The 72,089-nt window shown below is 44.8% G+C and overlaps 2 protein-coding genes across 2 annotated transcripts; both read left to right on the forward strand.

Annotated features, from left to right (window-relative positions):
• The first annotated feature begins 27,734 nt into the window (after positions 1 to 27,734).
• p2ry12 (purinergic receptor P2Y12) lies at positions 27,735 to 41,969 on the forward strand. Its single transcript, XM_014215400.3, has 4 exons — positions 27,735 to 27,922; positions 28,285 to 28,544; positions 28,864 to 29,736; positions 41,184 to 41,969. Exons 2-3 carry the CDS (start codon positions 28,293 to 28,295, stop codon positions 29,734 to 29,736), a joined length of 1,125 nt encoding a protein of 374 aa, XP_014070875.2. The 5' UTR covers positions 27,735 to 27,922; positions 28,285 to 28,292; the 3' UTR covers positions 41,184 to 41,969.
• Positions 41,970 to 61,496: 19,527 nt separating this feature from the next.
• LOC106613309 (P2Y purinoceptor 13) lies at positions 61,497 to 68,082 on the forward strand. The gene is made up of 4 exons (XM_045724849.2): positions 61,497 to 61,925; positions 65,646 to 65,845; positions 65,954 to 66,343; positions 66,899 to 68,082. Exons 2-4 carry the CDS (start codon positions 65,663 to 65,665, stop codon positions 67,364 to 67,366), a joined length of 1,041 nt encoding a protein of 346 aa, XP_045580805.1. The 5' UTR covers positions 61,497 to 61,925; positions 65,646 to 65,662; the 3' UTR covers positions 67,367 to 68,082.
• The last annotated feature ends 4,007 nt before the right edge of the window (positions 68,083 to 72,089 follow it).

Below are 72,089 nucleotides of genomic sequence, written 5' to 3' on the forward strand. Positions count from 1 at the left end.
CTCTGGTTCACACCTTGGCTCCTCCGACCACCCCGTATGCCCCCCCCCCCACCCATTTTTTGAAGCTGCCTCTTGGGCTTCCTTCGTGGCCGCGAACCCCGGTGTCGTCATTGTTGCTCCCTCGCTGCCTCCGCCTGCTTCCATGGCAGGCTTCTGTCCCCTGCCATGATTTCATCCCACGTCCAGGATGTCCTCCACTCCAGGCCCAGGATCCCTGCTCCTCCTGGGCACGCTGCTTGGTCCCGGGGTGATGGGATCTTCTGCAACGAACGTCGTTGTAATGATGGTCGGACCAAGATGCAGCATGGGGTAGGTTAATCATATTTATTAATGATAACCAGCAACAAAACAAGAAAGAGAAACCAACGAAACGTACAGCCTTGTAGGGCTCAACGGCAACAATACAAAAAACAAGATTCCACAAACAACAGGTGGGAAAAGGCTGCCTAAATATGATCCCCAATCAGAGACAACGATAGACAGCTGCCTCTGATTGGGAACCATACCAGGCCAACATAGAAATACAAGAAAACTAGAGTACCCACCCTAGTCACACCCTGACCTAACCAAAATAGAGAATAAAAAGGCTCTCTAAGGTCAGGGCGTGACACACCTTGAATAAACAATGGTTTAATAGTCCAAGGGGCAGGCAAGAGACAGGCAGGGGTCAATAATCAAGAGATGTGCCAAGGGTACAGGTCGGCAGACAGGCTCAGGGTCAGGGGCAGGCAGAGTGGTCAGGCAGGCGGGTACAGAGACGGGACAGGCGAGGGTCAAAACCAGGAGGGCGAGAAAAGGAGAGGCTGGGAAAAAAACAGGAGCTGACAGGAAAAATGCTGGTAAGTTTGACAAACAAGACGAACTGGCAACAGACAAACAGAGAACACAGGTGTAGGTACAGTGGTGGAGCTAGAGTTTTATACATGGGGTGGCCAGGGCTAGTTCAGGGGGTCCATAGACCATGGCAGAAAATGAGTGTGTAACCCTAACCTGGCATCTAAGGAGCATGAATGAATCCTTTGATTGATAATTCAATGTGGCAAATAGTGTGGTCCAAAAGGGTTACTTAACTAGAATTCTTTAATATACTATGAATAGTCAGTGTCTCTACCTCGGAACTGCAGCTCAAATTCTTTCTCTCTCTCACACACACACACACACACACACACACACACACACACACACACACACACACACACACACACACACACACACACGCACACACACACACGCACACACACACACGCACACACACACACACACACACACACACACGAGACTTGGGTCACTCTGTTTTCATGAATATAGAATTTGGGTCTATAAGTGTTGAACATCCAAAATATTTTCAGAAAATAAATCTCAAACACCAAGGAGATAAGATAGCATTTGTGTGTTACATAAATTGCATAGTTTATTTACAAAAAAAGTTAATTTACAAAAAAACACACCGCAATTTGACATACCAGGTATCAAGCAGAAGTGGACTTGAAAAATTAAAAGATTTTGGTGCCCATCAATATTACAAACTTACAGTATCATATGTATGCTCATATATATTACGTTAACTAACCGCAAAGAAAAGTTTTGGAATTGGCCTAATCAAGACCAAATTAAATCTGTGTGACATCATACCTTTTGGATTCATCATTTTTTTCAGGGCACAAGGCGAGACACGGGAGGCAGATGGTTTGAGTCTTTGATATTTATTACATCCAAAAGGGGGAGGCAAGAGTGGTCGTGGACAGGCAAAAGGGTCAAAACCAGTTCAGAGTACAGGAGGTACAGTGTGGCAGGCAGGCTCGAGGTCAGGGCAGGCAGAATGGTCAGGCAGGCGGGTACAGAGTACAGAAAACAGGCAAGGGTCAAAACCGGGAGGACTAGTAAAAGAGAATAGATTAGGCAGGAGCACGGGGAAAAACACGCTGGTTGACTTGGAACATACAAGACGAACTGGCACAGAGAGACAGGAAACACAGGGATACGGTATATACACCAGGGATAACAAGCGAAACCTGGAGAGGGTGGAGGCAATAACAAGAACAGGTGAAACTGATCAGGGTGTGACAATTTTAGAATGTCAGTGTACTAGTCAGTGTACTAGCTAGTACACAGTGCCGGTTTTAATCAGAACCAGCTTAAACAGAGGCTCCTCATTCAAGAATGTTGTACTCTTTGGGTTGAGAGACTGGACCCCTTGCATTATCTGCAATTGTTCTTTGGAAAACACCTCTGCAGCTCAGCTGTGAGACTGTCAAGCACCTGATAAAAGACAGCTCTTTGGAAGTTCTCACCATCCCTTTGGTCACTATTTTTCTGTCCTACAGTGCTCATCATCAATGAGTTGTGAAATCTTAACCCTGTTTTAGGCCTAAGTGCTAAATTATCCTGGGTAGATTTAAAACAGCATAATTCTGCGGATCTGGTGAGAACTGGCAAAATGTTTCACAAACTCATCCATGTTGGGGGGAGTGTGCCCTCCTTGACTCAACACTGAGAATTACGAGGTGACTTAACCTGTCATCAACCATCGTTGTCCTAAGCTGGGTTTTAATCAGTTTTAAAGCAGAGAATCTTGTCTTGCAAGAAGCACTGCTGACTGGTGTAACATCTTACAAAGTCGAAATAGCTCATGGAAGACCTCTTTATAAGGTTCTAGAAACACAACAAAGTCAAGGAGAGTAGACGGTCTGTCGCTTCCACTTTTTTTCTCTCCTATCAAGAAGCCGCTTGGTTTGATGAACCTCATGTTTGAGGTCCTCGAAATCTGACTCAAAGGTCTGAGCAAAGGCAAACAGAGGCTCCTCATTCAAGAATGTTGTACTCTTTGGGTTGAGAGACTGGACCCCTTGCATTATCTCGCAATTCTTCTTTGGAAAACACCTCAGCAGCTCAGCTGTGAGACTGTCAAGCACCTGATAAAAGACAGCTCTTTGGAAGCTCTCACCATCACTTTGGTCACAATTTTTCTGTCCTACAGTGCTCATCATCAATAAGTCGTGAAATCTTAAGCTTGTTTTAGGCTGTCTTTTACACGCTGTTTGTACACTTATTTTGCAGTGCTCTGCAATCTCTTCAACCTCTTTCCATAGTTCTCCAAAGTAACCCTCACTTCTGTAGTAGTGTAATGTGTCTGTAAGGGCACCTACTAGATCCACAGCCCTTGCTAGGTCAAGAGAGCTTGATTGGAGCATGTCAGAAAGACATTTGGCATCACCAAGCACTTTACAAAAGGTAACCAGAAGCCCTATGAAATGTAAATCTATCTGAGAAAGAAGGCCCCTTGCCTCCACTGATCTATCACCACTATTTTAAAGTGTGATATCCTGTAGCACTCTCAGAACTGCTGGAAGCCTGTCCCTCAGATAACGGCACGCCATGCATCTGCATGCCCACCTTACATCCGTAAGTCTCTGTAGTTCCCTGGGCTGCTGCTGTGGATACAGCTCTTTCTGAACTGCAAGCCACTTGAGAAGAATGTACGAGCCAGATACAAAGTTATAAAGCTTCTGCAGGAAAGCAAAAAAGTTAACTGCCTTAGGCACTGATTTTACAGCATCGACAAGAACTAAATTCAAACAATGTGCATTACAGTGCACATAAAATGCAAATCTTGCACTGTTTTTAATCCATGCAGACAGACCAGAATGCTTTCCTCTCATGACGGATACACCGTCATAACCTTGTCCCACAAGACTATTCCTGTAGTCAAGGCCATGTTTTTCAAGGCAATCAATTATCATTTTTGTGAGACCTGCTGCATCTAAGCTTTCATCTGACTGAAAGTGTAAAAAGCTTTTGTGGATGGCCTCGTTGTAATAGTACCTCAGAACTAAAGACATTTGTTATTTTTTCTTTAAATCTTTGGTTTCATTTGCAATTACACTAAAAACTTCACTTTCTTTTACTTGTCTTATTATTTCACTTTGTTACCATCTCAGCTAAACCCTCAAGAACTTTGTACTGGATTTGGTGGCTTGTGTACTTAGCATTGCCACATGCATTCATCCTTTTCTCTATGAGATGGTCATGCTTTGCTATTTCTTCTAGGATTGTCAAAAAAATGACCCTTGTTGTGAGAGTCATCAGACTCTCTGTGACCTCTCTGCAGTATATTTTGAGTAGCAGTTAATAGGAGCACATCTGCAAATGTTTTAATGTAAGTACAGTTTTCCTCCACTTTCTTTTTCCGGTCCTCATTTATAACATCTAACATTGATGAGTTGCTGCCAATAGCCCTTTGATGCTGATTCCAAGCATACATAGCATTGATATAATGCTCTGCCTTCAAATGGATCTTAAACCCAGAATCTGTAAAAAGCGCCTTTTTTCCAGTTACAAAAACCTGACTGTGATGTGAAGGCAGATTCAGGTGTATTGGGCAGAGAAAAATGCCTACAGGCAAAACAATAAACTGAATCTTGACTTACAGTATATTCAAGCCATGAATTGTCCTTTATACCAGGAGCTGTTGAAAGCCCTTTTCCTAGTATCATGCTGAGTTCTGGGAAATATTTTCAAACACGGCTGTACAGGACCCTCTTCTCTGGATCTTGAAATGTCTGAAAGACACGTTAAATAATGTGTCATATCTCTATAGAAATGTATAATTACGGGATCCACAAGATTAGATACTAAAATGTGTCGTTTAAAGTATAGGCCTGGCCTACCATTGGGTCCTTTTGGAACAGAAGTCTAAAACCTTTCCCTTTCTTTCCATGTTTAATGTTTAATTGATCCTATGCAACAATAAGACAGTGTACATCTAAGCATCCAACTGCCCACATTTTAGTCCAATCTCAATCTTAATTACAAATCCCCATTATATCATAACAGTACCTTAAAACTACCAGCCTAAGTTACTAGTTAGATCATGGCTAGCCCTATTCTGCAGCAAGTAACTTAGCTAGCTATAATTTCTAACACATTCACGATAGCAAACAGGCTATCTGCAAATTGTGGTAATCTTTTGAGTAACGTTAACAGATTGATAATAGCAACTGTATGTTTTGAGTTCAAGTACGAAAATCTAACTGAGTTAATGGATTTCAAATTGCTGAATGTTAACCTGCTGAACACTGACAGCTGTAGCCTACTAGTTACCCCACATTATCTAAACATTCATATACTGTAACTTACAACACTGCACTGTATATATGTGTGTGTATTACTAGTACAGATGTAAACATAATGTTAGGCTAAATTGGGAACCGATTTCTCTTATCTGATTAACTGTCTGTTAATGGAGCCAAAGGTCTAACGTTAACTTACATATCGAGTCAACTTTCATAAAAGTTGTTCAGGAAACCTAAACTCGACGCTAAACCTTAAAACTTACTTCAAATATGATGCTTTCGCCAATCGCGAAAAGAGCTTGTGGAAAATTCTCTCTTCTGTATGTTATTCTTATTCTTCTGAATCTCGCCACCAACGTTAATATTCTCTCTTCCTCGTCTTGGATTTGTAAAATGAGCCGCCGAACGTCAAAATAAATGCTTCTTTCAACAAGAGGTGAAATGAGATGTCAATCAGCATCAAACTGCCAATAGCTGTAACGGCTGTCTGTGGAAAGAGTAGACCAAGGTGCAGCGGAGTTAGTGTTCATCTTGAGTTTTAATAAACGTAAGAACACTATACAACAAAACAAGAAAACTGACAGCCAAACAGTCCTGTCAGGTGCAAGACACTAAACAGAAACAATCCCCCACAAAACCCAAAGGAAAAACAGGCTCCTTATGTGTGACTCCCAATCAGCAACAATGAACTACAGCTGTGCCTGATTGGGAGCCACACATGGCCAAAAACAAAGAAATACAAAAACATAGAAAAAGGAACATAGAACGCCCACCCAATGTAACACCCTGGCCTAACCAAAATAAAGAACAAAAACCCCTCTCTATGGCCAGGGCGTTACAATAGCGAATGACATTTTGGGGTTTTGCACCCCGGACACCCCTCTGGCTCCGCCCCTGGTCTCTTCACAGTCCCCAACTCCAGAATAGACTATGGGAGGAGCACAGTACTACATAGAGCCATGACTACATGGAACTCTATTCCACATCAGGTAACTGATGCAAGCAGTAAAATTAGATTTTAAAATACAGATAAAAATTGCCTTATGGAACAGCGGGTACCATGAAGCAACACAAACATAGGCACAGATACATGAATACACACTATACAAACACGTACACATGGATTTTGTGTTGTAGATATGTGGTAGCGGAGTAGGGGCCTGAGGGCACACACTTAGTGTGTTGATAAATCTGTTATGAATGTGTTGGGTGGTCCTTTGCATGGGGTGATGTAAGTTTCCTTTAACAATCAGTCTTCCAGATTGATGACACAGACACAGGAACCTTGGTATAAAACTCTTTAGTAATAAAATGCAATTGCAGACAGAGTTTCACATACAGAATACTGCAGTAGTCTGTAGTAAAAGTCTGTGTGGCGAAACAGGAGACAACACTCTTCATACAACCTAACGTCAATCATATCTTAACATTGTTGCATTGGATTAGATACAAAGTATCTATGATGAGAACTAGACTGTGGTTTCTCTCTCTGCTATCTCGGCCTTGAGGCTGTGTGACTATCAACAGGTGCAGACAATTCTCAGTCTGAGAACTAAAGCAGTACATCTCCATTTACCCAGTACTTTTCCATCATTGCGCATTACAAGCATACAAAGGTTATCACATATATACAGTAATCATGGCATCGGTGTAGCCCCACACCCGACCCCCAGGGTAACCCCCAACAAATGTGTTATAATGTTTATAAAATGTATAACTGTGTGTTGTATGATAAATATTGATAAATATGTTATGAATGTATTGTAATGTTTTTGAAATGTATAACTGCCTAAATGTTGCTGGACCCCAAGAAGAGCAGCTAATGGGGACCCATAATAAATACAAAATACAAATCCCACTGCTACTGTTCTAAATGACAGTTGCAAATATACTAAATCAAATCAAATTGTATTTGTCACGTGCGCCGAATACAACAGGTGTAGACGTTACCTTGAAATGCTTACTTAGAAGCCCTTAAACCAACAATGCAGTTTTAAGAAAATTGACTTTTGAAAATATTTGCTAAATAAACTGAAGTAAAAAATGTAAATAATACTAAATAATACTAGTAGACAAGTCAGTGGTTTTGGTTGGAGAGTTGAAAAGCTTGCTGATGAGAGTGTTTTGAGGGAGTTGGCGGTTCCCCCTTCTGTGGTGATAAGGGATTTTCCTGCATGGTTACTCTCAGATCCTGTTTGTTGATCTAAGAGAAAATAAATGATTGGTCAGAAGTCAGTGATATAAGGATACTGGTTGACAATAACATTGGTAGAAGTTTTAATGCTTTTGTATCGTGTTTCACAGATGGATCCAAGGAACCAGATAGTGGTCCCACAGGAGCAGATGTTTACGTTCATGAATTTGACGTACAGATATGTAGAAGTCTAAAAGATGAACTGTCAGTGTACTCAGTTGAAATGTTGGCTATAATAGTTTCCCACAAGTGGGTGGTGTAAGGCCCTGGCCATAGAGAGGGTTTTTTTGTTCTTTATTTTGGTTAGGCCAGGGTGTTACATTGGGTGGGCGTTCTATGTTCCTTTTTCTATGTGTTTGTATTTCTTTGTTTTGGGCCGTGTGTCGCTCCCAAATCAGGCACAGCTGAAGTTCGTTGTTGTTGATTGGGAGTCACACATACAGTGGGGCAAAAAAGTATTTAGTCAGCCACCAATTGTGCAAGTTCTCCCACTTAAAAAGATGAGAGAGGCCTGTAATTTTCATCATATGTACACGTCAACTATGACAGACAAAATGAGAGAAAAAAATCCAGAAAATCACATTGTAGGATTTTTTATGAATTTATTTGCAAATTATGGTGGAAAATAAGTATTTGGTCACCTACAAACAAGCAATATTTATGGCTCTCACAGACCTGTAACTTCTTCTTTAAGAGGCTCCTCTGTCCTCCACTCGTTACCTGTATTAATGGCACCTGTTTGAACTTGTTATCAGTATAAAAGACACCTGTCCACAACCTCAAACAGTCACACTCCAAACTCCACTATGGCCAAGACCAAAGAGCTGTCAAAGGACACCAGAAACAAAATTGTAGACCTGCACCAGGCTGGGAAGACTGAATCTGCAATAGGTAAGCAGCTTGGTTTGAAGAAATCAACTGTGGGAGCAAGTATTAGGCAATGGAAGACATACAAGACCACTGATAATCTCCCTCGATCTGGGGCTCCACGCAAGATCTCACCCCGTGGGGTCAAAATGATCAGAAGAACGGTGAGCAAAAATCCCAGAACCACACGGGGGGACCTAGTGAATGACCTGCAGAGAGCTGGGACCAAAGTAACAAAGCCTACCATCAGTAACACACTACGCCGCCAGGGACTCAAATCCTGCAGTGCCAGACGTGTCCCCCTGCTTAAGCCAGTACATGTCCAAGCCCGTCTGAAGTTTGCTAGAGAGCATTTGGATGATCCAGAAGAGGATTGGGAGAATGTCATATGGTCAGATGAAACCAAAATATAACTTTTTGGTAAAAACTCAACTCGTCGTGTTTGGAGGACAAAGAATGCTGAGTTGCATCCAAAGAACACCATACCTACTGTGAAGCATGGGGGTGGAAACATCATGCTTTGGGGCTGTTTTTCTGCAAAGGGACCAGGACGACTGATCCGTGTAAAGGAAAGAATGAATGGAGCCATGTATCGTGAGATTTTGAGTGAAAACCTCCTTCCATCAGCAAGGGCATTGAAGATGAAACGTGGCTGGGTCTTTCAGCATGACAATGATCCTAAACACACCGCCCGGGCAACGAAGGAGTGGCTTCGTAAGAAGCATTTCAAGGTCCTGGAGTAGCCTAGCCAGTCTCCAGATCTCAACCCCATAGAAAATCTTTGGAGGGAGTTGAAAGTCCGTGTTGCCCAGCGACAGCCCCAAAACATCACTGCTCTAGAGGAGATCTGTATGGAGGAATGGGCCAAAATACCAGCAACAGTGTGTGAAAACCTTGTGAAGACTTACAGAAAACGTTTGACCTCTGTCATTGCCAACGAAGGGTATATAACAAAGTATTGAGAAACTTTTGTTATTGACCAAATACTTATTTTCCACCATAATTTGCAAATAAATTCATAAAAAATCCTACAATGTGATTTTCAGGATTTCTTTTTCTCATTTTGTCTGTCATAGTTGAAGTGTACCTATGATGAAAATTACAGGCCTCTCTCATCTTTTTAAGTGGGAGAACTTGCACAATTGATGGCTGACTAAATACTTTTTTGCCCCACTGTAAGTGCATGTTTTTCCTTTGGGTTTTGTGGGTAATTGTTTCTGTTAGTGTTTGCACCTGACAGGACTGTTGGCTGTCGGTTTTCTCTTTTCTTGTTTTTGTATAGTGTTCAATTAAATATTAAATGATGAACACTAACTCCGCTGCGCCTTGGTCCACTCTCTCTTGAGACAGCCCTTACAGAATTACCCACCAAACAAGGACCAAGCAGCGGAGGAGGGAGCAGCGCCAGGAGGAGCAAGGATCCTGGACCAGGAAGAGAAAGGACTGGACATGGGAGGACATCCTGGACGGCAAGGGATCCTACACTTGGGAAGAGATCCTGGTCGGAAGGGATCGCCTCCCATGGGAACAGGTAGAGGCACTCAGAAGAGTGGAGGCAGCAGGAAAGAAGGACCAACGGCAACGGTTTGAGGGAACACGGCTGGGAAGGAAGCCCGAGAGGCAGCCCCAAAAAGAAAATTGGGGGGGCCACACGGGGAGTGTGGCAGAGTCAGGTTGGAGACAGGAGGCAACGTAGTACTGGTCAGGCACCGTGTTATGCAGTAAAGCGCACGGTGTCCCCAGTACGCGTGGAGAGCCCGGTGCGTTACATCCCAGCTCCTAACATCTGCCGGGGAAGATTGGGCATCGAGCCAGGACGGGTTGTGCAGGCCGTGCAATCTAGACCTCCAGTGCGTCTTCAGGACCCAGTCTATCCTGTGCCTGCGCCCAGAACCAGGCCTCCTGCATGTCTCCCCATCCTGGTCAATCCTGTGCCTGTGCCTGCGCCCAGAACCAGGCCTCCTGCATGTCTCCCCATCCTGGTCAGTCCTGTGCCTGCTCCACGGACCAGGCCTCCAGTGGGTCTCCCCATCCTGGTCAGTCCTTTGCCTCCTCCTAGGACCAGGCCACCAGTGGGTCTTCCCATCCTGGTCCGTCCTGTGCCACCTCCCAGGACTAGGCCTCCAGTGGGTCTCGCCAGTCAGGAGCTGCCAGAGTGGCCCGTCCACCCGGAGCTTCCAGAGTGGCCCATCCGCCCGGAGCTTCCAGAGTGGCCCGTCCGCCCGGAGCTGCCAGAGTGGCCCGTCCGCCTGGAGCTGCCAGAGTGGCCTGTCCTCCCGGAGCTGCCAGAGTGGCCCGTCTGCCCGGATCAGCCAGAGTGGCCCGTCTGCCCGGATCAGCCAGAGTGGCCCGTCTGCCCGGATCAGCCAGAGTGGCCCGTCTGCCCGGGTCAGCCATCGCCGCCCGCCAGCCGGGTGCAGCCATCGCCGCCCGCCAGCCGGGCGCAACAAGGGTTGCCCGCCAGCTGGGCGAAGTCAGGGTCGCCCACCAGACCTTCGGCGCGGTCAGGTGCGCCACCTAAGAGGGCGACGCCAAGGGTGGGGCAGAGGCCACGTCCCGCACCTGAGCCGCCGCCGTAAGAAGGCCCACCCAGACCCTCCCCTTCAGTGTCAGGTTTTGCGGCCGGAGTTCGCACCTTGGGGGGGGGGGGGGGGTACTGTAACGCCCTGGCCATAGAGAGGGGTTTTTTGTTCTTATTTTGGTTAGGCCAGGGTGTTACATTGGGTGGGCGTTCTATGTTCCTTTTTCTATGTGTTTGTATTTCTTTGTTTTGGGCTGTGTGTGGCTCCCAAATCAGGCACAGCTGAAGTTCGTTGTTGTTGATTGGGAGTCACACATAAGTGCATGTTTTTCCTTTGGGTTTTGTGGGTAATTGTTTCTGTTAGTGTTTGCACCTGACAGGACTGTTGGCTGTCGGTTTTCTCTTTTCTTTTTTTTGTATAGTGTTCAATTAAATATTAAATGATGAACACTAACTCCGCTGCGCCTTGGTCCACTCTCTCTTCAGACAGCCCTTACAGGTGGAGGATGTACAACCTGTTTGAATTATAGTATGCTTACATTCTCTGTCTGTATTGAATATCTTATCATCTGGTAAATCTAATAGGAGTTACTTACTATTGGAGGTATTCATGTTAGCATTTTGCTACACCTGCAATAACATCTGCTAAACATACACTACCGGTCAAAAGTTTTACAACACCTAATCATTCACGGGGTTTTCTTTATTTTTACTATCTTCTACATTGTAGAATAATAGTGAACACATTAACACTATGAAATAACACAAATGGAATCATGTAGTAAATTTAAAAAAAACGTGTTTAACAAATCAAAACTATTGAGATTCTTCAAATAGCCACCCTTTGCCTTGATGACAAGTCCATATTATGGCAAGAATGCTTCACAGAGTTCAAGTAACAGACACATCTCAACATCAACTGTTCAGAGGAATCAGGCCTTCATGGTCAAATTGCTGCAAAGAAACCACTACTAAAGGACACCAATAACAAGAAGAGACTTGCTTGGGCCAAGAAACACGAGCAATGGACATTAGACTGGTGGAAATCTGTCCTTTGGTCGAATGAGTCCAAATTGGAACGTTTTGGTTCCAACCACTGTGTCTTTGTGAGATGCAGTGTGGGTGAACGGATGATCTCCGCATGTGGATTTCCCACCGTGAAGAATGGAGGACGAGGTGTGATGTTCTGGGGTTGCTTTGCTGGTGGCACTGTCTATGATTTATTTAGAATTCAAGGCACACTTAACCAGCATGGCTACCACAGCATTCTGCAACAACACGCCATCTCATCTGGTTTGCGCTTAGTGGGACTATCGTTTGTTTTTCAACAGGACAATGACCCAACACACCTCCAGGCTGTGTAAGGCCTATTTTACCAAGAAGGTGAGTGATGGAGTGCTGCATCAGATGACCTGGCCTTCACAATCCCCTGACCTCAACCCAATTGAGATGGTTTGGGATGAGTTGGATTGGAGAGTGAAGGAAAAGCAGCCAACAAGTGCTCAGCATACTGTATGTGGAAACTCCAAGACCGTTGGAAAAGCATTCCAGGTGATGCTGGTTGAGAGAATGCCAAGAGTGTGCAAAGTTGTCATCAAGGCAAATGGTGGATATTTGAATAATCTCAAATATAACATATATTTTGATTGTTTAACACTTTTTTGGTAACTAAAAAGTGTTTTTTCTTTATTTGTGCTATTTTCTACGTTGCAGAATAATACTGAAGACATCAAAACTATTAAATAACACATAATGAATCATGTGGTATATAAAAACGTGGTAAACAAATGAAAAATATTTTATATTTCAGATTTTTCAAAGTAGTATAAGAATATTTTGAAGATAAATACACAACGCAGAGGATGAGAGGTCAATACAGAACAAGAGGATGAGAGGACGCAAGAGTACTAACGATCAATAGGGAATTATCAATGGAAATAGTTGATTTTCAACATCTGTTTAAAATCTGTGGAATGTCTGTCCTGGACTCAGAGCTACGTGTGCCACGTTTTCATTGGTCTGTCCATTGAATCTGGAGCAGGATACTTGTTATTTGGCCATTGGACCAGTTGTACTGCATGGACTTTTGATTGGTCAACCACAGGCTAGGGAGGGGGGTTAAGCATGACATCCTGTTACTTTGTTCTGTGGAGAAAAACTGAGGACAGGGGAGAATGAATATCTACCATCTACCTCCAAGCATAACATCTGTGATTTGTCCTTTTCAAATAAATCTATATTTGCTTTGGGGTCTTTGTTATTGAAGAGTAACATCAACTGCTAACAGTAGCCCTCCTTTTGCCTTGATGACAGCTTTGCTCACTCTTGGCATTCTCTCAGCCAGCTTCATGAGGTAGTCACCTGGGATACATTTACATTTACATTTAAGTCATTTAGCAGACGCTCTTATCCAGAGCGACTTACAAATTGGTGCATTCACCTTATAATATTCAGTGGAACAACCACTTTACAATAGTGCATCTAAATCTTTTAAGGGGGGGGGGGTAGAAGGATTACTTTATCCTATCCCAGGTATTCCTTAAAGAGGTGGGGTTTCAGGTGTCTCCGGAAGGTGGTGATTGACTCCGCTGTCCTGGCGTCGTGAGGGAGCTTGTTCCACCATTGGGGTGCCAGAGCAGCGAACAGTTTTGACTGGGCTGAGCGGGAACTGTGCTTCCTCAGAGGTAGGGAGGCGAGCAGGCCAGAGGTGGATGAACGCAGAGCCCTTGTTTGGGTGTAGGGCCAGATCAGAGCCTGAAGGTACGGAGGTGCTGTTCCCCTCACAGCTCCGTAGGCAAGCACCATGGTCTTGTAGCGGATGCGAGCTTTGACTGGAAGCCAGTGGAGAGAGCGGAGGAGCGGGGTGACGTGAGAGAACTTGGGAAGGTTGAACACCAGACAGGCTGCGGCGTTCTGGATGAGTTGTAGGGGTTTAATGGCACAGGCAGGGAGCCCAGCCAACAACGAGTTGCAGTAATCCAGACGGGAGATGACAAGTGCCTGGATTAGGACCTGCGCCGCTTCCTGTGTGAGGCAGGGTCGTACTCTGCGAATGTTGTAGAGCATGAACCTACAGGATCGGGTCACCGCCTTGATGTTAGTGGAGAATGACAGGGTGTTGTCCAGGGTCACGCAGAGGCTCTTAGCACTCTGGGAGGAGGACACAAGGGAGTTGTCAACCGTGATGGCGAGATCATGGAACGGGCAGTCCTTCCCCGGGAGGAAGAGCAGCTCCGTCTTGCCGAGGTTCAGCTTGAGGTGGTGATCCGTCATCCACACTGATATGTCTGCCAGACATGCAGAGATGCGATTCGCCACCTGGTTGTCAGAAGGGGGAAAGGAGAAGATTAATTGTGTGTCATCTGCATAGCAATGATATGAGAGACCATGTGATGATATGACAGAGCCAAGTGACTTGGTGTATAGCGAGAATAGGAGAGGGCCTAGAACAGAGCCTTGGGGGACACCAGTGGTGAGAGCACGTGGTGCGGAGACAGATTCTCGCCACGCCACCTGGTAGGAGCGACCTGTCAGGTAGGACGCAATCCAAGCGTGGGCCGCGCCGGAGATGCCCAGCTCGGAGAGGGTGGAGAGGAGGATCTCATGGTTCACAGTATCAAAGGCAGCAGATAGGTCTAGAAGGATGAGAGCAGAGGAGAGAGAGTTAGCTTTAGCAGTGCGGAGAGCCTCCGTGACACAGAGAAGAGCAGTCTCAGTTGAATGCCCAGTCTTGAAACCTGACTGATTAGGATCAAGAAGGTCATTCTGAGAGAGATAGCAAGAGAGCTGGCCAAGGACGGCACGTTCAAGAGTTTTGGAGAGAAAGTAAAGAAGGGATACTGGTCTGTAGTTGTTGACATCGGAGGGATCGAGTGTAGGTTTTTTCAGGGGTGCAACTCTCGCTCTCTTGAAGACGGAAGGGACGTAGCCAGCGGTCAAGGATGAGTTGATGAGCGAGGTGAGGTAGGGGAGAAGGTCTCCGGAAATGGTCTGGAGAAGAGAGGAGGGGATAGGGTCAAGTGGGCAGGTTGTTGGGCGGCCGGCCGTCACAAGACGCGAGATTTCATCTGGAGAGAGAGGGGAGAAAGAGGTCAAAGCACAGGGTAGGGCAGTGTGAGCAGGACCAGCGGTGTCGTTTGACTTAGCAAACGAGGATCGGATGTCGTCAACCTTCTTTTCAAAATGGTTGACGAAGTCATCCGCAGAGAGGGAGGAGGGGGGGGGGAGGGGGAGGAGGATTCAGGAGGGAGGAGAAGGTAGCAAAGAGCTTCCTAGGGTTAGAGGCAGATGCTTGGAGTTTAGAGTGGTAGAAAGTGGCTTTAGCAGCAGAGACAGAAGAGGAAAATGTAGAGAGGAGGGAGTGAAAGGATGCCAGGTCCGCAGGGAGGCGAGTTTTCCTCCATTTCGGCTCGGCTGCCCGGAGCCCTGTTCTGTGAGCTCACAGTGAGTCGTCGAGCCACGGAGCAGGAGGGGAGGACCGAGCCGGCCTGGAGGATAGGGGACAGAGGAAATCAAAGGATGCAGAGAGGGAGGAGAGGAGGGTTGAGGAGGCAGAATCAGGAGATAGGTTGGAGAAGGTTTGAGCAGAGGGAAGAGATGATAGGATGGAAGAGGAGAGAGTAGCGGGAGAGAGAGAGCGAAGGTTGGGACGGCGCAATACCATCCGAGTAGGGGCAGAGTGAGAAGTGTTGGATGAGAGCGAGAGGGAAAAGGATACAAGGTAGTGGTCGGAGACTTGGAGGGGAGTTGCAATGAGATTAGTGGAAGAACAGCATCTAGTAAAGATGAGGTCATGCGTATTGCCTGCCTTGTGAGTAGGGGGGGAAGGTGAGAGGGTGAGGTCAAAAGAGGAGAGGAGTGGAAAGAAGGAGGCAGAGAGGAATGAGTCAAAGGTAGACGTGGGGAGATTAACCTCTATGGGACCGGCGGGACGAATTCGTCCCACCTACGTAACAGCCACTGCCAGCCTGTGGCGCGATTTTCAAAACCTTAAAAATCCTATTACTTCAATTTCTCAAACATATGACTATTTTACAGCCATTTAAAGTCACCCAGAACTGTGAGAGGTGAGCCATCCTCAGGAAAGGAACTTATCAAGGCGTCAAGCTCATTGATGAACTCTCCAAGGGAACCTGGAGGGCGATAAATGATAAGGATGTTAAGCTTGAAAGGGCTGGTAACTGTGACAGCATGGAATTCAAATGAGGAGAGAATGTCCACTTGGGAGAGATGAGGATTCCAGTGCCACCACCCCGCTGGCTCGATGCTCTAGGGGTATGCGAGAACACGTGGGCAGACGAGGAGAGAGCAGTAGGAGTAGCAGTGTTATCTGTGGTAATCCATGTTTCCGTCAGCGCCAGGAAGTCTAGGGACTGGAGGGTAGCATAGGCTGAGATGAACTCAGCCTTGTTGGCCGCAGACCGGCAGTTCCAGAGGCTGCCGGAGACCTGGAACTCCACGTGGGTCGTGCGCGCTGGGACCACCAGGTTAGAGTGGCAGCAGCCACGCAGTGTGGAGCGTTTGTATGGCCTGTGCAGAGGGGAGAGAACAGGGATAGACAGACACATAGTAGACAAGCTACAGAAGAGGCTATGCTAATGCAAAGGAGATTGGAATGACAAGTGGACTACACGTCTCGAATGTTCAGAAAGTTAAGCTTACGTTGCAAATATCTTATTGACTAAAATGACGAAAATGATACAGTACTGCTGGCTGGTGGAGTAGGCTAGCTAGCAGTGGCTGCGTTGTTGACTTTGAACGTGTAGCTGGCTAGGTAACCTCGATAGTTTCAATACTACACCTTGTCATGATACAAAGCAACTTTGTAGCTAGCTAGCTAACATAACACTAATCAAGACGTTCCTTGTAATGTATTTAGTTTCTACAATGCTGCTCGTCGGTAATAGTTGGCTGGGTTAGGAAAAATGGCGTCGCGGGGGACGGAAATAGCTGGCTAGCTAACCTCGATGGCTGGCTAGCTAACCTCGATAATTACTAAACTACACAATTATCAAGCTATGACAAAGACAACTAAGTAGCTAGCTAGCTAACACTGCACTAGTCAAATCGTTCCGTTGTAAAGTATTAGTATCTACAGCGCTGCTAGTCGGTAACGGTTGGCTAGCTAGCAGTGGGTTAATGATGACCAGGTGGGTTGACTAAGTCTGGCGTCGCGTCGCGGCTGGCTAGCTCACCTCGATAATTACTCAAACTACACAATTATCTTAGATACAGAGACAGCAAAGACAACTATGTAGCTGGCTAACTAACACTAACACCACACTAATCAAGTCGTTACGTTGTAATGTAATAGTTTCTACAGTGCTGCTAGTCGGTAGAAGTTGGCTAGCTAGCAGTGATGACTAGCTAGCTAGCAGCTAGCAGTGTTGACTACGTTAGGAGGACGAAGATAGCTAGCCTCGATAATTACTCTATTTACTCTAAACTACACAATTATCTTTGATACAAAGACGGCTATGTAGCTAGCTAAGAAGAATTGCTCAGATCAAACAAATCAAGCCGTTGTAATGTAGTGAAGTGTAATATTACCTGTGGAGCGAAGCGTAGTGCAACTGCTCGCTCCAAACCGGAAGTGTAACGCCGGATACATTTCAATTAACAGGTGTGCCTTGTAAAATAGTTAATTTGTGGAATTTATTCCTTCTTAATGCGTTTGAGCCAATCAGTTGTGTTGTGACAAGGTAGGTGGGGTATACAGAAGATAGCCCTATTTGGTAAAAGACCAAGTCCATATTATGGCAAGAACAGCTCAAATAAACAAAGAGAAACGACAGTTCATCATTACTTCAGGACATTAAGGTCAGTCAGGTCAGATTAGGAAGGAAGAAGTGCTGTTCGCTCGATTGTGCTTTAGGACATTGTACATTGAACTCGTCATTACATCTGGTTGGCAAGCATGTGAAGGGTATGTGTCTGGAGTGTACGGTCGATGAAAATGGTGGAGCATCTGTTGTTATATTGTTGTAAGTATATTGAAGGGAGAGAAAGATTGAAGTGTAGGGTCATTGAGGTTGGACTGCGTTGGTGGGTGGGGGGGTTGGAAGGTATTTTGGAGATGGGAGGGCAGGGGAAGCGTCTATTAGAAGTTAGTACTGGGTTAGGTAGGAGGATGTTCTGTTATAATCTCCACCCGGCACAGCCAGAAGAGGACTGGCCACCCCTCATAGCCTGGTTCCACTCTAGGTTTCTTCCTAGGTTTTGGCCTTTCTAGGGAGTTTTTCCTAGCCACCGTGCTTCTACACCTGCATTGCCTGCTGTTTGGGGTTTTTGGCTGGGTTTCTGTACAGCACTTTGAGATATCAGCTGATGTAAGAAGGGCTATATAAATAAATTTGATTTGAAATTTGATTTGATTTAGAAATGTTGTAAGCCGTGATTGACCACACACTCCAGCACAGTAGGTGGCAGCATGCACCTTTAACGTTTGTTTGCGGACCGCCAATTATATCATAGAAGAAGAAGAACAAGGTAAAGGGGCGGAAGACGCAGCCACATCTGGGGGTACGGTGAACATCTGATGAATCCTCTGATGACTTGTTTCTCAAAGCAACCACAACACAACAAAGTAACCAGCTGGACCCCAACCTACCTATTCAAGCTACCCAGGTCAGCTGTGTTTCACATGGCTGTAGTAAAACCTTCCTGGCCATCCGGCTAGTTCTGTGGACCCAACATTTCAACAGAGCCAGCGTTTATTTCAAGGGTCATGTGATTGCTATAATAGTATATCCTCAAATGGAGCAGAACCGTGTTTCGGTGGGAAAAGGTCTGGCTACCTGGATCACTCCTGGGAAATATTTCAAACATCAGCTGCAGAAATGATGTTTTGTTGTTCACTGGCTGACGCTGGTGCCAGACCAGATAAGCGATAATTTGCCTCATTACTGAACAAAATCCGTTGCCACAGACACCCTTTCTGTGTGTGTAACAAACCAAAGGTCAGAATGGAATCAACGACATAATTTATTGGTGGAGATCAGCCAGAACCTGAGAAGGAGGGTGTGTGTGTGTGTGTGTGTGTGTGTGTGTGTGTGTGTGCGGGTGGTGTGTGTGTGTGTGTGTGTGTGTGTGTGTGTGTGTGTGTGTGTGTGTGTGTGTGTGCACGTGCAGTTTGGAGCAGACGTCCGTCACTCCGATGACATTTGACACGGGTCTTGTGTGGACAGGAGGAATGTACCTCAGTCAGCCATTACAAGTGCTGAGTCTTCTCTAACCTCACTAACCTCGCATGCTAAGAAATCTCAGAAACGTGCTTAAATACTTAGTTTAGTCTGTTTATTAAAGTTCTAGGGGAGTGATGTGTTAATACAGCCTTGTCTCATAGATTAGACGTAACATAGTAAAAATCTAAATGCGGAACAGTCAAAGTGGTATGATATGTTTCATTTGGTATGGTTACATAAGTCAGAAGGTTACTAAAGGAAAAAACTAAATGAAGGTGGTTGGTTGGAATGGATGAGTGTGTGTGGAGTCAATCACCACCTTCCGGAGACACCTGAAACCCCACCTCTTCAAGGAATACCTGGGATAGGATAAAGTAATCCTTCTAACCCCCCCCCCTTAAAAGATTTAGATGCACTATTGTAAAGTGGTTGTTCCACTGGATATTATAGGTGAATGCACCAATTTGTAAGTCGCTCTGGATAAGAGCGTCTGCTAAATGACTAAAATGTAAATGTAAATGTAAATGTATAACGTGAACTTCTAGTAACCGAAAGATTCCGTGTTAGAATCTTATCAAGGACAACTTTAGCTAATTAGCAACTTTACAACTACTTACTATTTTTCTGCTACTTTGCAACGACTTGGCCTTTTAACTAACCCTTGCCCTAACCTTAACCCTTTTAACCTAACTCCTAAACTTAACCTTAACCCTTAACCCCTAGCTTAGCTAACATTAGCCACCTAGCTAACATTAGCCTTAGCGACCTAGCTAACATTAGCCACAAAAAATTGGAATTTGTAACATGTCATACGTTTTACAAAGTTGTAACATTTTGTATGAATTGCAATTGATAACATATAGTGCAAATTGCAATTCGTAGCGTATCAAAATAATTGTAATTCGTAACATATTATACGAAACGGATGAATGTCATCTATAAGTGAATACATACCATATGAAACGTAACATATCATACTAATTGGAGTATCCCGGATTGACATTTACTATGTTACGTCTACCCCTGAGTCCAGGTTAGTTTATACCCTGCTGGTGTCAGGTTAGTTTATATCATGCTGGTATCAGGTTAGTTAGTGGCCCTCAAAAACCCTTTCCAAAATACCTCCAACACGGTGTAGGCCTGAAATTGTACCTTTAAGATTCTGTTTTGTGTTGGGGCCATGTGGAAAAGCTATTCCTGATCTGACTGAACAGGCTGCCAACATCAGTAGCTGTAGTAACCTTACACTTTCAAAACATAGGGTAGCCTGCACGTTCAGGGTGTGTGTTCAGGAGCTAGCCTGACAGGCTGCCATTCTAAACGCACACACACACACAAACATAGAGACCACCCGAAAGGTCACAGAACCCTAAAACAAAAGTTACTAAGCCTTCAGCACCTCTTTATCTCTCTAATAGAGATGGTCTATCCCGTGCAGGGGTTAAGGTTCAAAGCTCATCTACTGCTCTTTCCACCCTTAGGATCCTCAACGGTCCATGTCCCGGTCCAAGTATTTCATGGTATTTGGCACATGTGACAAAAAAAGTTTGACTTGATTTGATTTCTGATGTGCTGTTCCTTCTTTTTCCGTAGTGTATTTCTGTATTGTTCAGTGATTCACCATAGTAAAAGTGTAAGGCTCAGGTTTTCTGTGTCTCTATGTTTTTGGTGGATAAGTTTCTGAATTTCTTTCTTAGGTTTTTGCATTCTTTATCAAAACATTTGCTGTTGTTGTTAATTTTGTAAGGTTGTCTGCTTGAAATGTTTAGATTTCATAGGGAAGCTGAGAAGTAAAATATACTGTTTAGGTTTTCTACTGCCAAGTTTACACCTTTATTATTACAGTGAAACCTTTGGTCCTTTCACGGGCGTCGTAAGGATTAGACCAAGGTGCAGCGGGAACGTGTATACTCATCTTTATTATTATTAAAAGAAGGACAAACAAAAGAAACACGTATACAAAACAACAAACGACACTAAACAGTCCCGTCAGGTGCACAGACACAAAACAGGAAATAACTACCCAGAAATCCCAGAAATCCCATTACAAAAACACCCCTATACATAGGACCTTCAATCAGAGGCAACGAGGAACAGATGCCTCTAATTGAAGGTCAATCCAATGAACTAAACATAGAAATAGATAGACTAGACTGAACATAGAAATACACTAACATAGAACATAGACCAAAAAACCCCGGAACACATAAAACAAACACCCCTCTTACATAAGTACATAGCCCAACAAACCCCGAACCACATAAAACAAACACCCCCTGCCACGTCCTGACCAAACTGCAATAACAAATAACCCCTTATACTGGTCAGGACGTGACAGGTCCAGGAAATTGTCTAGAAGGGATTTAATTTGTTGTTGCCTAATTGTTTTTTGGTAGATTTTCCACACTATTTTCCTTCCATCTATAGCATTTCTTAATATTATTCAGTTCTGTTGGCTTTGATGCCTCATGATTGAGCAAACTCTGTTCAAGTAGACTGTGATTTTGCTGTGATCTGATAGGGGTGTTAGTGGACTTACTGTGAACTCTCTAAAAGACTCTAGGTTGAGGTCAGTGATAAAGTAGTCTACAGTACTACTGCCAAGAGTTGAGCTATAGGTGTACCTACCATAGGAGTCCCCTTGAAGCCTACCATCGACTATGTACATACCCAGCGTGCGACAGAGCTGCAGGAGTTGTGACCCGTTTTTGTTGGTTATGTTGTCGTAGTTGTGTCTAGGGGGGCATATGGGGGAGGGAATACTGTCACCTCCAGGTAAGTGTTTGTCCCCCTGTGTGCTGAAGGTGTCGGGTTCTTGTCCAGTTCTGGCATTTAGGTCGCCACAGACTAGTACATGTCCCTGAACCTGGAAATTGGAGAATGGAGAAGCTGTCATCGTTAAAGTATTAGGATTCTATTGGGGGAATATACAGTCGGAAGTTTACATACACCTTAGCCAAATACATTTAAACTCAGTTTTTCACAATTCCTGACATTTAATCCTAGTAAACATTCCCTGTTTTAGTTCAGTTAGGATCACCACTTTATTTTAAGAATGTGAAATATCAGAATAATAGTAGAGAGAACGATATATTTCAGCTTTTATTTCTTTCATCACATTCACAGTGGGTCAGAAGTTTACATACACTCAATTAGTATTTGGTATCATTGCCTTTAAATTGTTTAACTTGGGTCAAACATTTTGGCTAGCCTTCCACAAGCTTCCCACAATAAGTTGAGTGAATTTTGGCCCATTCCTCCTGACAGAGCTGGTGTAACTGAATCAGGTTTGTAGGCCTCCTTGCTCGCACACGCTTTTTCAGTTCTGCCCACAAATTTTCTTCGGGATTGAGGTCAGGGCTTTGTGATGGCCACTCCAATACCTTGATTTTGTTGTCCTTAAGCCATTTTGCCACAACTTTGGAAGTATGCTTGAGGTCATTGTCCATTTGGAAGACCCATTTGCAACCAAGCATTAACTTCTTGACTAAGGTCTTGAGATGTTGCTTCAATATATCCACGTAATTTTCCTTCCTTGTGAGCATCTATTTTCTGAAGTGCACCTGTCCTTCCGGCAGCAAAGCACCCCCACAACATGATGCTGCCACCCCCGTGCTTCATGGTTAGGATGGTGTTCTTCAGCTTGCAAGCCTCCCTCTTTTTCCTCCAAACATAACCAATGGTCATTATGGCCAAACAGTTCTATTTTTGTTTCATCAGACCAGAGGACATTTCTCCAAAAAGTACGATCTTTGTCCCCATGTGCAGTTGCAAACAGTAGTCTGGCTTTTTAATGGCGGTTATGGAGCAGTGCCTTCCTTGCTGAGCGGCCTTTCAGGTTATGTCGATATAGGACTCGTTTGACTGTGGATATAGATACTTTTGTGCCTGTTTCCTCCAGCATCTTCACAAGGTCCTTTGCTGTTGTTCTGGGATTGATTTGCACTTTTCGCACTAAAGTACGTTCATTTCTAGGAGACAGAATGTGTCTCCTTCCTGAGCGGTATGACGGCTGCGTGGTCCCATGGTGTTTATACTTGTGTACTATTGTTTGTACAGATGAATGTGGTACCTTCAGGCATTTGGAAATTGCTCCCAAGGATGAACCAGACTTGTGGAGGTTTACAATTTATATTCTGAGGTCTTGGCTGATTTCTTCTGATTTTCTCATGATGTCAAGCAAAGAGGCACTGAGTTTGAAGGTAGGCCTTGAAATACATCCACAGGTACACCTTCAATTGACTCAAATAATGTCAATTAGCCTATCAGAAGCTTCTAAAGCCATGACATAATTTTCTGGAATTTTCCAAGCTGTTTAAAGGCACAGACAACTTAGTGTATGTAAACTTCTGACCCACTGGAATTTTGATACTGTGAATTATAAGTGAAATAATCTGTCTGTAAACAATTGTTGGAAAAATTACTTGTGTCATGCACAAAGTAGATGTCCTCACCGACTTGCCAAAACTATAGTTTGTTAACAAGAAATTTGTGGAGTGGTTGAAAAACAAGTTTTAATGACTCCAACCTAAGTGTATGTAAACTTCCCACTTCAACTGTATGTAGCACACATTAGGACATTTTTCTCTGTTGACATAATTTACTTATTCATTTCTAGCCAGATGTAAAATGTTCCTGTTTTGACTAATTTAACAGAGTGAGTTAGGTCTGTAGTAACTGGTATTGACTCTGTAGTAACTGGTAGTGACTCTGGTAGTAACTGGTAGTGACTCTGGTAGTGACTCTGGTAGTAACTGGTAGTGACTCTGGTAGTGACTCTGGTGGTAACTGGTAGTGACTGTAGTAACTGGTAGTGACTCTGGTGGTGACTCTGGTAGTAACTGGTAGTGACTCTGGTGGTGACTCTGGTAGTGACTCTGGTAGTAACTGGTAGTGACTCTGGTAGGGACTGGTAGTGACTCTGGTAGGAACTCTGGTAGTGACTCTGGTAGTGACTCTGGTAGTAACTGGTAGTGACTCTGGTAGGGACTGGTAGTGACTCTGGTAGGGACTCTGGTAGTGACTCTGGTAGTAACTGGTAGTGACTCTGGTAGTAACTGGTAGTGACTCTGGTAGGGACTGGTAGTGACTCTGGTAGTGACTCTGGTAGTGACTGGTAGTGACTCTGGTAGTGACTCTGGTAGTAACTGGTAGTGACTGTAGTAACTGGTAGTGACTCTGGTGGTGACTCTGGTAGTGACTCTGGTAGTAACTGGTAGTGACTCTGGTAGGGACTGGTAGTGACTCTGGTAGGGACTCTGGTAGTGACTCTGGTAGTAACTGGTAGTGACTCTGGTAGTAACTGGTAGTGACTCTGGTAGGGACTGGTAGTGACTCTGGTAGGGACTGGTAGTGACTCTGGTAGTGACTCTGGTAGTAACTGGTAGTGACTGTAGTAACTGGTAGTGACTCTGGTGGTGACTTTGTAGTAACTGGTAGTGACTCTGGTAGTGACTGTAGTAACTGGTAGTGACTCTGGTAGGGACTCTCGCGCTCTCTCTCTCTCTCAGCAGCAGGTTAGTCTTAGCTAGCCCTAGTCCTCTCTCTCTCTCTCTCTCTCTCTCTCTCTCTCTCTCTCTCTCTCTCTATCTGATCTAAGGAAAACACTTTCACATCCCCTCTCTCTGTTTCTCTCTATCGCTCTGGCTCTTTCCTGCTCTGTCTCTCTATCTGATCTAAGGAAAATACTTTCACATCTCCTCTCTCTCTCTTTCTCAATTCAATTCAAATTAATTCAAGGACTTTATTGGCATGGGAAACATATGTTTACATTGCCAAAGCAAGTGATGTAGATAATAAACAAAAGTGAAATAAACAATAAAAATGAACAGTAAACATAACACTCATAGAAGTTCCAAAATAATAAATACATTTCAAATGTCATATTATGTATATACAGTGTTGTAACGATGTTGAGGGAGTATTGTTGAGGGAGCATTGTTAAGGGAGAATTGTTCAGGGAGAATTGTTGAGGGAGTATTGTTGAGGGAGCATTGTTGAGGGAGTATTGTTGAGGGAGCATTGTTGAGGGAGCATTGTTGAGGGAGCATTGTTGAGGGAGTATTGTTGAGGGAGAATTGTTGAGGGGGTATTGTTGAGGGAGTATTGTTGAGGGAGCATTGTTGAGGGAACATTGTTGAGGGAGCTTTGTTGAGGGAGTATTGTTGGGGGAGCTAGCATATTAGCATTTCACTGCGCGTTTTATACCTGCTACGTGACGAATAACATTTGATTTGATTTGATTGATGTGATTTGATAAATCAAGTCCACTCCAAATACCTCTTCTCTTCTGGCGGCATCTTGGACCAGCCTCTGGGATAAGTTAAATTGCCCTGGGGGGTACGAACAAAGGATCCAATTTGGGAAAGTCATATTCCTGGTCGTAATGCTGGTGAGTTACCGCCGCTCTGATATCCAAAAGTTATTTCCAGCTGTATGTATTAACACAATAAAACATTCTGGGCTAATAATGTAAGAAATAACACACACACACACAACAAAATAATACTGCAAAGTATCAGAATATACTGTAGATAAAGTGTCTAATGTACATTTACTATCTTCTCTGGGTAAAGTTGAAGATAAGTAGGCTACCATTTCAGTCTCAGGGGAGTGAAGACTGAAGATGGGCATGAAATAGTTGTTTTTTGTGTGTGTGTGTGTGTGTGTGTGTGTGTGTGTGTGTGTGTGTGTGTGTGTGTGTGTGTGTGTGTGTGTGTGTGTGGTGTGTGTGTGTGTGTGTGTGTGTGTGTGTGTGTGTGTGTGAAGAAGTCCCCACAAGAATAGTAAACAAACAAACATTTGATTTCAGAATTAGTCTTAGGGTTAGAATTACGTAAAGGGTTAGGAGCTAGGGTTAGGGTTAGGGTTAGGGTTAGGGTTAGGAGCTTGGGTTAGGTTTAGGGTTAGGGGTTAGGGTTAGGGTTAGGTTTAGGGTTAGGAGCTTGGGTTAGGTTTAGGTTTAGGGGTTAGGGTTAGGGTTAGGAGCTTGGGTTAGGTTTAGGGTTAGGGGTTAGGGTTAGGGTTAGGGTTAGGAGCTTGGGTTAGGTTTAGGGTTAGGGGTTAGGGTTAGGTTTAGTGTTAGGAGCTTGGGTTAGGGTTAGGTTTAGGAGCTATGGTTAGGAGCTAGGGTTAGGTTTAGTGTTAGGGTTAGGAGCTAGGTTTAGGGTTAGGAGCTAGGGTTAGGAGCTAGGGTTAGGAGCTAGGGTTAGGTTTAGGGTTAGGTTTAGGTTTAGGGGTTAGGGTTAGGGTTAGGGTTAGGGTTAGGAGCTAGGGTTAGGTTTAGGTTTAGGGTTAGGTTTAGGCTTAGGTTTATGGTTAGGAGCTAGGGTTAGGTTTAGGGTTAGGTTTAGGGTTAGTAGCTAGGGTTAGGTTTAGGGTTAGGTTAGGGTTAGTAGCTAGGGTTAGGTTTAGGGTTAGTAGCTAGGGTTAGGTTTAGGGTTAGGTTAGGGTTAGTAGCTAGGGTTAGGTTTAGGGTTAGGTTAGGGTTAGTAGCTAGGGTTAGGTTTAGGGTTAGGTTAGGGTTAGTAGCTAGGGTTAGGTTTAGGGTTAGGTTTAGGGTTAGGTTAGGGTTAGTAGCTAGGGTTAGGTTAGGGTTAGTAGCTAGGGTTAGGTTTAGGGTTAGGTTAGGGTTAGTAGCTAGGGTTAGGCTTAGGGTTAGGTTAGGGTTAGTAGCTAGGGTTAGTAGCTAGGGTTAGGTTTAGGGTTAGGAGCTAAGGTTAAGGTTAGGTTTTTGGAATAAGGTTATGGTTAGGGTACGGGTACGGGTAAGAGCATGGGTTTGGAAAAATAGGATTTTGAATGGGACTGAATTGTGTCCCCACAAGCTTAGCTGTTCAAGATTGTGTGTACTGCATTCAAACATGGAGATTATTTTCGAATTAATATGACAAAAGTGTATTTTTAAACTAACCAAGACTGAATGTGTCATATCCTGGGCTCCACAGTGCATAACAGACCATTACATCTGGTGGCAGCCTTTCAATAGGATTAAAACTTTAATAGATGGAACATTTCCAAATACACCATTCACTATCCTGAAGGAGATTATGTCATGTCTGGGAGCCCTAACATTATATCTAGAGGAGAAGTACAGTTATGACCAGCGGGGAAGTACAGTAATGTCCAGCAGGGAAGTACAGTTATGTAACTGGCACAATACCTGAGAGACAGAAACATTGACTCAAGTATATCTCTTAGGCAAAGCATTTGCTTCTAGCAACAAGCATCTGTCTCAGTTTCACCTTGTTTCGCCATTGTAATTAATAATAGACTGGAGGGATATGTGAACATTTGAAACTGGTATAATGTAATGTGGGGTGGTGACGTCATAAAGAGCCAGAAGCAGACATTCCAGGGTCATGAGGTCATAATAGGGTGTCATGTGATCCCACATTATAAAGATCATCACAGCAGGCTGCACCATTCCTTTTCATGGTCTGTGCCGATCTGTTACGTCGTATAGCCGCAGAGTGAAGAAGACATACAGGTTTGTGAGGACAGTGGGACAGGGATAGTTTCCTTAAAGGTCTGTCTCATAAGACATCAGTTTGCCATGTGTGTTTTTTTGTTTTAATCCTTGGTCTGGTCCAGCCAATGATAAGGGGTGCCGTTATATGCTTAGAAATTGAAATAACTTGTTGAATAAACATCTAAAATAAAAATAAATGACTTATGGTAACAAAAACCATCCGTTGTATTCGGCATAGTAAAACACCCACGCACACGCACCTGCATATGCCTAGCATGGAAACACAAATATGGCGACTAAACAGCATTGACCATGACTAAACATACCTATATATTGATGGTCAAATTATGCAACAGGAGAACATTCATGGGAGGATGTTGCTGTTGTGCTGTTACATCTACGAACAGGAAACAAAAAGCAGAAGAGAGGAAGAAAGTCCCACGTGTACTTGTCAGACCAGATTGACAGATGTATAAGTAGAGAGTGGTGGATTTTCATTCATTTCACTGTCTTGGAGAACCCATACGCCTGCATCTCAAGCAGACTATCTAACGATTCCAATCTGCTGAGCGAGAAGAAGCCTGTCTCAATCTTCCCCTGGGAGGGAAGCATCAGGTGGGTTCACTCAGACACAATTACTCAGCATCTGTCAACAGGACATGAACAAAATGGTGAACATGTAAAACATGTTAAGATAATAAGATATTAAACTTTATGTCATTTTGAAAGTTCAATATTGAAACTTTGTTAATTGTAATGGCTTCATGGCTGTACATGGTTAAAGTTCATCTACAGATGCATTTTGTAAGTGTATTACATTTTTTATTAAATTAAAACAGCTTTTTTTGTATGGGAGGGCAGTTCTATTGTCTCTAAGCCAGCCATCCTGACTGTAAGCTGACTGTAGTAAAATGAAATTAGGAAGAATAAAGTACTGTGCAACTTTCACCTATTTTGTTTTGCTCTACACAACACAGCCCTCGACATGGACAACACAACAGAATTGGCCCTGACCCCTGTCAATAACAACTTCACCAAGAGCAACTGTTCCCGTGACAACGTGCTGAAGACGGTGGTGTTCCCTGTTCTCTACTCCCTCCTCTTCCTGTTGGGCCTGTCGCTCAACGGCCTGGCAGTCTGGGTGTTCTTCAGCATCCCCAGCCGCTCCCACTTCATCATCTACCTCAAGAACATTGTGGTGGCCGACGTCCTCATGACCCTCACCTTCCCCTTCAAGGTGCAGTTATAATGATAATAATGATAATGATAATAATGATAATGATAATAATGATAATGATAATAATAATTATATTGATAATGATAATATTTATACTAATGATAATAATGATAATAACGATAATATTGATAATAATTATTATAATAATAATGATAATATTGATAATATTGATAATATTTATACTAATGATAATAACGATAATATTGATAATAATTATAGTAATAATGATAATAATGATAATATTGATAATAATGATAATAATGATCATAATGCAAATAATAATGACAATATTGATAATAAAGATGTGTATTTCCTTCAGGTGCTGTCTGACTCCAACATGGCGTCAGTGGGTCTACGTGTCTTTGTCTGCCGTGTCTCCTCTGTGCTCTTCTATCTCACCATGTACATCAGCATCCTCTTCTTTGGCCTCATCAGCATCGACCGCTGCAGGAAGACCCTCCAGCCCTTCAAGGTGACCAACACGGCCCGTCTGGCCCACAGGAAGCTGCTCTCTGTGGCTATCTGGGCTTCCCTGCTGACCCTCTCCCTGCCCAACATAATCCTGACCAGCCACAGCCCCACCTCGGCCTACTTCAAGTGCAGTGATCTTAAGACAAGGGCTGGGCTGCACTGGCATGAGGTGGTCAACTATGTGTGCCAGATAATCTTCTGGGGGAACCTGGTGACAGTGATAGTGTGTTACACCCTCATCACCAAAGAGCTGTACAGTTCATACGCCCGCACCAAGGCTTGCCGTTCTACCGGAGCCATGCACAACGCTGGTACTGATGGGGGTAATGTTGAAGGGCAGCGCCAGCCCAGGAGGAAGAGTGTGAGTTCAAACGTCTTCCTGGTGCTGGCCGTGTTCTTTGTGTGCTTCGTGCCGTTCCACTTCTCCCGCGTGCCGTACACCCTGAGTCAGACAAGGGTACACCTGTTTGACTGCAACTTCAAGCAGTTCTTCTTCCAGTTAAAGGAGAGTACACTCTGGCTGTCCTCCCTCAACTCCCTCCTGGACCCTCTCATCTACTTCTTCCTCTGTAAGTCCTTCAGAACCACCCTGTTCAAGACCCTCCGTCTCCCACCTGGGACCTGCAGCTGGCTCACTGGAAGAGGGTCCAGCCCCAACACAGCGGAGGATCAGACCACAGCACAGGAGACACCCCTGGGAGACAAATCTATCTGTATTTAGGTAACTAAAACTCTATGTTCTATCTATGTATCGTGAAGATCTGGTGAATGTTTCACAGAGGATTATACTACCCTCTCCTGGAAGGTTGACTAAACTGAACTGTGTGTTGATTAAAATGTCTGGGCAATGGAAACAATCAATGTAAATTTCCAATGAGAACAAATATTTTAGCTAGTGATGATTATGATAATATGCAGAACAGCTGTTCCAGTACAGCAATAGCTCTATGTTTGTTACACCAGTCTGTTACATCAGTCTGATACATAAGTCTGTTACACCAGTCTGTTACACCAGTCTGATACACCAGTCTGTTACACCAGTCTGTTACATCAGTCTGTAATACCAGTCTGTAATACCAGTCTGTTACACCAGTCTGTTACACCAGTCTGTTACACCAGTCTGTTACATCAGTCTGTAATACCAGTCTGATACACCAGTCTGATACACCAGTCTGTTACACCAGTCTGTTACACCAGTCTGTTACATCAGTCTGATACACCAATCTGTTACACCAGTCTGATACACCAGTCTGTTACACCAGTCTGTTACACCAGTCTGTTACACCAGTCTGTTACACCAGTCTGATACACCAGTCTGATACACCAGTCTGATACACCAGTCTGTACATGCCAGTCTGTTACGCCAGTCTGATACACCAGTCTGTTACACCAGTCTGATACACCAGTCTGTTACACCAATCTGTTACACCAGTCTGATACACCAGTCTGATACACCAGTCTGATACACCAGTCTGTTACAGCAGTCTGTTACAGCCAGTCTGTTACACCAGTCTGATACACCAGTCTGTTACACCAGTCTGTTACACCAGTCTGTTACACCAGTCTGATACACCAGTCTGATACACCAGTCTGTTACACCAGTCTGTTACGCCAGTCTGTTACGCCAGTCTGTTACACCAGTCTGATACACCAGTCTGATACGCCAGTCTGTTACGCCAGTCTGTTACACCAGTCTGATACACCAGTCTGATACACCAGTCTGTTACACCAGTCTGTTACACCAGTCTGATACACCAGTCTGATACACCAGTCTGTTACACCAGTCTGTTACACCAGTCTGTTACGCCAGTCTGTTACACCAGTCTGATACACCAGTCTGTTACACCAGTCTGATACACCAGTCTGATACACCAGTCTGTTACACCAGTCTGTTACACCAGTCTGTAATACCAGTCTGTTACGCCAGTCTGTTACATCAGTCTGTTACACCAGTCTGATACACCAGTCTGATACACCAGTCTGTTACACCAGTCTGTTACACCAGTCTGATACACCAGTCTGATACACCAGTCTGTTACACCAGTCTGTTACACCAGTCTGTAACAGTTAGTAGAATGTTATAACACCCTCTAAACATCACCATAACCTCATGCCAAGGAATGCACCTCAGGTCTCCCTGTCTTTCTCATAACAGCTTAGTTCCCTACACTGGCATTCTGCTTTGACTTCATCATTGTTTTGGCTTAGGAACTGAAATAAGAGACATACGTATTGCCCCTGTAATTATGTGTAACCATGGCACAGTGCTTATGCCTGTAACGTACAGGATAGAATCAGCAAAACGTTCTATACAAATCAAATCAAATCAAATCAAATTTATTTTTATATAGCCCTTCGTACATCAGCTGATATTCTCAAAGTGCTGTACAGAAACGCAGCCTAAAACCCCAAACAGCAAGCAAAGCATGTGAAAGAAGCACGGTGGCTAGGAAAAACTCCCTAGGAAAAACTCCCTAGAAAGGCCAAAAACCTAGGAAGAAACCTAGAGAGGAACCAGGCTATGAGGGGTGGCCAGTCCTCTTCTGGCTGTGCAGGGTGGATATTATAACAGAACATGGTCAAAATGTTAAAATGTTAAAATGTTCATAAATGACCAGCATGGTCAAATAATAATAATCATAGTAGTTGTCGAGGGTGCAACAAGCACGTCCGGTGAACAGGTCAGGGTTCCATAGCCGCAGGCAGAACAGTTGAAACTGGAGCAGCAGCACGGCCAGGTGGACTGGGGACAGCAAGGAGTCATCATACCAGGTAGTCCTGAGGCATGGTCCTAGGGCTCAGGTCCTCCGAGAGAAAGACAGAAAGAGAGAAAGAGAGAATTAGAGAGAGCATATTTAAATACACACAGGACACCGGATAAGACAAGAGAAATACTCCAGATGTAACAGACTGACCCTAGCCCCCCGACACATAAACTACTGCAGCATAAATACTGGAGGCTGAGACAGGAGGGATCAGAAGACACTGTGGCCCCATCCGATGATACCCCGGGACAGGGCCAAACAGGCAGGATATAACCCCACCCACTTTGCCAAAGCACAGCCCCCACACCACTAGAGGGATGTCTCCAACCACCAACTTACCGTCCTAAGACAAGGCCGAGTATAGCCCACAACGATCTCCGCCATGGCACAACCCAAGGGGGGGGGGGGGGGGGCGCCAACCCAGACAGGAAGACCACGTCAGTGACTCAACCCACTCAAGTGACGCACCCCTCCCATGGACGGCATGGAAGAACACCAGTAGGCCAGTGACTCAGCCTCTGTAAAAGGGTTAGAGGCAGAGAATCCCAGTGGAAAGAGGGGAACCGGCAAGGCAGAGACAGCAAGGGCGGTTCGTTGCTCCAGCCTTTCCGTTCACCTTCACACTCCTGGGCCAGACTATACTTAATCATAGGACCTACTGAAGAGATAAGTCTTCAGTAAAGACTTAAAGGTTGAGACTGAGTCTGCGTCTCTCACATTGGTAGGCAGACCATTCCATAAAAATGGAGCTCTATAGGAGAAAGCCCTACCTCCAGCCGTTTGCTTAGAAATTCTAGGGACAATTAGGAGGCCTGCGTCTTGTGACCGTAGCGTACGTGTAGGTATGTACGGCAGGACCAAATCGGAAAGATAGGTAGGAGCAAGCCCATGTAATGCTTTGTAGGTTAGCAGTAAAACCTTGAAATCAGCCCTTGCCTTAACAGGAAGCCAGTGTAGGGAGGCTAACACTGGAGTAATATGATCAAATTTTTTGGTTCTAGTCAGGATTCTAGCAGCCGTATTTAGCACTAACTGAAGTTTATTTAGTGCTTTATCCGGGTAGCCGGAAAGTAGAGCATTGCAGTAGTCCAGCCTAGAAGTAACAAAAGCATGGATTAATTTTTCTGCGTCATTTTTGGACAGAAAATTTCTGATTTTTGCAATGTTACGTAGATGGAAAAAAGCTGTCCTTGAAACAGTCTTGATATGTTCTTCAAAAGAGAGATCAGGGTCCAGAGTAACGCCGAGGTCCTTCACAGTTTTATTTGAGACGACTGTACAACCATCCAGATTAATTGTCAGATTCAACAGAAGATCTCTTTGTTTCTTGGGACCTAGAACAAGCATCTCTGTTTTGTCCGAGTTTAAAAGTAGAAAGTTTGCAGCCATCCACTTCTTTATGTCTGAAACACAGGCTTCTAGCGAGGGCAATTTTGGGGCTTCACCATGTTTCATTGAAATGTACAGCTGTGTGTCGTCTGCATAGCAGTGAAATTTAACATTATGTTTTCGAATGACATCCCCAAGAGGTAAAATATATAGTGAAAACAATAGTGGTCCTAAAACGGAACCTTGAGGAACACCGAAATTTACAATTGATTTGTCAGAGGACAAACCATTCACAGAGACAAACTGATATCTTTCCGACAGATAAGATCTAAACCAGGCCAGAACTTGTCCATGTAGACCAATTTGGGTTTCCAATCTCTCCAAAAGAATGTGGTGATCGATGGTATCAAAAGCGGCACTAAGATCTAGGAGCACGAGGACAGATGCAGAGCCTCGGTCTGACGTCATTAAAAGGTCATTTACCACCTTCACAAGTGCAGTCTCAGTGCTATGATGGGGTCTAAAACCAGACTGAAGCGTTTCGTATACATTGTTTGTCTTCAGGAAGGCAGTCAGTTGCTGTGCAACAGCTTTTTCTAAAATTTTGGAGAGGAATGGAAGATTCGATATAGGCCGATAGTTTTTTATAATTTCTGGATCAAGATTCGGCTTTTTCAAGAGAGGCTTTATTACTGCCACTTTTAGTGAGCTTGGTACACATCCGGTGGATAGAGAGCCGTTTATTATGTTCAACATAGGAGGGCCAAGCACAGGAAGCAGCTCTTTCAGTAGTTTAGTTGGAATAGGGTCCAGTATGCAGCTTGAGGGTTTGGAGGCCATGATTATTTTCATCATTGCGTCAAGAGATATAGTACTAAAACACTTAAGTATCTCCCTTGATCCTAGGTCCTGGCAGAGTTGTGCAGACTCAGGACAATGGAGCTTTGGAGGAATACCCAGATTTAAAGAGGAGTCTGTAATTTGCTTTCTAATGATCATGATCTTTTCCTCAAAGAAGTTCATAAATGTATTACTGCTGAAGTGAAAGCCATCCTCCATTTGCGAAGGCTGCTTTTTAGTTAGCTTTGCGACAGTATCAAAAAGAAATTTCGGATTGTTCTTATTTTCCTCAATTAAGTTGGAAAAATAGGATGATCGAGCAGCAGTAAGGGCTCTTCGATACTGCACGGTACTGTCTTTCCAAGCTAGTCGGAAGACTTCCAGTTTGGTGTGGCGCCATTTCCGTTCCAATTTTCTGGAAGCTTGCTTCAGAGCTCGTGTATTTTCTGTATACCAGGGAGCTAGTTTCTTATGACAGATGTTTTTAGTTTTTAGGGGTGCAACTGCATCTAGGGTATTGCGCAAGGTTAAATTGAGTTCCTCGGTTAGGTGGTTAACTGATTTTTGTCCTCTGACGTCCTTGGGTAGGCAGAGGCAGTCTGGAAGGGCATCAAGGAATCTTTGGGTTGTCTGAGAATTTATAGCACGACTTTTAATGCTCCTTGGTTGGGGTCTGAGCAGATTATTTGTTGCAATTGCAAACGTAATAAAATGGTGGTCCGATAGTCCAGGATTATGAGGAAAAACATTTAGATCCACAACATTTATTCCATGGGACAAAACTAGGTCCAGAGTATGACTGTGGCAGTGAGTAGGTCCAGAGACATGTTGGACAAAACCCACTGAGTCGATGATGGCTCCGAAAGCCTTTTGGAGTGGGTCTGTGGACTTTTCCATGTGAATGTTAAAGTCACCAAAAATTAGAATATTATCTGCTATGACTACAAGATCCGATAGGAATTCAGGGAACTCAGTGAGGAACACTGCATATGGCCCAGGAGGCCTATAAACAGTAGCTATAAAAAGTGAGTGAGTAGGCTGCATAGATTTCATGACTAGAAGCTCAAAAGACGAAAACGTCATTGTTGTTTTTTTTTTTGTAAATTGAAATTTGCTATCGTAAATGTTAGCAACACCTCCGCCTTTGCCGGATGCACGGGGGGTATGGTCACTAATGTAACCTGGGGGTGAGGCCTCATTTAACACAGTAAATTCATCAGGCTTAAGCCATGTTTCAGTCAGGCCAATCACATCAAGATTATTATCAGTGATTAGTTCATTGACTATAACTGCCTTGGAAGTGAGGGATCTAACATTAAGTAACCCAATTTTGAGATGTGAGGTATCACAATCTCTTTCAATAATGGCAGGAATGGAGGAGGTCTTTATACTAGTGAGATTGCTAAAGCGAACACCGCCATTTTTAATTTTGCCCAACCTAGATCGAGGCACAGACACGGTCTCAATGGGGAAAGCTGAGCTGACTACACTGACTGTGCTAGTGGCAGACTCCACTAAGCTGGCAGGCTGGCTAACAGCCTGCTGCCTGGCCTGCACCCTATTTCATTGTGGAGCTAGAGGAGTTAGAGCCCTGTCTATGTTCGTAGATAAGATGAGAGCACCCCTCCAGCTAGGATGGAGTCCGTCACTCCTCAACAGGCCAGGCTTGGTCCTGTTTGTGGGTGAGTCCCAGAAAGAGGGCCAATTATCTACAAATTCTATCTTTTGGGAGGGGCAGAAAACAGTTTTCAACCAGCGATTGAGTTGTGAGACTCTGCTGTAGAGCTCATCACTCCCCCTAACTGGGAGGGGGCCAGAGACAATTAATCGATGCCGACACATCTTTCTAGCTGATTTACACGCTGAAGCTATGTTGCGCTTGGTGACCTCTGACTGTTTCATCCTAACATCGTTGGTGCCGACGTGGATAACAATATCTCTATACTCTCTACACTCGCCAGTTTTAGCTTTAGCCAGCACCGTCTTTAGATTAGCCTTAACGTCGGTAGCCCTGCCCCCTGGTAAACAGTGTATGATCGCTGGATGATTAGTTTTAAGTCTAATACTGCGGGTAATGGAGTCGCCAATGACTAGGGTTTTCAATTTGTCAGAGCTAATGGTGGGAGCCGTCGGCGTCTCAGACCCCACAACGGGGTCAGCATAAAATTGTGAAATATGAATGTTTTTGTCTCTTCTATGAAATTATCCATGTATATAAACCATTCTTCAACACACCAATATGACACTAAGGGATAAATCTCCTGATTTAGACGATTAATTGAAAGCTAGTCGTTCTGTATGTCAGACAGACATTATACAACCTATTAACAGATGGTCTATGGCGAGGTGAGAGGGTGTAGCCTGTTGCTGCAGGGGCGGATTGGCCATCTGGCAATTTTGGCAAATGTCAGATGGGGTGGACAATTCTTTTGTTGGGTGGGCAATTTTTTTGTTGGGTGTGCTGGTAGAAATTGACACACACACACACAAAATATATATATATGTAAAAACTATATAAAAAAAACGTGACATGGCCAGCCGTCCATATATATATAGTTTGGGCCTGATAAGATTATTTTTTTTACGTTTTTTGCATAATTACTCTTTTATACTAATCTACAGGTAACTGCCCACATGATGGAAACACTTAGTACATGAGGGATACAAATGATATTAAAAGCCGGTGCATCCACACCGGTGTGGTTCCTGAGTTAATTAAGCAATTAGTATCCGATCATGCTGAGCAGGCCATTATTTTGGAAAATATGTTGGCATATCCAATATGCATATCCTTGCTTCAGGGCCTGAGTTACAGGCAGTTAGATTTGGGTATGTCATGTTAGGCGAAAATTGAAAAAAGGGACGGATCCTTAAGAGATTTTAATAAGAATTTAAGCTTTCTGCTAATATCAGATATGTCTATGTCCTGGGAAACGTTCTTGTTACTTACAATCTCATGCTAATCGCATTAGCCTATGTTAGCTCAACTGTCCCGCAGGGGACCAGGCAATCCCGAAGAAGTTTTAAAGAACCAGGTTCATCAAATCAAATCAAATCAAATTAAATCAGCTGATATCTCAAAGTGCTGTACAGAAACCCAGCCTAAAACCCCAAACAGCAAGCAATGCAGGTGTAGAAGCACGGTAGCTAGGAAAAACTCCCTAGAAAGGCCAAAACCTAGGAAGAAACCTAGAGAGGAACCAGGCTATGAGGGGTGGCCAGTCCTTTTCTGCCTGTGCCAGGTGGAGATTATAACAGAACATGGCCAAGATTTTCAAATGTTCATAAATGACCAGCATGGTAAAATAATAATAATCACATTAGTTGTCGAGGGTGCAACTGGTCAGCACCTCAGGAGTAAATGTCAGTTGGCTTTTCACAGCCGATCATTGAGAGTATCTCTACCACTCCTGCTGTCTCTAGAGACTTGAAAACAGCAGGTCTGGGACAGGTGGCATGTCCGGTGAGCAGGTCAGGGTTCCATAGCCGCAGGCAGAACAGTTGAAACTGGAGCAGCAGCACGGCCAGGTCGACTGGGGACAGCAAGGAGTCATCATGCCAGGTAGTCCTGAGGCATGGTCCTACGGCTCAGGTCCTCTGAGAGAGAGAGAGAAAGAGAGAATTAGAGAGAGCATACCGGATATAACAGATAAGATAAGACAGAGAAATACTCCGATATAACAGACTGACCCTAGCCCCCCGACAAGAGGGGTCGGGAGACACTGTGGCCCCATCCGATGATACCCTCGGACAGGGCCAAACAGGCAGGATATAACCCCACTCACTTTGCCAAAGCACAGCTCCCACACCACTAGAGGGATTTCTTCAACCACCAACTTACTATCCTGAGACAAGGCCGAGTATAGCCCACAAAGATCTCCGCCACGGCACAACCCAAGGGGGGGCGCCAACCCAGACAGGAAGACCACGTCAGTGACTCAACCCACTCAAGTGACGCACCCCTCCTAGGGACGGCATGGAAGAGCACCAGTAAGCCAGTGACTCAGCACCTGTAATAGGGTTAGAGGCAGAGAATCCGAGCGGAGAGAGGGGAACCGGCCAGGCAGAGACAGCAAGAGCGGTTCGTTGCTCCAGTGCCTTTCCGTTCACCTTCACACTCCTGGGCCAGACTACACTCAATCATAGGACCTACTGAAGAGATTAGTCTTCAAATAGGTACAAGTACTCTGGTGAGCCGCACGGGGAGTTTCCCATCTTCCATTTCTCGCTCCCCTCTCCATGCTACCCTGTTGTCCAAATCTCTCCAGGTGCTCATAGACTCTGGGGCCAACGAGAGGTTTATGGACACTACCCTGGTGTTGGAGCTGGGAATCCCCACACAACCCCTCTCCATTCCCATGGACGTCAGAGTGTTGGATGGGCGCTCTATTAGCAGAGTCACCCACTCTATGTGTCCCATTAACCTGGGAGAGTTGAGTAATCACAGCAAGTCTATGCAGTTCCTGCCCATCGAATCCCCTCATGCACCCGTGGTTTTGGGGTTTTCCTGGCTCCAGAGGCACAATCCTCTGATCGACTAGGCTATGGGTTCTATCCTGGGTTGGAGCCCGTTTTGCCATGCGCATTGTCTGAAGTCGGCACTGCCTTCCCCGGGACAACTTCCTGCGGGCTTGGGCAAAGCTCCAGACCTCTCCACCGTTCCCGCGAAGTACCAGGAACTCCGGGAGGTTATCAGCAAGACTTGTGTCATCTCGCTTCCTCCGCATCAGCCCTATGACTGCGCCATCAACCTTCTCCTGGGCACTACACCACCTCAGGGGCGACTTTATTCCCTGTCAGGGCCGAAGACTAAGCCGATGGAGACATATATTGAGGACTCCCTGGCTGCAGGGGGTATCCGTCCTTCTGCCTCCCCCATCCGTGTATCGACTACTGGGGCCTGAATGACATCACGGTTAAAAACCGTTACCCGCTTCCACTCATCGCCTCGGCTTTCGAGCCTCTCCAGGGGGCTACCATCTTCTCCAAGTTGGACCTCCGGAATCGCTACCATCTGGTACGTATACGGGATGAGCCTTTAACGCAGCTAGCGGGCACTACGAATATATCGCCCTGGTAAACAACTTTCTCCGGGACATGTTGAATCGGTTCGTATTCGTCTACCTTGATGGCATACTTGTGTTTTCCACTCAGCTCAAGAACATGTCCTCCATGTCAGACATGTCCTCCAGTGTCTTCTGAAGAACCAGCTGTTCCTTAAAGCGTAAAAATGTGAATTCCATCGCTCCACCATCTCCTTCCTTGGGTACATCATCGCTGCAGGCAACATACAGATGGATCCTGAAAAAGTGGTGGTGGATTGGCCACCTCCAGAATACAGCTGCAAAGCTTCCTGGGGTTTGCCAATTTGTACCGCCGGTTCATCTGAGGCTACAACACCTGGGCTTCCCCCCGTCAGTGCTCACCTCTACCAAAGTCCCATTTACATGGTCTCCAGCTGTAGACCAGGCGTTCTTGGACCTCAAACACCAATTCACCACCCTCCCATCCTAATCCATCCAGATCCGACCTGGCAGTTCGTGGTGGAGGTCGATGCCTCAGACGTTGGAGTGGGGTCTGTCCTGTCCCAGAGTTCGGCCCAAGACCAAAAGCTGCATCCTTGCGTTTTCCTCTCCCATCGTCTCAACCCCACAGAAAGGAATTACGACGTGGGTAACCAGGAACTACTGGCGGTGAAGATGGCATTGGAGAAGTGGAGCCACTGGTTAGAGTATGGACAGTTCACGAGAACCTGGAATATCTCTGCAACGCCAAGTGCCTCAACTCCAGACAAGCTCAATGTGCCCTGCTGTTCACCTGATTCAACCTCACCATCTCCTATCGGCCGGGGTCCAAGAATGTGAAACCGGATGCGCTGTCATACCTCTACAGCGCCACTACTACACCATCAGACCCCGAGACCATCCTCCCTACCTCTTGTCTTGCGGCTGCACTCATCTGGGGTATAGAGAACCGGGTCCTCGAGGCGCAGGGGGGGGGGGGGGGGCCCGGCTAACCGGATGTTTGTCCCGGACTTTGCCCGTTCCTCGGTTCTGGAATGGGCTCATTCCTCTCGACCAGCCTGACATCCTGGCTCCCGTCAGACCCTGGCGTTTGTATGACAACATTTTTGGTGGCCTACCTTGGATCCTGGCGTCTACGCGTTCATCGCCGCCTGCCCAGAAAAGACTCCTTGGCAAGCTCTGGCTGGCCTCCTTCAACCACTTCCCATCCCTCACCGTCCCTGGTAACATATATCCCTGAACTTCGTCACAGGTCTCCACCCGTCTGATGGCAACATGGTTATCCTTATCGTGGTGGACCGGTTTTCCAAAGCCGCCCATTTCATTCCTCTCACCAAGCTACCTTCAGCCAAGGAGACGGCCCAGCTCATGGTGCAGCACATGTTCTGGATCCCTGGACACAGTCTCCGACCGGGGTCCACAGTTCTCGTCCCATTACTGGAAGACGTTCTGCATGCTCATTGGGTTGTCGGCCAGCCTGTCCTCCATGTTCCACCCCCAGTCTAACGGCCAGTCATGGAGCGAGCCAATCAGGACCTGGAAACGACTCTTCACTGCCTAGTCTCCGCCAATCCCACCACCTGGAGCCAGCAGCTCGTGTGGGTAGAATACGCCCACAACATTATACATTTACATTTTAGTCATTTAGCAGACGCTCTTATCCAGAGCGACTTACAGTAGTGAATGCATACATTTCATTTCATTTTTTCTGTGCTGGCCCCCCGTGGGAATCGAACCCACAACCCTGGCGTTGCGAACACCATGTGTTGCAAACACCATGCTCTACCAACTGAGCTACAGGGAAGGCACAACACCCTCACTTGCTCAGCCACTGGTCTCTCACCTTTTGAGTTCTCCCTGGGATATCAGCCACCGCTCTTCCCAGAGCGGCTCTTCCTCGGCCCAGATGTTCGAGCCCAGTGTGCTCTTCTCAAGAACACCTCCAGGTATCGATGACACGCCGACCGCCACCGGACCCCGGCTCCCCGTTATCATCTCAGGCAGAGGGTATGGCTGTCCACTCAGGATCTGCCCCTCTGGGTAGAGTCCCGTAAACTGTGTCCCTGTTTAATTGGCCCTTTCCCCATCTCCAAGATTCTTAGCCCCTCTGCTGTTCATCTTCTGTTGCCCCGTACCCTCCATAAACATCCCACCTTTCATGTGTCTAGGATTAAACCTATGTCTCACAGCCTTTTGTCTCATGTTTCCAGGCCCACCCCTCTTCCCCGTCTCATCAACAGCCAACCAGCGTACATGGTGAAGTGCCTCCTGAAGGTTTGGCCACGGGCAGGGGATTCCAGTACCTGGTTGACTGGGAGGGCTATGGCCCGGAGGAGAGGTGCTGGGTCCCCGCTAGGAACATCCTGGACCCAGCCCTCATCGCTGCATTCTATCGTTGGCACCCCGGTCAAACAGGTATGCGCCCAGGTAGGACGCCAGGTGGCGCCCCTAGAGGGCTGTCAAACCCTGATCTGTTTCACCTGTCTTTGTGCTCGTCTCCACCCCCATCCAGGTGTTGCCCATCTGCCCCATTATCCCCTGTGTATTTATACCTGTGTTCTCTGTTTGTCTGTTGCCAGTTCGTCTTGTCTTGTCAAGTCTTACCAGCGTGCTTTCCCGTCTTCCTGTTCCTCAAGTTCTGTTTCCTAGTTTTTCCCAGTTTTGACCCTTCTGCCCACCCTGACCCCGAGCCTGCCTGCCGTCCTGTACCTGCCTGATCACAAACCTCTGCCTGTCCTCGACCTGCCCTTTGCCTGCCCCATGTTTATAATAAATTATCTGAGAACTGTACTATCCGCCTCCGGTGTCTGCATCTGGGTCATATCCTGAGTCGTGATAATATATACATAATATGACATTTGAAATGTCTTTGTTCTGTTTACTGTTCATTTTTATTGCTTATTTCGCTTTTGTTTATTATCTACTTCACTTGCTATGGCAATGTTAACATGTATTTCCCATGCCAATAAAGTCCTTACATTGAAATTGAATTGAGTATATGGCATCCTCACATCTAATTTGATGAGGTCTGATCTTTTGAAGAAGCTAAAACAGCAACTTCCCCATGAGAAAAATACAAAAATGCATAACCTCCCTAGCATGCTGAATCCAGGGGACTGTTGGGAGAAATACTGTTCCACCATTTATAGACGTTAGCCTGTGGTGCTATCAGCAGCAGTGCACCATTCATGACAACAACAATTCTCTAACATCATATGGCTCAGTTTTCAGAGAATGGATTTTGCAACACCAGGATTATGGGTTTGATTCCGGGGTCATATTAAATGTACACGACCGTTCAAAAGTTTGGCGTCACTTAGAAATGTCCTTGTTTTTGAAAGAAAAGCACATTTTTTGTTCATTAAAATAGCATCAAATTGATCAGAAATACAGTGTAGACGTTGTTAATGTTGTAAATTACTATTGTAGCTGGAAACGGCAGATTTTTTATGGAATATCTACATAGGCGTACAGAGGCCCATTATCAGCAACCATCACTCCTGTGTTCCAATGGCACGTTGTGTTAGCTAATCCAAGTTTATCATTTTAAAAGGCTAATTGATGATTAGAAAACCCTTTTGCAATTATGTTAGCACAGCTGAAAACTGTTGTCCTGATTAAAGAAGCAATAAAACTGGCATTCTTTATACTAGTTGAGTATCTGGAGCATCAGCATTTGTGGGTTTGATTACAGTTTCAAAATGGCCAGAAACAAAGACCTTTCTTCTGAAACTCGTCAGTCTATTCTTGTTCTGAGAAATGAAGGCAATTCCATGTGAGTTATTGCCAAGAAACTGAAGATCTCGTACAACGCTGTGTACTACTCCCTTCACCGAACAGCGCAAACTGGCTCTAACCAGAGCAGAAAGAGGTTAAGACAGCAGCTACTCTTCCTGGGGTCAAAATTAAGCCAGTTATATATATTTTTTAAACATTACAATGCATTCACAACAGATTTCACAACATATTAAATTGTGGCGAAAGCTGAAGATACTGATAACTAACACAGTGTGTTAGCTCTATTTGACCTCTTGCCCATCTCCAGGAAGTGTATTAGGTGACATAGAAAATACATTGCAGTAACATATCTCACATGTACACAGAGACATCGTAGTGATTTTCCTCCATGCAAAGACAGTCTTTCACAACTTCACCGGTGAGTTTCCTTAATTTATTTATATCAACACATCTTTGACCCTTTTTGTCTTAAATAATATTTTCACTGTTTTGACTTGGAAGAATGTAAATTCACTAGCTATTCTCTCATGACAAAGAATGTATGCAAATATAACAAATCTGACAAAAGCATGCCTTTGACACAGAAAGAATACGTTTTGGATTATTTTCAGAAATGTTTTCTTGTGAAGTTTCTTATGAATCACAATCATAAGACTTGTATACAATATCAATTGTATTTTGCAATAACCATAGAGTATCAATTCACACAATGAAAATGAACCATATTGTGGTGTCAAATGTATTTTTGAAGAAAAAGAAAAACATTAAAAGGTGAAATCTGTAAATGGTACATCCATGTTTTGACTTTATAACCCTCAAACTACGGACTTTTTTTTGGGGGGGGGGTTTAAATACATTATTTCTATTGAACATGCCTGTAACGGGCGTCGTAAGGATTGGACCAAGGTGCAGCGGGAACGTGTATACTCATCTTCTTTATTAAATCAAAAGAAGGAAAAACAAACAAATCACGTATACAAAACAACAAACGACCCTAAACAGTCCTGTCAGGTGCACAGACACAAAACAGGAAACAACTACCCACAAATCCCATAGAAAAAAAACACCCCTTTTAAATAAGACCTTCAATTAGAAGCAACGAGGAGCAGCTGCTTCCAATTGAAGGTCAACCCCATTAACTAAACATAGACATAGAAAGACTAGAACTAACATAGAAATAAACTAACAAGAACATAGCCCAACAAACCCCAAAACACTCTAAACAAACACCCCTCTTACATAGTACATAGCCCAACAAACCCCCGAACCACATAAAACAAACACCCCCTGCCACGTCCTGACCAAACTACAATAACAAATAACCCCTTTACTGGTCAGAACGTGACAACTGGGGCATACTTTTTATCAAATTCTTCAAAATGTTCATGATATTGTCAATCAACTTGTTCTAAACAAATCGAAATCATTGTTTAACGTTTCTGTATCAATATGGACTTAAAGTCCTTTGGGTCATTTTGACCCTAGACAAAACATATAATTTAAATAAATAGGACGTTTATTTGAATCTAGGTTTCTCAGAAAATATAATAACAAGTTATCCGTACCACCAGAGGGTGAAGGGGGATATGTATCACTGGTTTTGACAAGATAGACAGATACAGTGCATTCGGAAAGCATTCAGACCCCTTGACGTTTTCCACATTTTGTTACATTACAGCCTTATTCTAAAATGGATTCAATAGTTTTTTCCCCTCATACATCTACACACAATACCCCATAATGACAAAACAAGAAGAGGGTCCGGCCCCAACACAGCAGCGGATCAAACACGGGAGACTCCCCTGGGAGACTCAAATCAATTCAAATCAAATGTTATTTGTCACATGCGCCAAATACAACAGGTGTAGACCTTACAGTGAAATGCTTACTTACAAGCCCCTAACCAACAATTAAGTTTTAAGAAAATACCCCCAAAATTTTAAATAAATGTAAGAATAACAAATAATTAAAGAGCAGCAGTAAATAACAATAGCGAGGCTATATACAGGGGGCACCGGTGTCAAGGTAATTGAGGTAATATGTACATGTAGGTGGAGTTATTAAAGTGACTATGCATAGATAATAACAGAGAGTAGCAGCAGCATTCCGGGGGGGGGGGGGGGGGGGCAATGCAAATAGTCTGAGTATCCATTTGATTAGCTATTCAGGAGTCTTATGGCTTGGGGGTAGAAGCTATTTAGGAGCCTCTTTGACCTAGACTTGGCGCTCCGGTACCGCTTGCCGTGCGGTAGCAGAGAGAACAGTCTATGACTAGGGTGACTGGAGTCTTTGACCATTTTTAGGGCCTTCCTCTGACACCGCCTGGTATAGAGGTCCTGGATGGCAGGAAGCTTGGCCCCGGTGATGTACTGGGCCGTACGCACTACCCTCTGTAGCGCCTTGCAGTCGGAGGCCGAGCAGTTTCCTTACCAGGCAGTGATGCAACCCGAAAGGATGTTCTCGATGGTGCAGCTGTAAAACCTTTTGAGGATCTGAGGACCCATGACAAATCTTTTCAGTCTCCTGGGGGGGAATAGGTTTTGTGGTGCCCTCTTCACGACTGTCTTGGTGTGCTTGGACCATGTTAGTTTGTTGGTGATGTGGACGCCAAGGAACTTGAAGCTCTCAACCTGCTCCACTACAGCCCAGTCGATGAGAATGTGGACGTGTTTGGTCCTCTTTTTCCTGTAGTCCACAATCATCTCTTTGTCTTGATCACATTGAGGGAGAGGATGTTGTCCTCACATCACCCGGCCAGGTCTCTGACCTCCTCCCTATAGGCTGTCTCATCATTGTCGGTGATCAGGCCTAACACTGTTGTGTCATCAGCAAACTTAATGCTGGTCTTGGAGTCGTGCCTGGCCGTGCATTAATGAGTGAACAGAGAGTACAGGAGGGGACTGAGCATGCACCCCTGAGGGGCCCCCGTGTTGAGGATCAGCATGACGGATGTGTTGTTACCTACCATTGCCACCTGGGGCCGACCCGTCAGGAAGTCCAGGATCCAGTTGTAGAGGGAGGTGTTTAGTCCCAGGATCCTTAGCTTAGTGATGAGCTTTGAGGGCACTATGGTGTTGAACGCTGAGCTGTGTTTTTTTTTTAAATACCACAATTCAATTTTCTCAAACATATGACTATTTTACATCATTTGAAAGATAAACCTCTACTGAATCCAACCTCGTTGTCCGATTTCAAAAAGGCTTTACAGCGAAAGCAAAACATTAGATTATGTTAGGATACCACCACAGCAAAAAAAAACAACAACACAGCCATTTTCCTAGCAAGGACAGCCATTTTCCAAGCAAGGGTAGCCGTCCAAAAGCACAAAACCAGTTAAAATTATGCAATAACCTTTGACGATCTTCATCAGATGACACTCCTAGGACATTATGTTAGACAATACATGATTTTTGTTCCATCAAGTTCATATTTATATCCAAAAAACCCATTTTACATTGGCGCGTGACGTTCAGAAAATGTATTCACCCCAAAATTTCCGGTGAATGGGCACAATAATTTACAGAAATACTCATCATAAACGTTGACAAAATATATAACAATTAATTAAAGAATTATAGATGAACTATTCCTTTATGCAACCGCTTTGTCAGATTTCAAAATAACTTTACGGAGAAAGCACATTGTTCAATATTCTGAGTACTGAGCCCCAAGCTATTCAGTTAGCCGTCCAGCCACAGCATCCACAAAATGCTGAAATATGTTAAAAATATTACCTTTGCTGATCTTCGGCTGAATGCACTCGGAAGCTCTCCCACTTCCACAAGAAATGTTCATTTGTTCGATAAAGTCCATAATTTATGTCGAAATAAATCCGTTTTGATGGCGCGTCCAGATCACCATTCCAAAATGCATCTATCCACCGTCGACAAAAAGTTATAAAGTTCCCTCAGCGTTTGTAGAAACATGTCAAACCATGTTCACAATCAATCTTTAGGGTGTTTTTAATGTAGAATTTCAATAATATTCCAACCGGACAATAGCAGAATCATTACAGAAGAAAAATAAAAATGGCTAGCCCGACGTGAGCATGCACGAGGTAAGTCAATGACACCAGGTCGACCGCTTACTGTTCCGGGTATTATTCAATCAAATTGCATTGTAGAAGCCTCAAACAAGGTTCTAATGACTGTTGACATCTAGTGGAAGCCTTAGGAAGTGCAATATGACATCACAGACACTGTAGTTTAGATAGAACATCATTTGAAATGACTACAACCATGTGAGGTCAAACTTCCTGGTTGGATTTTTCTCAGGTTTTTGCCTGCCATATGAGTTCTGTTATACTCACAGACATCATTCAAACAGTTTTAGAAACTTCAGAGTGTTTTCTATCAAATCTACTAATAATATGCATATCCTACCTTCTCAGCCTGAGTAGCAGGCAGTTTACTACGGGCACGCCTTTCATCCTGACGTCAATATACTGCCCCCTACCCTAGAGAAGTTAAGCTTGTCTTGTAGGTTTGTGTCACTGGGCAGCTCTCGGCTGTGCTTCCCTTTGTAGTCTGTAATAGTTGGCAGGCCCTGCCACATCCGACGAGTGTCGGAGCCGGTGTAGTACGATTTGATCTTAGTCCTGCATTGATGCTTTGCCTGTTTGATGGTTCGTCGCAGGGCATAGCAGGATTTCTTATAAGCTTTTGGGTTAGAGTCCCGCTCCTTGAAAGCGGCAGCTCTACCCTTTAGCTCAGTGCGAATGTTGCTTGTAATCCATGACTTCTGGTTGGGGGTATGTATGTACAGTCACTGTGGGAATGACGTCCTCGATGCACTTATTGATAAAGCCAGTGACTGATGTGGTGTACTCCTCAATGCCATCAGAAGAATCCTGGAACATATTCCAGTCTGTGCTAGCAAAACAGTCCTGTAGTTTAGCATCTGCTTCATCTAAACACTTTTTTATAGACCGAGTCACTGGTGCTTCCTGCTTTAATTTTAGCTTGTAAGCAGGAATCAGGAGGATAGAATTATGGTCAGATTTGCCAAATAGAGGACGAGGGAGAGCTTTGTACGCGTAGTATCACTACCATCTAGCTGTACCTTAACAGTAGTATCACTACCATCTAGCTGTACCTTAACAGTAGTATCACTACCATCTAGCTGTACCTTAACAGTAGTATCACTACCACCTAGCTGTACCTTAACAGCAGAGACAGGAGTATCACCACCATCTAGCTGTACCTTAACAGTTCTGTGTGTGGAGTAAAGGTGGTCTAGAATTTTTTTTCCTCTGGTTGCATATTTAACATGCTGGTAGAAATGAGGTAAAACTGATTTCCCTGCATTAAAGTCCCAGGCCACCAGGAGCGCCGCCTTTGGATGAGCGTTTTACTGTAATTGAGTGAGGTTTTAGTGCCAGCACCGGTCTGTGGTGGTATGTAGACAGCTACAAAAAATACAGATGAAAACTCTCTTGGTAGATAGTGTAGTCTACAGCTTATCATGAGATACTCTACCTCAGGTGAGCAAAACCTTGAGACTTCCTTAGATATTGTGCTCCAGCTGTTGTTTACATAAATGCATAGCCCCCGCCCTGTGTCTTACCAGAGGCTGCTGTTCTGTCCTGCCGATAGAGTGTATAACCCGTCATATGTTCTTAATGTTGTCGTTCAGCCACGACTCGGTGAAACATAAGATATTACAGTTTTTAATGTCACGTTGGTAGGATATACATGCTTTCAGTTCGTCCCATTTCTTTTCAAGCGATTGAACGTTAGCTAGCAGAACGAAGGGCAAGGGCAGATTAGCCACTCGTCGCCTGATCCTCGCAAAGCACCCTGATCTTTTGCCTCAATCTCAGTTTCCTTCTCCAGCGAATCACAGGGATCTGGGCCTGGTCGGGTGTCTGTAGTATATTCCTCCCATCCGACTCATTGAAGAAAAACTCTTCGTCTAGTTTGAGGTGAGCAATCTCAGTTCTGATGTTCAGAAGCGTTCGTTTCGGCACATAAGAGATGGTAGCAGCAACATTACAATATGTACAAAACAAGTTAAGCATGGTTGGTTAAGAGCCGATAAGACTCCTGTGATGGAATAGAAAATAAAAACTCTTCTGAACTATCTACTTTATGTTGTGTGATGTTCTGTTTCACCAAGTATCATACTGGCCCCTGGTGGAAGGTTAACTATCCTACTAGTTATATTAGAGAGTTTGGGTTATTACACATGGTGTGATGTACTATCCTACTAATTATATTAGAAATGAATCCACTAGGTGTGATGTACTATCCTACTAGTTACATGTGTTGTAGGCCTGCTATTAATTTTTTCATAGAGGTAGTTTTGTGCCCCATTAAAAAAAAGGGGTTAAATATGTGTAAAAAAAAATGTAATAAAATGAACTCCTGAGCTTTCTTATATCTCCTAGATATAGGACACACACTTCAAAACCTTGGTCCTTCAGATTTATGTTTTTCTCTATACAAACGTTATTCAATGTGTTTCTATGGGCTATAGCAGTAAAGTCCAAATTCAATATTTAATCTAATAATTTTTTACATATTTGTTTTGATACCTACAGGGGTCCTAAAATTCTAAATCAAACAGCTAAATGATCCATGGTATGACCGTCTTAAAACAATTCCACATGTCACCGTAGCAACCCCCTCGTTCTGTTAGAGCTCTCCCATCTTCCAGTCACCCTTTGTTGCAGGTCATGATGATGTTATGGTCAGATGGCCCCCATGCTAACTATTTTCCAGTGTTTTCCATATGGTATTATTATGCTGTATTGTTTTTTTGTGTGTTTTGTATGTTGAATTCACAAAATGCATTTCCATGTAAATGGATAATAAAGTATATCGTATTGTGGTGGCAGAATTTAGGGTGGAACTGTTGTAACTTCTCAATGGGGATATGTTCTGTGTTGGACTGTGGATGTCCTGCCTTTCATAGACTCCTGGTATGTTTGCACCCTAAAACACAAGCCCATTGTGTTCTGGAACAGTTGTCAACTTATAGAATAACTATTGTGTAACCAATAGGATTGTATTATCACCTCCCACTGTATAAGGGACATGGAACCACTTACTTTTCAAGTTAATCCCTGTGAAATCATAGGCGAATCTCCCCTGCAGCTGCTTGTATTAAACACTTTTAGATTATACAATTAAATAGTCTCTACATTAATCTTTGGATCTAATTTTAATTTTCCATAAAAGTATTGTATACTATTAAAAAAAGCATAGCAATAAAGGAATAACATGGTCATATTAGGTTAAAGATATATTTTTGGGTTGCCAGATTAGTCTACAGTATGTCAAAACGAGACTATCTGGGTTAAATCATGTTGTTATACACTGCATTAGAGACTCATAGTAACATAACCGTACCGTGGTGTAGTGCTGTTCCTTCAGCGTCACTCTATTTCCCTGGATTCTCATCTGTCCGTACACGTAAAGCCTTCTTGAGTAATTTCAGGGAAGGTCAAGGTGTGAGCTTTAGGACATTAGGCGGTTAGGAGTTTAGGTGGTTAAGTGGTTTTAACCACTAACCACTTAACCACTTAACCACCTAACCTCCTAACCACTTAACCTCCTAACCACTTAACCTCCTAACCACTTAACCTCCTAATCACTTAACCTCCTAACCACTTAACCACCTAACCACCTAACCACTTAACCACTTAACCACTTTACCACCTAACCTTCTAACCACTTAACCTCCTAACCACTTAACCTCCTAACCACCTAACCACTTAACCTCCTAACCACCTAACCACTTAACCACCTAACCACCTAACCTCCTAACCACTTAACCACCTAACCTCCTAATCACCTAACCACTTAACCACTTAACCACCTAACCACCTAACCTCCTAACCACCTAAGAGGTTAAGTGGTTAGGTGGTTAAGTGGTTAGGTGGTTAGGTGGTTAGGTGGTTAGGTGGTTAAGTGGTTAGGTGGTTAAGTGGTTAGGTGGTTAAGTGGTTAGGTGGTTAGGTGGTTAGGTGGTTAAGTGGTTAGGTGGTTAAGTGGTTAGGTGGTTAAGTGGTTAGGAGGTTAAGTGGTTAGGTGGTTAAGTGGTTAGGAGGTTAAGTGGTTAGGAGGTTAAGTGGTTAGGTGGTTAAGTGGTTAGGAGGTTAAGTAGTTAGGTGGTTAAGTGGTTAGGAGGTTAAGTGGTTAGGAGGTTAAGTGGTTAGGAGATTAAGTGGTTAGGAGGTTAGGTGGTTAGGTGGTTAAGTGGTTACTAACCACTTAACCACCTAACCTCCTAACCACTTAATTAACCACATAACCTCCTAACCACCTAACCACTTAATTAACCACCTAACCTCCGAACCTAAAAACCAGTTAACCACCTAACCTCCTAACCACCTAAAATCTGTCATTTAACCCACTGTTACGTGGATGTCGATTATGGCAGCCCCCCGCACCTCTCTGATTCAGAGGGGTTGGGTTCAACATGGAAGACACATTTCAGTTGAATACACTCAGTTTTACAACTGCCTAGGTGTCTCCCTTCAGGTTGCTAGGTGAGTAAATGTATCAGTGGATAAAAGTCTCTCCTTACTCTGAGCTGTTTTATGGTTCACTATAGGCTAAGCTTCCTTCCCTTGGTTAACTATAGGCTAAGCTTCCTTCCCTTGGTTAACTATAGGCTAAGCATGTTTCCCTTGGTTCACTATAGGCTAAGCTTCCTTCCCTTGGTTAACTATAGGCTAAGCATGTTTCCCTTGGTTCACTATAGGCTAAGCATGTTTCCCTTGGTTAACTATAGGCTAAGCATATTTCCCTTGGTTCACTATAGGCTAAGCTTCCTTCCCTTGGTTCACTATAGGCTAAGCTTCCTTCCCTTGGTTCACTATAGGCTAAGCTTCCTTCCCTTGGTTTACTATAGGCTAAGCTTCCTTCCCTTGGTTCACTATTGGCTAAGCTTCCTTCCCTTGGTTCACTATAGGCTAAGCTTGTTTCCCTTGGTTTACTATAGGCTAAGCTTCCTTCCCTTGGTTTACTATAGGCTAAGCTTCCTTCCCTTGGTTTACTATAGGCTAAGCTTCCTTCCCTTGGTTCACTATAGGCTAAGCTTCCTTCCCTTGGTTTACTATAGTCTAAGCTTCCTTCCCTTGGTTCACTATAGGCTAAGCTTCCTTCCCTTGGTTTACTATAGGCTAAGCTTCCTTCCCTTGGCTCACTATAGGCTAAGCTTCCTTCCCTTGGTTCACTATAGGCTAAGCTTCCTTCCCTTGGTTCACTATAGGCTAAGCTTCCTTCCCTTGGTTTACTATAGGCTAAGCATGTTTCCCTTGGTTCCCTATAGGTTAAGCTTCCTTCCCTTGGTTAACTATAGGCTAAGCTTCCTTCCCTTGGTTCACTATAGGCTAAGCTTCCTTCCCTTGGTTTACTATAGGCTAAGCTTGTTTCCCTTGGTTCACTATAGGCTAAGATTGTTTCCCTTGGTTCACTATAGGCTAATGCTAACAAAAGAAAACCAAAACAATGCATTGACTAATGCAAATCAGTTAAATCCTGTGAAATCATGTTAAATTATATTAAATCATGTTAAATTATGTTAAATTCTCAGTGTCTTTATTTTGCATGTTTTCATATAGACCTAGGAGAGCCCTTGAAAAAGTTTATAATTTGTCAGACAACGGATTAGACTGAGATATTTCCAAACAATGGATTATACTGAGATATTTCCAAACAAGGGATTAAACTGAGATATTTCCAAACAATGGATTAAACTGAGATATTTCCAAACAATGGATTAAACTGAGATATTTCAAAACAATGGATTAAACTGAGATATTTCAAAACAATGGATTATACTGAGATATTTCCAAACAAGGGATTAAACTGAGATATTTCTATAACTTTTCCTCTCCCTTTTTTCAGATGCTGCAATGACACCTAACCAGACACCTAACCAGACATCCCCACTCTTCTTCTGGACTGAGGCTCTTTCAATCATGGCGACCTAGATGTGGTTATCCCATGTATGTACTTTGTAATGTTCCCGTTTGCTTTGCTGTTGAATGGGGTCGTGTCCTGAGTCTCCCTACACCTGAGCTCAACCTTCATGGTGTATCTGAAGAACCTTGTGGCCGCTGACCTTCTCATGAACCTGACAACACTTGACCACGCCTCTCGTGGCAGCCAGTGAACAGGGCTCCAGTGTGGCGCAGCGGTCTAAGTATCTCAGTGCTGGATTCGTCATTTCAGACCCTGGTTTGATGCCGGGCTGTATCACAACCAGGAGTGACATAGGGTGGAGCACAATGTGACTCGTCTGGGTTAGGGGAGGCCGGGGTAGGCCGTCATTGTAAATAAGAATTTGTTCTTAACTGACTTGCCTAGTTAAATAAAGGTTAAATAAAAAATTACAAATAAACTTCTAACCTCATCTGTTGGGTTATGAGAATTCGCCAGTCGCTACTCCGGTGTCATCTATCACACAAGAATCCCTCTACTGGGCCTCATCAGTCTGGATCACTTTTTCAAGATCATCAGGCCCTGTGGCAAGTTGTTGGGTCAGAACCTGTTCTTAGTAAAGTGTTGTCTGCCTCGGTGTGGGTGACGCTGTTTGCAGCTACTGCTCTCCCTTCCATTATCCTGACTGATCAGTGTGCCAGCAATGAAATGACATACCTCCTGTATGTCCATGAAGAACCCAGCTGGGGTCAGACTTCACACAGGTGTGGTTGTGTTCATAGATGTCTTGTTCTGGGCCGTGAGCATACTGGTTGTAGTTTGCTATATGTGTATCACCAACAAGGTCCTCCAGTCCTTCAGAACCTCCGGCAGCAACAACAGCCAGGGCAAGCAAAAGACCAAGTTCTGTGTCTTCCTGGTTCTGGTGATGTTCTCTGTGTGCTTTATTCCGCTCCACACCGTGCAGATCCTATACACCTTTCAGCAGACTAACGATGACAAGCCCTGTTCTCAAGTCTCCATCAAGATCACTAAAAAGGTGACGCTGTGGCTATCCACCACCAACATCTGCCTGGACCCACTCCTCTACTCCTCTTGCTGTGCAGGGAGTTCAGAGAGAAACGGATGAGGATGCTGAACCGAGGAGGGACACCTGCATAAATAACATCAGGCACCACAGAGTACAGCTCAACATAGACAGGGAGGAGTATAAAGAAAAATTAGACAGGACATCCATTTGGACATTTCTCTAATTGAGACAAAAACATATTGTAGGTTAAATAGGGGATTTGAAAAAAACTTCCTGCGGAAAACTTAACATTTTTATCTTAAATTTGTTTTATTTTGTTCTATACTTGTTTAAATGTTTCTACCAATCTTTGAGAGACAGTTTGAGGGAAGCCGCTTTAGTGAGGAAAAATGTATTTACTATGTCTTCCGAGCATACGTCTCGCCAATGTCCGTTTCCAAGTTAATTACTCGCTAATGTCCAGTCTCTAGACAACAAGGCGGACGGAATTAGGGCAAGGGTTGCCTTCCAGAGAGACATCAGAGATTGTAACATTCTCTGTTTCATGGAAACATGGCTCTCTCGGGATATGTCGTCGGAGTCAGTACAGCCACTGGGTTTCTTCATACACCGCGCCGACAGAAATAAACATCTCTCTGGGAAGAAGAAGGGCAGGGGTGTATGCTTCATGATTAACGACTCATGGCGTAATCATAACAATCACAGATGTGTATATATCTCCTCAAGCTGATAGCACGACAACCCTCAAGGAACTTCACTGGACTCTATGTAAACTGGAAACTATATATCCTGAGGCTTCATTTATTGTAGCTGGGGATTTTAACAAAGCAAATTTTGAGAACTAGGCTATCTAAATTCTATCAGCATATTGATTGCAGGACCCGTGTGAGTAATACACTGGACCATTGCTACTCTAACTTCCGCGATGCATACAAGGCCCTCCCCTGCCCTCCCTTCAGCAAATCCGACCACGACTTCATCTTGCTTCTACCGTCCTATGGGCAGAAACTTAAACAGGATGTATCCATGACTAGAATCATTCAACGCTGGTCTGACCAATCGGAATCCACGCTTCAAGATTGTTTTGATGACGCGGACTGGTAAATGTTCCGGGCAGCCTCAGAGAATAACATCGACCTATAGTGAACCAAGGGAAACATGCTTAGCCTATAGTGAACCAAGGGAAGGAAGCTTAGCCTATAGTGAACCAAGGGAAACATGCTTAGCCTATAGTGAACCAAGGGAAGGAAGCTTAGCCTATAGTGAACCAAGGGAAGGAAGCTTAGCCTATAGTGAACCAAGGGAAGGAAGCTTAGCCTATAGTGAACCAAGGGAAGGAAGCTTAGCCTATAGTAAACCAAGGGAAGGAATCTTAGCCTATAGTGAACCAAGGGAAGGAAGCTTAGCCTATAGTGAACCAAGGGAAGGAAGCGTAGCCTATAGTGAACCAAGGGAAGGAAGCTTAGCCTATAGTAAACCAAGGGAAGGGAGCTTAGCCAATAGTAAACCAAGGGAAGGAAGCTTAGCCTATAGTAAACCAAGGGAAACATGCTTAGCCTATAGTGATCCAAGGGAAGGAAGCTTAGCCTATAGTGAACCAAGGGAAGGAAGCTTAGCCTATAGTAAACCAAGGGAAACATGCTTAGCCTATAGTGAACCAAGGGAAACATGCTTAGCCTACAGTAAACCAAGGGAAGGAAGCGTAGCCTATAGTGAACCAAGGGAAGGAAGCTTAGCCTATAGTTAACCAAGGGAAGGAAGCTTAGCCTATAGTGAACCAAGGGAAGGAAGCTTAGCCTATAGTGAACCATAAAACAGCTCAGAGAAAGGAGAGACTTTTATCCATTGTGACTGAGTTAATCAGGAAGTGTATAGGAGATGTTGTACCCACTGTGACTATTAAAACCTACCCAAACCAGAAACCGTGGATAGATGGCAGCATTTGCGCAAAACTGAAAGCGCGAACCATCGCATTTAACCATGGAAAGAGGACTGGGAATATGGCCGAATGTAAACAGTGTAGTTATTCCCTCAGCAAGGCAATTCATTAAACAAGCGAAATGTCAGTACAGGGACAAAGTGGAGTCGCAATTCAATGTCTCGGACATGAGACATATGTGGCAGGGTCTACAGGCAATTACGGACCACAAAAAGAATACCCACCACGTCACGGATACCGACGTATTGCTTCCAGACAAACTATACACCTTCTTTGCATGCTTTGAGGATAATACAGTGCCACCGACACGGCCCGCTAACAAGGACTGCGGGCCTCCCCTCTCCTTCTCTGTGGACTACTTGAGTAAGACGTTTAAACGTGTTAACTATCGCATGGCTGCTGGCCCAGACGGCATCCCTAGCCACGTCCTGAGAGCATGCTGGTGTGTTTACTGACATATTCAATCGCTCCCCATCCAAGTTTGCTGTTCCCACATGCTTCAAGATGTTGTTCTTGTAGGCAAATATAACCCAAGAAAAGATAACTGAACTAAATGACTATTGCCCGTAGCACTCACTTCTGTCAGCATGAAGTGCTTTGACAGACTAGTCAAGGATCATATCACCTCCACCTTACCGGCCACCCTAGACCCACTTCAGTTTACATACTGCCCCAACAGGTCCACAGACAAAGCAATCGCCATCACACTGCACACTGCCCTGTCTCATCTGGACAAGAGGAATACCTATGTAAGAATGCTGTTCATCGACTACAGCTCAGCATTCAACACCATAGTACCCTCCAAGCTCATCATTAAGCTGGAGGCCCTGAATCTCAACCCCGCCCTGTGCAATTGTGTCCTGGACTTTCTGGTGGGTAGGAAACAACATCCCCACCCCTCTGATCTTCAACACTGGGGCCCCACAAGGGTGCATGCTCAGCCCCCTCCTGTACTCCCTGTTCATCGTTGACTTTGTGGCCATGCACGCCTCCAACTCAATCATCAAGTCTGCAGACGACACAATAGTAGTGGGTTTGATTACCAACAATGATGAGACACCCTACAGGGAGGAGGTGAGGGTACTCGGAGTGTGGTGTCAGAAAAACAACCTCTCACTCAATGTCAACAAAACAAAGGAGATGATCGTGGACTTCAGGAAACAGCAGAGGGAGCACACCCCTATCCACATCGAAGGGACAGTAGTGGATAAGGTGGAAAGTTTTAAGTTCCTCGGCGTACACATCACAGACAAACTGAAATGGTTCACCCACACAGACAGTGTGGTGAAGAAAGCGCAAAAGTGCCTCTTCAGCCTCAGGAGGCTGAAGAAATTTGGCGTGGCACCTAAAACCCTGACACACTTTTACAGTTGCACAATTGAGAGCTTCCTGTCGGGCTGTATCACCGCCTGGTACATCAACTGCACAGCACTCAACCACAAGGCTCTCCAGAGGGGCACCACAACACATCACTGGGGGCAAACTACCTGCCCTCCATGACACCTACAGCACCCGATGTCACAGGAAGGCCCAAAAGATCATCAAGTACAACAGCCACCTGAGCCACTGCCTGTTCACCCTGCTACCACCCAGAAGGCGAGGTCAGTACAGGTGCATCAAACCTGAGACCGAGAAAGTGAAAAACAGCTTCTATCTCAAGGCCATCAGACTGCTAAACAGCAATCACTAACTCAGAGAGGCTGCTGCCTACATGGAGACTCAAATCATTGACCACTTTAATAAATGGATCACAAGTCACTTTAGACAATGCCACTTTAATAATATTTACATATCTTACATTACTCATCTTATATGTAAACTCAGCAAAAAAATAAAGGTCCTCTCACTATCAACTGCGTTTATTTTCAGCAAACTTAACATGTGTAAATATTTGTATGAACATAGTAACAAGATTCAACAACTGAGACATAAACTGAACAAGTTCCACAGACATGTGACTAACATAATTTGAATAATGTGTCCCTGAACAAAGGGGGGGCAAAATCAAAAGTAACGGTCAGTATCTGGTGTGGCCACCAGCTGCATTAAGTACTGCAGTGCATCTCCTCCTCATGGACTGCACCAGATTTGCCAGTTCTTGCTGTGAGATGTTACCCCACTCTTCCACCAAGGCACCTGCAAGTTCCCGGACATTTCTGGGGGAATGGCCTTAGCCCTCACCCTCAGATCCAACAGGTCCCAGACATGCTCAATGGGATCGCGGTCCAGGCTCTTGGCTGGCCATGGCAGAACACTGACATTCCTGTCTTGCAGGAAATCACGCACAGAACGAGCAGTATGCCTGGTGGCATTGTCATGCTGGAGGGTCATGTCAGGATGAGTCTGCAGGAAGGGTACCACATGAGGGAGGACGATTGAGATTGCCTGCAATGACAACAAGCTCAGTCCGATGATGCTGTGACACACCGCCCCAGACCATGACGGATTCTCTATCTCCAAATTGATCCCACTCCAGAGTAAAGGCCTCGGTGTAACGCTCATTCCTTCGACGATAAACCCGAATCCGACCATCACCCCTGGTCAGACAAAACCGCAACTCGTCAGTGAAGAGCACTTTCTGCCAGTCCTGTCTGGTCCAGCGACGGTGGGTTTGTGCCCATAGGCGACGTTGTTGCCGGTGATGTCTGGTGAGGACCTGCCTTACAACAGGCCTACAAGCCCTCAGTCCAGCCTTTCTCAGCCTATTGCGGACAGTCTGAGCACTGATGGCGGGATTGTGCATTCCTGGTGTAACTCGGGCAGTTGTTATTGCCATCCTGTACCTGTCCCGCAGGTGTGATGTTCGGATGTACCGATCCTGTGTAGGTGTTGTTACAAGTGGTTTGCCACTGCAAGGATGATCAGCTGTCCGTCCTGTCTCCCTGTAGCACTGTCTTAGGCGTCTCATAGTACGGACATTGCAATTTATTACCCTAGCCACATCTGCAGTCCTCATGCCTCCTTGCAGCATGCCTAAGGCACGTTCACGCAGGTGAGCAGGGACCCTGGGCATCTTTCTTTTAGTGTTTTTCAGAGTCAGTAGAAAGGCCTCTTTAGTGTCCTAAGTTTTCATACTGTGACCTTAATTGCCTACCGTCTGTAAGCTGTTAGTGTTTTAACGCACGTTCCACAGGTGCATGTTCATTAATTGTTTATGGTTCATTGAACAAGCATGGGAAACAGTGTTCAAACCTTTTACAATGAAGATCTGTGAAGTTATTTGGATTTTTATGAATTATCTTTGAAAGACAGGGTCCTGAAAAAGGGACGTATCTTTTTTTGCTGAGTTTATATACTGTATCTTATACCATCTATTGTATTTTGACTATGCCGCTCGGACATCGCTCATCCATATATTTATATGTACATGTTCTTATCCCATCCCTTAAGATTTGTGTGTATTAGGCAGTTGTTGGGGAATTGCATAAAATATGTTGAATTTGTACCTTTGAAACAACTTTAGATCTCAAACGTTATATCCACTATCAGAAAAAAATTATGCACTTTAAATAAAGTTTGATTTGATTTGGTCATATTCTTTCACTTTCATTCTTGGTTGAGATGGAGACGTGAATCCAACATACCAATTATTCATTAGTACACCAATTGGAATTAAAGTCAGACTAAGTCAGTGGCACAAAATATATACAGTGGGGGAAAAAAGTATTTGATCCCCTGCTGATTTTGAACGTTTGCCCGCTGTAGCTACTTCAAATGTTGATGATGTTATTTGGTTGCGTTGACAACCACAACACAATTTAAAATCACTTTTGGCCTATTAACTTCTTGACAAGTTAACAAATTATAGGTTGGATTCATGTCTCCAACTAAATCTCCCCCCCCCCCCCCCCCCAATTTTTTTATTTTTTATTAAAGAATAGAATTAAGCCAGTGGTTCAGATGAAACTATCAATGCGTTAGATATCCTTTAAATATTGATATTTGGTTGCGTTGGTTGCGTTGACATCCAAAAACAATTCAATATTACTTTTGTAAAACAGTAATTAGCAGTATAAAGTTAAGGATATCTGACAAACTAATGTAACAGTTTTTATTCAACATTAAAAAATGACTAACTCATCCATGTCCACATTTTGAGGTTCGTCTGCTGTAACTATAAATGTCTTCTTATTGTAATCATAGAAAACGTGAATGTTCAAGATAACATGCAAAGGTCGTAGGTCAGTGGAGATTGCTACAGTCACAATTGCTATAATAATCTGTACCAAATCTCAAACCGCATTGATCACTTGCATCAAGTACTTCTCATGTTGTCTCAACTGCAATCCAGGTCACTTGGTTCTGCAATTAGATTAAGTACAGTAATAACACATTAATTTGTTGTATAAATACACCAAATCTGACATTTTATTTTAATTTGAACTTTGTTGTGCTTTTAAATGGTTGAAAGTGCAGTGATAACATGTTTAGATGAGAACTAAACCAAAAAAATCCGACATGGTTTTTCCCATTGCTTTCAGATGGTTGAAACACAATTTGAAATTCAATTAGTTCTTTGAGTGAGTGACTATATAGTTTTAATCTCATTGATTGTAACGGCTGTCTGTGGAAGTAGACCAAGGTGCAGTGGATTTAGTGTTCATCTTTGAATTTTAATAAACGTAAGAACACTATACACACAAAACAAGAAAACCGACAGCCAAACAGTCCTGTCAGGTGCAAGACACTAAACAGAAACAATCCCCCACAAAACCCAAAGGAAAAACAGGCTCCTTATGTGTGACTCCCAATCAGCAACAACAAACTACAGCTGTGCCTGATTGGGAGCCACACACGGCCCAAAACAAAGAAATACAAAAACATAGAAAAATGAACATAGAACGCCCACCCAATGTAACACCCTGGCCTAACCAAAATAAAGAACAAAAACCCCTCTCTATGGCCAGGGCGTTACACTGATTAACGTCTCAACCTAATTATCCACGTTAAAATTACATGGTGTGCCCAGTGGGCAATCACACCTGGTTTGTCTATTTCTCCTAGTACCTGTGTATTGTGTTATGTAGGCCTAACCTAAGAACTGCACTTGTCAATGTAGTCACTGGACTCCATCAAAAACATTGAAGACTCTTGTTTTGTAGATAACAGTACTAACCGTAATGGTATTTCATACACAACTTCTGTAAATAACCTTTAAAACTTCAGTGAATGATCATAACGGAAGTTTGTCTGTTTGACTTTTATTTCATGCAGTAGTTGAGGAACCTTTCTCATTGTGGTTATGCGGGTTTTGTAACAACCAGTTGTAGGGTATTTTTGAAGGAAAGATTTGGGTCATTCACTGCTGGTTCCCGTATACATTCTGACGAAAGAAAAAAAAAAACTATTACACAGGAAGTCAGATATTTTATCACTAATCTGTAAAGCATTAAAATAGCATTGACATTACAGTGGTAACAACCTCGAGCTTCAGCAAGCCTCTGCCTTACATCAGCCCCTTCTACACCCACAACAATTCAGCTGTATGCAACATGGGATGATGCTGTGTTTTAGAGATAACACAACAAAACAAACACTTCAGCTCAAAGAAACACACAAACATATAGAATAACATACTGTCCTGCACATTGTCCTGCACACTGTCCTGCACATTGTCATGCACACTGTCCTGCACATTGTCATGCACACTGTCATGCACATTGTCATGCACACTGTCATGCACATTGTCATGCACACTGTCATGCAAATTGTCATGCACAATGTCATGCACACTGTCATGCACACTGTCATGCACACTGCCATGCACACTGCCATGCAATCAGCAGAGACACATGTTTTTTGCTTGCTCAAAACCACACTGTGTGCTCACAACCACAGCCCCTTTGCTCTTCTGATTGCAAAGGGGTTTGAACTCAGTAAAGAGCAAGGGGTGGGAGGACTGGGCAAGAGGGGGAGTGGATGGGGTCCGGCCCGGGGCCCGGAGGTCTCCTAAGATATCAGTCAGGCAGTGAGTCCTGCCTGCTGCATCGCCGCTCACCACCTAGTGAAACTGATGTACACTGGCACTGGGAGACCAGTGGACAATTAAACAGGAAGAGAGGAGGGACAGGCTCATTCACACAGAGTAAGACTGGAAAAGTTTTTGGGATTGCGACAAACAAAACAAAAAAAACGCACTAGATCTATACAGAGAACACCCGTACAAAACCTGCTTACTGAACAGTACGCTCAAATAGACCGTTTTGGTTGGTAGGTGTGGAAAGATTCTAAGAAAAACAGCTGAACTGGGATATTTCACTTCTTCATATAGAGCGAAGACTGTTGAGTTTTGTTCGTCATATTGTCTGTTCCAGTGACTTTCTTCAAAATCAAAGCTTCAATTATAAGAAGGGTAAGGACATTTTCATTAATGCACTTAATGTAATTTATGTTTGACAGTGTTTAATAACAATTCTGCATAACAATTGAATAACTGCACCTGTACGTAGCCCATCTGTAAACAGCCCATCTATCTACCTACCTCATCCCCATACTGTATTTATTTATTTATCTTGCTCCTTTGCACCCCAGTATCTCAACTTGCACATTCATCTTCTGCACATCTATCACTCCAGTGTTTAATTTCTATATTGTAACAACTACTATTTATTGCCTTAACTTACCTCATTTGCACTCACTGTATATAGACTTTTTGTTTTCTTTTGTTCTACTGTATTATTGACTGTATGTTTTGTTTATTCCATGTGTAACTGTGTTGTTGTATGTTGTCGAATTGCTACGCTTTATCTTGGCCAGGTCGCAATTGTAAATGAGAACTTGTTCTCAACTAGCCTACCTGGTTAAATAAAGGTGAAATAAAGATCTAAATAAAATTTAAAAAAAACAATTGTCACAGGGAAGAGTACACATTCAAGCATGTTTTTAAACTCAATCTACTTTTTCAATGAATGTCCTAAAGTACAGCACATTCTTTGTGAGCTGTCCAGACTGAATCAATTCAGATTTATGTAGGGACTGAGTGTATTTTCAGGGAATTGACTCAAATCTCTCATAAAGTTGTAGAAACATGATTTGAAAGGTATCCTTGTCCTCTTGAGTATCAGTCTACAAACCCCTAAATGGTTCCAACTTTGAAAATGTGCCTTGGTTGCCATAGCACTGCACTGAATGCCATTCTAAACTGGTTTGGATTCTCTGTGTAAAGCGGCAGGGCAAGCGGATACAGAGACGGACGGACGGACGGACGGACGGACGGACGGACGGACGGACGGACGGACGGACGGACGGACGGACGGACGGACGGACGGACGGACGGACGGACGGACGGACGGACGGACGGACAGACAGACAGACAGACAGACAGACAGACAGACAGACAGACAGACAGACAGACAGACAGACAGACAGACAGACAGACAGACAGACAGAGGACTAAACTGTTTAGTCAGTTTAGTACACAGGACTAAACTGATGTACAGTTTATTATGGGCTCACTGGAAGGTCGAGGAAGGTCGAGAAACTGTGTGTGAAGCTGTGTGTGTCGTGTGTGCATGAGATGTGTGCATGAGATGTGTGCATGAGCTGTGTGCATGAGATGTGTGCATGAGATGTGTGCATGAGATGTGTGCATGAGATGTGTGAATGAGCTGTGCATGAGATGTGTGCATGAGATATGTGCAACTTTTGTTGATGGAAAAAATGATGGACTAAGTTACAGTTTGACTTGAGACTATGTTCACCAAGTCATTCAGTCTTTTTCCTCAGCGTAGCTTACTGTCAGCTCTCACTTCCCTTTCTCTAATCTTCTCCAAACTTTACCTTCCTTCTTCATTCATTTCACCAGAAAGGAAACAACTTGACTGAGTAATTTTAGATAAAGTGAGTGTGACAATTACATGCATGAAAAAAATTGAATGTTGTTTGTGTGTATCGTATGGGGCAATACAGACACGTGAGATAAAATACATTCACAATGTACATGCTGTTCAAAAGCACATCTCATGCACACACGACACACACAGCTCATGCACACATCTCATGCACACATCTCATGCACAGCTCATGCACACATACAAATACCAATCTGTACACAAATACTGAAGGGGAAGAACGGTTGGTTTGATAAAGGTTCAAAGTTACGTTTGTGGACCATTTAGTGGTGTTCATGTCTAATTACAGCAATCCAGAAATTACTGCATTTCAACAGAGCTATACAAAATGTAGGATCTTAATTTGATCACCCTGTCGCAGGAAAAATGTCTTGCAATGCATGACAATTTAAAGTTGTAGTGTATTTGAGGTTTAAAAAGACTGCTGAAGATAGAAATGCCAGACTTGATTTTTCCTTACAAAAAATGAATCAACCCCTACAAAAAATGTCCATAAATGATCATTCACATTACTGGGTGGCTGTGTGTTACTAGGTGGCTGTGTGTTACTGGGTGGCTGTGTGTTACTGGGTGGCTGTGTGTTACTGGGTGGCTGTGTGTTACTGGGTGGCTGTGTGTTACTGGGTGGCTGTGTGTTAGTGGGTGGCTGTGTGTTACTGGGTGGCTGTGTGTTACTGGGTGGCTGTGTGTTACTGGGTGGCTGTGTGTTACTAGGTGGCTGTGTGTTACTGGGTGGCTGTGTGTTAGTGGGTGGCTGTGTGTTACTGGGTGGCTGTGTGTTACTAGGTGGCTGTGTGTTACTGGGTGGCTGTGTGTTACTAGGTGGCTGTGTGTTACTGGGTGGCTGTGTGTTACTGGGTGGCTGTGTGTTACTGGGTGGCTGTGTGTTACTGGGTGGCTGTGTGTTACTAGGTGGCTGTGTGTTACTGGGTGGCTGTGTGTTACTAGGTGGCTGTGTGTTACTGGGTGGCTGTGTGTTACTGGGTGGCTGTGTGTTACTAGGTGGCTGTGTGTTACTAGGTGGCTGTGTGTTACTGGGTGGCTGTGTGTTACTAGGTGGCTGTGTGTTACTGGGTGGCTGTGTGTTACTGGGTGGCTGTGTGTTACTAGGTGGCTGTGTGTTACTAGGTGGCTGTGTGTTAGTGGGTGGCTGTGTGTTACTAGGTGGCTGTGTGTTACTAGGTGGCTGTGTGTTACTGGGTGGCTGTGTGTTACTAGGTGGCTGTGTGTTACTGGGTGGCTGTGTGTTACTAGGTGGCTGTGTGTTACTAGGTGGCTGTGTGTTACTAGGTGGCTGTGTGTTACTAGGTGGCTGTGTGTTACTAGGTGGCTGTGTGTTACTGGGTGGCTGTGTGTTACTGGGTGGCTGTGTGTTACTGGGTGGCTGTGTGTTACTGGGTGGCTGTGTGTTACTGGGTGGCTGTGTGTTACTAGGTGGCTGTGTGTTACTGGGTGGCTGTGTGTTACTGGGTGGCTGTGTGTTACTAGGTGGCTGTGTGTTACTAGGTGGCTGTGTGTTACTAGGTGGCTGTGTGTTACTAGGTGGCTGTGTGTTACTGGGTGGCTGTGTGTTACTAGGTGGCTGTGTGTTAGTGGGTGGCAGGTTCTCTATGAGCTCGGAGAGGGTGAAGGTGCTGAAGGAGATCTCATCATAGGCAAGACAGGCGAAGGCCACGTCCAGCTGAAGGCAGCTCCAGGTAGGCCAGGTCAGAGTAGGACCTGGAGCCCTCGTAGATCACCCACGCACCACACTGGCTGTCCGGGTGGAGGTGTAGGGAGGCGGGGCGCAGCCAACCCACAGCTCTCTGCGTCCTCCCCCAACAGGACAGGTAGCCTATCCTAATCAGAGATGTCATTGAAGTGACACTTTGTAATTGTTTTATATTTTTTACATTTTGTCAGGAAATGCAGCTCTGTCTCAGGTTCTGCTTCCGTGGAGTGTTTCTTTCTCTCTCTCTCTCTCTCTCTCTCTCTCTCTCTCTCTCTTTTCTCTCTGTTTCTCTCTCTCTCTCTCTCTCTCTCTCTCTCTCTCTCTCTCTCTCTCTCTTTTCTCTCTATTTCTCTCTCTCTCTCTCTCTCTCTCTCTCTGTCCCTCTCTCTCTCTTTTCTCTCTGTTTCTCTCTCTCTCTCTTATTGGTGAATGCATGTTGTGTTGCTATGGGGAAATAGAGGCCTTACTGTTTACTACTCATCCAATCATTTTATTCTGTTTCTCTCCATAGTACTGCTCGGCGTGAGGATGAACGGCAACCAGTCAAACATGTCTCTGAAGTGTGTGCGTGACACCAGCGTGACGGCGGTGGTCTTCCCCTGTCTCTACAGCGCCCTCTTCCTGTTTGCGCTGGTACTCAACTGCCTGGCTGCATGGATCTTCTTCAACATCCGTAGCACCACCACCTTCGTGGTCTACCTGAAGAACGTAGTAAGGGAACCAGCAATTATTTTCTGTGATAAACCAATTTAGTACGAGTGCCAGGAATGGTTGAACAATACAACTGATAACTGACGTGGATGGCCTGTCTGTCAACAGGTGGTGGCAGACCTGCTGATGACTCTGTCCATCCCGGTGAAGGTCCTCGCGGACGCCGACGTGGGTTCCTGGCATCTGCGTGCGTTCTACTGTCGCTACTCTGCCGTCCTCTTCTACACCACCATGTACATCAGCATCCTGCTCCTGGGGCTCATCAGCCTGGACCGTTACCTCAAGATCGTCAGGCCCTTTGGGAAGTGCGCCCTCCAGAGGGTCGGAGTGGGACAGGCTTTGAGTGTGGCCGTCTGGGCTGTGATGGTGTCTCTGGCTCTGCCCAATGTCATTCTGAGTGACCGTACACCGTCGATTTCTCGTGGTCGGCTGAAGTGTGCCTCTCTAAAGGGTCAGGCCGGTATGCTGTGGCACGAGGGCTTCAACTACTTCTGCCAGGTACGAGCTACATTCTTGTACGTCGGCATCATTACTCTGAATGGTATCCTGGTGGTAGTATGTTAACCTGGCTAGCCAGGGGGCAGTATTTATAGATATTGTCCCTGTTGTTCAATACATTTCTACTGATTACAGGTTGCCACCCTGACGAAGGCTTTGGCTGATAAGTGTTGCTGTATTTTAATAATGACTTAGCCCACACATTAAACGTTATTAAACTTTCAAACCCACACGGCTGTCTAGACTTTAGATTTTTTTTATGCCACTTTATGCACCTATTTCTGGTTTAATTTTTTTTTCTCCCTTGTGCCTTACTGATGATGTTGTTCGATGCCTTACTGATGATGTTGTTCGATGCCTTACTGATGATGTTGTTCGATGCCTTACTGATGATGTTGTTCGATGCCTTACTGATGATGTTGTTCGATGCCTTACTGATGATGTTGTTCGATGCCTTACTGATGATGTTGTTCGATGCCTTACTGATGATGTTGTTCGATGCCTTACTGATGATGTTGTTCGATGCCTTACTGAGTTTTCTCCTCCTCTTCCCAGGTGGTGTTTTGGGGAACACTGGCTCTAATGCTGTTCTGTTACACCTTCATCAGTCGTAAAGTCTACGAATCCTACAAAGCCTCGCGTAGTAGCTCCAACGCGGCCAGCCGCAGGACCAAAGCCAAAGTCTTTGTGGTAGTGGTGGTGTTTTTCATTTGTTTCGCCCCTTTTCATTTCACCAGAGTGCCCTACACTCTCACCCAGACCCGAAAAATAGCCAACAACTGCTGGGTGCAGAACGCGCTCTACGTCGCCAAGGAGACCACTCTCTGGCTCTCTGCCACTAACGTGTGTCTGGACCCGCTGATCTATGTGTTCCTGTGCAGGGTGTTCCGGAAAAGATTGACAGCCATACTCAAACGCAAGCCCCTCCCCCAGGGTGCTTTGGAGTCGCCCACGGCAACCTCTACACATTTGGAGATGTCACAGGTGGTGAACGACAGAATGTTGGATGTCAGTTCGGCCTAGAAGCACAACAGACATTATTTGTTTCCCCCCCTCCAGCCCAGCCCTGTTGAATTGTAGATCTATCTTGGCCTGATGTTAACCCCTGGACAGATTGTGACCAAAGTAAAGCCTTCAAAACATCTTTGGTAGTATGAAAAGGCCAAAGTAAACAGTGGCTCTGTTTACTAAGACAATGTTGCAGGTCTAATAGGCTATAAACAGCAGTGTTCCCACATCACTTCTGTGATAGCCCATGTGTGACGATCATTCTGAAACAAAATGGCTGGTGTGACATTAGATAACCAAAATGCCTCAGGGTTTTTCCAAATATCATGTTAAAAAATCATCCACAAGAGAGAACACAGGCTAATGTGTTCGTCTTGAATGTTCGTCAAGTCATTCAGTCTTTTTCCTCAGCGTAGCTTACTGTCAGCTCTCACTTCCCTTTCTCTAATCTTCTCCAAACTGAACCTTCCTTCATAAATTAATTTCACCAGAAAGGAAACAAGTTGACTGAGTGCTTTTAGATAAATTGAGTGTGACAATTACATGCATGAAAAAAATAGAATGTTGTTTGTGTGTATCGTATGGGGCAATACAGTTAAAATTCATTTACAATCTAAATGTTGTTCAAAAACACATTAACTCACACACGATATACACATCTCATGCAAACACCAATCTGTACACAAATACTGAAGAGTAATAATGGTTGGTTTAATAAAGATTCAAAGTTACGTTTGTGAGGATATAGTAGTGTTTATGGCCATTTACAGCAATCCAGAAATTACAGCATTTCAACAGAGCTACACAAAATGTAGGATCTTAATTTGATCACTCTGTCACAGGAAAACTTTCTTGCAATGCATAACAATTTAAATTTGTAGTGTATTTGAGGTTTAAAAAAAAGGCTTCTGAAGTTTGTAATTTCCACTTAAAAATGTCAGACTTGATTTTTCCTTACAAAAAAATGTAATCAAACCTTACAAAAATGTCCATGAATTAAAATCCACATAATTCCCATTTCCTGTTGCTGCAGGATTACAGTAAATTGAGGGTTAGTAGGCGTGGATGGATACATAACTAGTTGTAAAACGTCAGAACAGGAATCATTCACACTGTGGACTGCGTTTAAAAATGGTGCTGTTACACACAAATCTGAAAACCCAACATGAGTCATGAGCTCCAGACTTTACAAAGCAGAAGGAAACAGGAAGGAAACACTAGAATCCACCGTTAATGAGCTATTACGAAACATTGCAAAGACCGCACAGTTTCCTGGTCCTCCCCTTCTTCCTCCTCCCCTATGGTCTCTCTTCCCAGGGTTTCGTTGTAATTGTGTAAGCTCTGTGTGTTGTTCGGTGGCTGTGTGTGACAGACTCCGTCATCCAGAGTGAGCCCAGGGGGCTGCGGGTGTTACAGTACAACGTGTTGGTCCCATCCTCCTGATCCACAGCTCTCTGGTCCTGGCATAGCCTTCCCGAAACGCCACGTCCGCCCGTGGGTGTCGCTGTGGAAACAGAAAGTGTGGGCCGTGGTCTGGCACATCTGAACGAAGCAGGTAGGGAGGGTAGAGACAGGTAGGGACAGGTAGGGAGGGTAGAGACCGGTAGAGACAGGTAGGGACAGGTAGGGAGGGTAGAGACAGGTAGAGACAGGTAGGGAGGGTAGAGACAGGTAGGGAGGGTAGAGACAGGTAGAGGCAGGTAGGGAGGGTAGAGACAGGTAGAGACAGGTAGGGAGGGTAGAGACAGGTAGAGGCAGGTAGGGCGGGTAGAGACAGGTAGGGAGGGTAGAGACAGGTAGAGACAGGTAGGGAGGGTAGAGACAGGTAGAGGCAGGTAGGGAGGGTAGAGACAGGTAGAGACAGGTAGGGTGGGTAGAGACAGGTAGGGAGGGTAGAGACAGGTAGAGACAGGTAGGGAGGGTAGAGACAGGTAGGGAGGGTAGAGACAGGTAGAGCCGGTTAGGGAGGGTAGAGACAGGTAGAGACAGGTAGGGAGGGTAGAGACAGGTAGAGACAGGTAGGATTGTAGAGACAGGTATAGACAGGTAGTGGGGGTAGAGACAGGTAGAGACAGGTAGGGAGGGTAGAGACAGGTAGAGGCAGGTAGGGAGGGTAGAGACAGGTAGAGACAGGTAGGGTGGGTAGAGACAGGTAGGGAGGGTAGAGACAGGTAGAGACAGGTAGGGAGGGTAGAGACAGGTAGGGAGGGTAGAGACAGGTAGAGCCGGTTAGGGAGGGTAGAGACAGGTAGAGACAGGTAGGGAGGGTAGAGACAGGTAGAGACAGGTAGGATTGTAGAGACAGGTATAGACAGGTAGTGGGGGTAGAGACAGGTAGAGACAGGTAGGGAGGGTAGAGACAGGTAGGGAGGGTAGAGACAGGTAGAGACAGGTAGGGAGGGTAGAGACAGGTAGAGACAGGTAGGGAGGGTAGAGACAGATAGAGACAGGTAGGATTGTAGAGACAGGTATAGACAGGTAGGGGGGGTAGAGACAGGTAGAGACAGGTAGGGAGGGTAGAGACAGGTAGGGAGGGTAGAGACAGGTAGGGAGGGTAGAGACAGGTAGAGACAGGTAGGGAGGGTAGAGACAGGTAGAGACAGGTAGGGAGGGTAGAGACAGGTAGAGACAGGTAGGGAGGGTAGAGACAGGTAGGGAGGGTAGAGACAGGTAGAGACAGGTAGGGAGGGTAGAGACAGGTAGAGACAGGTAGGGAGGGTAGAGACAGGTAGAGACAGGTAGGGAGGGTAGAGACAGGTAGGGAGGGTAGAGACAGGTAGAGGCAGGTAGGGAGGGTAGAGACAGGTAGAGACAGGTAGGGAGGGTAGAGACAGGTAGAGGCAGGTAGGGCGGGTAGAGACAGGTAGGGAGGGTAGAGACAGGTAGAGACAGGTAGGGAGGGTAGAGACAGGTAGAGGCAGGTAGGGAGGGTAGAGACAGGTAGAGACAGGTAGGGTGGGTAGAGACAGGTAGGGAGGGTAGAGACAGGTAGAGACAGGTAGGGAGGGTAGAGACAGGTAGGGAGGGTAGAGACAGGTAGAGCCGGTTAGGGAGGGTAGAGACAGGTAGAGACAGGTAGGGAGGGTAGAGACAGGTAGAGACAGGTAGGATTGTAGAGACAGGTATAGACAGGTAGTGGGGGTAGAGACAGGTAGAGACAGGTAGGGAGGGTAGAGACAGGTAGGGAGGGTAGAGACAGGTAGAGACAGGTAGGGAGGGTAGAGACAGGTAGAGACAGGTAGGGAGGGTAGAGACAGATAGAGACAGGTAGGATTGTAGAGACAGGTATAGACAGGTAGGGGGGGTAGAGACAGGTAGAGACAGGTAGGGAGGGTAGAGACAGGTAGGGAGGGTAGAGACAGGTAGGGAGGGTAGAGACAGGTAGAGACAGGTAGGGAGGGTAGAGACAGGTAGAGACAGGTAGGGAGGGTAGAGACAGGTAGAGACAGGTAGGGAGGGTAGAGACAGGTAGGGAGGGTAGAGACAGGTAGAGACAGGTAGGGAGGGTAGAGACAGGTAGAGACAGGTAGGGAGGGTAGAGACAGGTAGAGACAGGTAGGGAGGGTAGAGAAAGGTAGAGACAGGTAGGAGGGTAGAGACAGGTAGGAGTGTAGAGACAGGTAGAGACAGGTAGGGAGGGTAGAGACAGGTAGAGACAGGTAGGAGGGTAGAGACAGGTAGAGACAGGTAGGAGGGTAGAGACAGGTAGAGACAGGTAGGGAGTGTAGAGACAGGTAGAGACCGGTAGGAGTGTAGAGACAGGTATAGGCAGGTAGAGACAGGTAGGAGTGTAGAGACAGGTAGGGAGGGTAGAGACAGGTAGAGACCGGTAGGAGTGTAGAGACAGGTGTAGGGAGGGTAGAGACAGGTAGAGACAGGTAGCAGTGTAGAGACAGGTATAGACAGGTAGGGAGGGTAGAGACAGGTAGGGAGGCTGGAGACAGGTAGGGAGGGAAGAGACAGGTACAGACAGGTAGGGAGGGTAGAGACAGGTACAGACAGGTAGGGAGGGTAGAGATGGGTAGAGACAGGTAGGGAGGATAGAGACAGGTAGAGACAGGTAGGGAGGATAGAGACAGAGACAAGTAGAGACTGGTAGAGACAGGTAGGGAGGATAGAGACAGGTAGAGACAGGTAGGGAGGGTAGAGACGGGTAGGGACAGGTCAGGAGGGTAGAGACAGATAGAGACAGGTGGGGGGGAGAGACGGGTAGGGACAGGTCGGGAGGGTAGAGACAGATAGAGACAGGTGGGGGGGAGAGACGGGTAGGGACAGGTCGGGAGGGTAGAGACAGGTAGAGACAGGTAGTGGGGGTAGAGACAGGTACAGACAGGTAGGGGGGGTAGAGACAGGTACAGACACGTAGGGAGGGTAGAGACAGGGTAGAGACAGGGTAGAGACAGGGTAGAGACAGGGAGCGTGGGTAGAGACAGGTAGGAGACAGGGAGGGAGGGAGGGTAGAGACAGGTAAAGGGTAGAAGTTTGAGAAAGTATTAGGACACATGTTATAACTGTGTCCTACCCTAAGTCTGTGACCTGTACTGACCTCTACATAGTTCCTGTAGAAGGTGCCCTTGCGCATGACTAGTAGGTGAGCCTGGGCGTCTGAGTAGAAGGCCAGGAGGGAGTTGGAGGGACAGCATGGCGGGACACGGTTCATCACTCCATTGACCTCCTTATGGAACAGCATCGTGCTGGGAAATATGGCAATGATATCTCATGTCTGTCTGTCTGTCTG

The sequence above is a fragment of the Salmo salar genome, chromosome 09 (assembly GCF_965601325.2).
Source record: "Salmo salar chromosome 09, fSalSal1, whole genome shotgun sequence".
In the NCBI taxonomy this organism is placed as follows: domain Eukaryota; kingdom Metazoa; phylum Chordata; class Actinopteri; order Salmoniformes; family Salmonidae; genus Salmo; species Salmo salar.

Coding starts and splice junctions, on each gene's coding strand:
- p2ry12 (XM_014215400.3), top strand. CDS start 28,293: ATGGACAACACAACAGAATTGGCCCTGACCCCTGTCAATAACAACTTC. Junction 28,545..28,863: donor CCCTCACCTTCCCCTTCAAG/GTGCAGTTATAA, acceptor TATTTCCTTCAG/GTGCTGTCTGACTCCAACAT.
- LOC106613309 (XM_045724849.2), top strand. CDS start 65,663: ATGAACGGCAACCAGTCAAACATGTCTCTGAAGTGTGTGCGTGACACC. Junction 65,846..65,953: donor TGGTCTACCTGAAGAACGTA/GTAAGGGAACCA, acceptor GTCTGTCAACAG/GTGGTGGCAGACCTGCTGAT. Junction 66,344..66,898: donor GCTTCAACTACTTCTGCCAG/GTACGAGCTACA, acceptor TCCTCTTCCCAG/GTGGTGTTTTGGGGAACACT.